This window comes from Mauremys mutica, chromosome 5 (genome assembly GCF_020497125.1).
Source record: "Mauremys mutica isolate MM-2020 ecotype Southern chromosome 5, ASM2049712v1, whole genome shotgun sequence".
Lineage (NCBI taxonomy): Eukaryota > Metazoa > Chordata > Testudines > Geoemydidae > Mauremys > Mauremys mutica.
The window spans coordinates 13025041-13097129 of NC_059076.1; the positions used below are offsets into that span (position 1 = coordinate 13025041).

The 72089-nt window shown below is 45.1% G+C and overlaps 2 protein-coding genes and 1 long non-coding RNA gene across 4 annotated transcripts in view; all 3 read right to left on the minus strand.

Annotated features, from left to right (window-relative positions):
- TEX15 (testis expressed 15, meiosis and synapsis associated) overlaps positions 1–9543 on the minus strand; it is a 15533-nt gene extending 5990 nt beyond the window's left edge. The window contains exons 1-2 of the mRNA XM_045018493.1: positions 9531–9543; positions 7210–9239 (exon numbers count right to left, since the gene is read on the minus strand). Of these exons, the coding sequence (XP_044874428.1) occupies positions 7210–9239; positions 9531–9543 (2043 nt within the window). The remainder of the gene's footprint in view (positions 1–7209; positions 9240–9530) is intronic.
- A 9314-nt stretch (positions 9544–18857) lies between these two features.
- Positions 18858–50882, minus strand: LOC123371999 (protein TASOR-like). 2 transcript variants are annotated; one of them, XM_045019916.1, is made up of 7 exons: positions 50830–50882; positions 38960–39116; positions 34613–34778; positions 32125–32359; positions 29377–29523; positions 21049–21211; positions 18858–20204 (listed from the first exon to the last, which is right to left on the minus strand). In XM_045019916.1, the coding sequence occupies exons 2-7, from the start codon at positions 39102–39104 to the stop codon at positions 20173–20175; spliced, it is 888 nt and encodes a 295-aa protein (XP_044875851.1). In that variant the 5' UTR covers positions 39105–39116; positions 50830–50882; the 3' UTR covers positions 18858–20172. The 2 variants fall into 2 exon arrangements, with proteins under 2 accessions (XP_044875851.1, XP_044875850.1); XM_045019915.1 differs by having other exon boundaries at positions 18858–20905.
- Positions 50883–62073: 11191 nt separating this feature from the next.
- Positions 62074–63934, minus strand: LOC123371601. The gene is made up of 3 exons (XR_006579866.1): positions 63786–63934; positions 62777–63319; positions 62074–62369 (listed from the first exon to the last, which is right to left on the minus strand). It is a non-coding gene; the product is annotated as an uncharacterized LOC123371601 (long non-coding RNA).
- Between the last annotated feature and the right edge of the window lie 8155 nt (positions 63935–72089).

Here is a 72089-nt window from a genome sequence, read left to right on the forward strand (position 1 = left end):
TGTTTCAGCACGTTCTTTGTACTTACCCATAAACGGGACATCTGCATGTGATCTGGAAATAGATGCCCAATTCTGCAGTGCGTTGAGCAAGTGGTTTCATGTCTTTGAAAGGAATTTTTGGAGACACTTCATGTGGAATCCCTCTCAGGGATGATACTGGTGCATGGCAAAGGCAATCATAGATGCTGAAGACACCACGCTATTGATAACTGCTGCTGGGACAACACTGACGCAATGATGCTTTGGATCTTTATAAATCTTTTCCAGTGTGGTAAAGTTCTGGCTACAGCCAGGCCTTTTGCAGCCTGTGGATGGGCAACTGAAGTTTTTGGAAAGTGTAGGGGACAATTTCCTGGTGCAAGTGCTGGAGGAACCAACTAGGGGAAAAGCTCTTCTTGACCTGCTGCTCACAAACAGGGAAGAAATAGTAGAGGAAGCAATAGTGGATGGGAACCTGGGAGGCAGTGACCATGAGATGGTCGAGTTCAGGATCCTGATACAAGGAAGAAAGGAGAGCAGTAGAACAGAGACCCTGGACTTTAGAAAAGCAGACTTTGACTCCCTCAGGGAACTGATGGGCAAGGTCCCCTGGGAGAATAACATGACGGGGAAAGGAGTCGAGGAAAGCTGGCTGTATTTTAAAGAAACCTTATTGAGGTTGCAGGAACAAACCATCCCGATGTGTAGGAAGAAAAGTAAATATGGCAGGCGACCAGCTTGGCTTAACAGTGAAATCCTTGCTCGTCTTAAACACAAAAAAAACAGCTTACAAGAAGTGGAAGATTGGACAAATAACCAGGGAGGAGTATAAAAGTATTGCTCAGGCATGCAGGTGTGAAATTAGGAAGGCCAAATCACACTTGGAGTTGCAGCTAGCCAGAGATGTTAGGAGTAACAAGAAGGGTTTCTTTAGGTATGTTAGCAACAGGAAGAAAGTCAAGGAAAGTGTGGGCCCCTTGCTGAATGAGGGAGGGAACCTAGTGACAGAGGATGTGGAGAAAGCTAGTGTACTCAATGTTTTTTTGCCTCTGTCTTCACAGACAAGGTCACTCCCAGACAGCTGCACTCTGCAGCACGGTATGGGGAGGAGATGACCAGCTCTCTGTGGAGAAAGAAGTAGTTCGGGGCTATTTAGGAAAGCTGGACGAGCACAAGTCCATGGGGCCGGATGCGCTGCATCCGAGGGTGCTAAAGGAGTTGGCCGATGAGATTGCAGAGCCATTGGCCATTATCTTTGAAAAATCATGGCGATCGGGGGAGGTCCTGGATGACTGGAAAAAAGCTAATGTAGTGCCCATCTTTAAAAAAGGGAAGAAGGAAGATCCAGGGAACTACAGGCCAGTCAGTCTCACCTCAGTCCCTGGAAAAATCATGGAACAGGTCCTCAAGGAATCAATCCCTGAACCACTTAAAGGAGGGGAAAGTGATCAGGAACAGTCAGCATGGATTCACCAAGGGCAAGTCATGCCTGACTAACCTAATTGCCTTCTATGATGAGATAACCGGCTCTGTGGATGAGGGGAAAGCAGTGGATGTGCTATTTCTGGACTTTAGCAAAGCTTTTGATACAGTCTCCCACAGTATTCTTGCCAGCAAGTTAAAGAAGTATGGGCTGGATGAATGGACGGTAAGGTGGATAGAAAACTGGCTAGATGGTCAGGCTCAACGGGTAGTGATCAATGGTTCCATGTCTAGTTGGCAGCCGGTATCAAGGGAGTGCCCCAAGGGTCGGTGCTGGGGCCGGTTTTATTCAATATCTTCATTAACGATCTGGAGGATGGTGTGGACTGCACCCTTAGCAAGTTTGCAGATGACACTAAACTGGGAGGAGTGGTTGATACGCTGGAGGGTAGGGATAGGATACAGAGGGACCTAGACAAATTAGAGGATTGGGCCAAAAGAAATATGATGAGGTTCAACAAGGACAAGTGCAGAGTCCTGCACTTAGGACGGAAGAATCCCATGCACTGTTACAGACTAGGGACCGAATGGCTGGGCAGCAGTTCTGCAGAAAAGGACCTAGGGGTTACGGTGGACGAAAAGCTGAATATGAGTCAACAGTGTGCCCTTGTTGCCAAGAAGGCTAATGGCATTTTGAGTTGTATAAGTAGGGGCATTTCCAGCAGATCGAGGGATGTGATCATTCCCCTCTATTCAGCACTGGTGAGGCCTCATTTGGAGTACTGTGTCCAGTTTTGGGCCCCACACTACAAGAAGGATGTGGATAAATTGGAAAGAGTCCAGTGGAGGGCAACAAAAATGCTTAGGGGGCTGGAGCACATGACTTATGAGGAGAGGCTGAGGGAACTGGGATTGTTTAGTCTGCAGAAGAGAAGAATGAGGGGGGATTTGATAGTTGCTTTCAACTACCTGAAAGGGGGTTCCAAAGAGGATGGATCTAGACTGTTCTCAGTGGTAGAAGATGACAGAACAAGGAGTAATGGTCTCAAGTTGCAGAGGGGGAGGTTTAGGTTGGACATTAGGAAAAACTTTTTCACTAGTAGGGTGGTGAAGAACTGGAATGGGTTACCTAGGGAGGTAGTGGAATCTCCTTCCTTAGAGGTTTTTAAGGTCAGGCTTGACAAAGCCCTGGCTGGGATGATTTAGTTGGGTTTGGTCCTGCTTTGAGCAGGGGGTTGGACTAGATGACCTCCTGAGGTCCCTTCCAACCCTGAGATTCTATGATTCTAACTCCCTATGCTGGGCTGAAAATGTTCTTGGCTTTTGGTAATAACCAGTGGGTTGGAGGCATTTCTGGCATTTGGCAAGTTGTAAGTGGGTCTGCTTCTCTGGGCTTGGCTCTGATTGAGATGTTGTCCATGAATGAGTATGTGTGTAACTTATAGATTCACAGATTCCAAGGACAGAAGGGATCATTGTGATCACCGAGTCCGATCTCCTATATATCACAGGCCAAAATAATTCCTAGAGCAGGTCTTTGGATACTTAAAAGTTGTCAGTGATAGAGAATCCAACACAACCCTTGGTAAATTGTTTCATTGGTTAATTACTCTTTCTGTTCAAAATGTACACCTAATTTCTAGTCTGACTTTGTTTAGCTTCAACTTCCAGCCGCTGGATCATGTTATATCCTTCTCCGTTAGACTGAAGAGCTCGTTATTAAATATTTGTTCCCCATGTACATACCTACAGACTGTCATCAGTCACCCCTTAATCTTCTCTTTTCTAAGATAAATAAATTGAGTTCCTTGAGTTTATCAATACAAAGTGTCTCCTTCCCATTGAATCTCTCCCTTTTTTAAATCCAAAAAATCACTGGGCAGATACAAACCTAAAGCCTCAAAAGCAGTAAGTTTGAGCTAGTTCTTTCAACTGTGTGATGGTGGTGTTTTTTAAAGTCATCCATTTTTTAAAATAGTATTTCCTAAACTATAGTCCAGTGTATTAAATGCCCCACCAGCCAGGCTAAGAGGGACTGTAGTGGAGCTGTAGCAGAGATCTGCCTATGTCCTTTTGGACCAAAGTTAGTTCATGATTGTTCATGTGAAATATCACCCATAAATATAGGTTTTGCTTTTAGAGAGGAAAACATGCAGCTGAAAGGGCCTCTGAAGGAAGAAACACACCCTCTAGTTCAGGTGTAATTAAGATTTATAAAATATAAGACAGATACTGTGAATTACAGTATCTCACTAATAACCATGCATCTTATTCACATAGTTGTAGTCTTAAAGTAGAGAATATCTTCTGTGTGTTTTATACTTATCACCCTACTTGAATGATTAGTAAAAATTGGGTTACGGTAGGTAATTACATTAACCATGTATAAAATGAAAATGTGTCAGTTTGTATCATGGGACAGTGGAGACAGAACAGTCATGATGATAAACCAAATGGATTTCATTTTCCACATATTTATTCAAAGCCCTTTCATGCCTTGGTCTGCATACCACTGTATTTCAAGATAACTTTATATAGTTTGGAGCTTAACTTTTTAAAAGGTACATCATCATGACGGTTCTCGGATACCCAGGACTGAAAGTCACCTTATTCATAGATTCCAAGCCCATAAGGAATCATTGTAGGATGACCAGACAGCAAGTGTGAAAAATCGGGACATGTGGTGGGAGGAAATAGGATCCTATATATTAAAAAAAAAAAAAGACCCAAAAATCAGGACTGTCCCTATAAAAATCGGGAAATCTGGTCACCCTAAATCATTGTGATCATCTAGTTTGACTACTGGTATAACCCAGGCCATGGGACTTCCCCAAAATAATTCCTAGAGCAAAACACCCATTCGTGATTTAAGTATTGTCAGTGCTGGAGAAACCACCACAACCCTTGGCAAATTGTTCCAATGGTTAATTACCCTCCCTGTGAAAAATGTACATCTTATTTCCAGTCTGAATTTATGTAGCATCAACTTTCAGCCATTGGATCTTTTTTACTTTTCTCTGCCAGACTGAAGAGCCTATTATTAAGTATTTGTCCCACACGTAGATACTTATAAACTGTTATCAAGTTGTCCCTTAACCTCTTTGTTAAACTAAACAGATTGAGCTCTTTGAGTCTATCACTGTAAGGCATGTTTTCTAATTCATTAATTGTTCTCTTATCCTTTAATCCTCTAAAACTTGCAATCTGAGCCTTGCTAAAACCACTACAAGCCATTTAAGACTGAGTTGAGAATGCAGACTGAATGGAAGGATCTTTTATAGAAAGTGGAAGTTCCCATACATAACATGCACGCTAAGGATTTTGTGTTTCAGGATAAAATTCTATCTAGGTCTTTTTCCGAGCTTCTGCTCCAGTTTACTCCCTCTGGAGGGGCAGAGTCTCTTCTTAAGTGGCTTTGGTGTTGGTAGGAGCTAAGGGATTTGCTATGCTGGATTTGAGAAATGAGAGGTGACTTTGACCTGCATTCTCAGCTACTATTTTCCCTCGTGTTTCCCCAAACAGGGTCACCTATAAATTTGTAAGCCACGGGTTTCTCTTTGCAATGACTACTAATCAAGGATGTAAACACAGCTTCCTTGTTAGGGGCCATTAGTCTTTTCACAAATTGCATCAATTCTCAAAAAAGATTGCCAAGAATCAATATTTACACAGTGTTGCAAGGATTTGCCAGAATCTGAATCCCAGGCTTCTCACACTCACAGTAAGAATCAGACCCCTAGAAAAACAAGCCACTTAGTAGTTTTTCCTTACGAATTACAAGGAATCTTTTTGATCTGAATGATCAAAGCTGAGCTTTCAAATTTCTGCTTAGAGTATCTTCTCTCTTATGGTCTGTGGGAACTTGTGGAAGGAAGTCCCATTCTCAAAAGACAACAATGCCTTTCACCTGTGGAACTACTACTGCACTGGTCTTAGGTCTTCTTCCTTATCTAATTCTCATCACCTGTGAAATTTCCTTGTGTTTATGTAACAGTTTAGTTTTACCCAGAAGTCCCCATTCAGATTCGATGATGTCCTCAAAAAAGGGGAGTATGGGATTTTTTACACTACTTGCTCATTAAAAATTTACAAATCCTTAGGGGCAGTGGTTTGTCTTTTGGGGACCTGGAGTCTCTGGGGTTTACAAGACTTACCCCAGAGCAGGCTGTTTGGGGTTCTCCTTCCCGGAAAAATCAGATTGCTCCTGCTTGAACTTTCCCACAGCAGAGTTCTCCTGCAGGAAGCTGCAACCAGGCCCTGACTTGCCAGTCTAATTCAAATCCCTGTGCCCTGGCAGGTTAAGGGTCAGTTGGTTGGCCACAGCTCACCCTATGAAGCTCCTAAAAAGCTCGCCTTATAAATACAGCAGCTCCTGGACATGGCTTGATGCTTGCAGGCTTTCTCTGCTGTTGTGGGGAGGGGTAGAAGGCAGAGGAAGATGATTATAGAGATGCAGAACCGGAGAGGTCCCTCCGGCCTCGATGCTCAGTGACTCCCCAGCAGAAGAGAGGGAAAAGAGCTGGAACATAAAGTGAGATCTCTACTGCACAAACAACAGATACATATTACCATTCTAGAAGATGAACCACCAGCTTGTACCACTACTGGAGGAAGAATTTCTAGGGGCCCAAATGAGGAATGGGGCTTAGAATTGCAGCTCCCAGCAACAACTGATTGCTTTCCAATTCTACAGCAGACACACACAGCCCTTCATTACGAATAAAGTAGCAGCTGAACAGCAAACACAAGATACAGCTACTTTCTATCAAAGGTAGAGAGCAAGTGTGAGAGGTTGAGGGCAGAACTCGGCCACAACAGACTGACCCACAGTATGACAATGGTGCTGCATACGTCCTTTGGGGTTTACAGGTCACAATGTATTTTTAAAGATTTGATTTAAAGTATGCTATTAATAGGCACCTAGGGGTTTACAGACATAAGGTGGTACAGAAATACAAATTTTTTATGATTTATTGTTCGCATTCAGATTTTCCACAGGTCTTAATCCAAGAGAAATAGGAACACTGATATAAATATTAAAAAGTACTTTAGACACACAAAACAATAGTTGGATACCATTCAAATTAAGAGGACAATTTTTTTAAATGGTATAAGAATGACTGAAGGATTTGAAAACATGCCTTATAGTGACAGACTCAAAACCACAATGTATTTCATCTTCCAAAGAAAAGAGAGCACTCTATAAATGGCAATGAAGGAGCTTAGCTGATCAGCCCCACTTCCAGTGGCACTAGGAAAGCAGGCATGTGAGATGCACTAGGAGTGGGATTTGTTTGCATCTGAGGCTGGAAATAAAGCTCAGGTGTTTATTTTGGTTTGTGCTCTAGTTTTCGAACTCTTGGCTTTGCCAAGGCAGGGGATCATCATATTGGACTCCGTGCTTTGAGAGAGTCCTAGCAGGCTGATGCTGATACAGCATCCTACAAGTGGTAAATTCCGATTTTTTAAAATTGATTCTCCCTTATCTAGTAAAAAAAACATTTTATTTTGAGGGTGAAAGACAAACAGCATTAGAGCTGTATTAGCCCTGAAACACTGTTACAAACTAATGACATTGCCTCATTGGTCAAAGACAGAACTGTCAGTTCTTTAAGCTCAATTTAAGCCTTGGGAATAAAATAGATGAGAGAGTTTACTTTTTTGCTCTCAATTCAAACCTGGAATCATTCATCTCCACAAAGTACAATCTGATGCACACCTCTGCCCTTAACTCAGTATCCGTATGTAACTAGCACTACAATTCTTGTTTAAAGATAAAGCATTTGAAGTATTAAGGAATGATCTTACCTTTGGTTTTTTGCAGCTGGAAGGAGGAGAGCTTTCTGTACACTCAGGAGTGTCTTCATGTGAGGACACAAAACTAGGTCTTTTTTTCTGGGACTGAGAGCTAGCTTTGATGACATACTCTGGAGCTTGAGTTTCACAGACACTTTTTTTAGTTTCAGTCAGATGCATTTTCATGTCTCCCTTTCTTTTCAACTGGCAGGTCTTTCTCCAATTATTTAGCATCTGATATATCAGAAGAGAGAGGACTGATTTACCTTTTTTGGCACAAGCAAACTTCATATGCTCAATAGTTTTCATGATTTTCATAATATGAGCCATTTTTCCTAAATCTTTCCTAGCAGCCAACATTAAATTTTCAAGCAACAAAGAAAACTGGTTGTAGTTGTAGTCTAATTCAGTCACAGTACTCCCATAGTTTGCAGATATGGTATAAGGTACACACTCAACATACGTGAAGATAGAAGGCTTCGAATTTTGTATTAATTTTCTTGTTTCTGAAAGTTCTGAAAGTTCTCTGGTGAGAAGGTGAAGTGCATAAGAGCAGTTTATGGTTTCTGCATAGTTGCAAATAATGTCCAGCTCACTCTTCAGATCAGAGATGGCAGACTCTACAGTTTTACAAAGCTTGTCCATTGAATTATCTTTCAGAAATGAAAAGGAAGACATTTTCTTTTGGCAATGTGCCAATTCAGGAAGAAGCGATAAATCAAACCACAACAAGCTTCGAAATCTCTGTTCATCTGTTTTTCTTGCTATTGAATTTTTAAGAAAGTGAACTGTTTCATACATCATTAGTACTTCAATGTAAGGCTCAACAGCTTCAGGCTTTAAAATTACAGCATTAATGCCATCATTTTTCATTGTGTCTAACACATTTTCCTCTGTGATCAAGATTTTACTGACATCCTCCTCCTGCAAAATCTGAAAATACATTTTTAAGCTTTCTAAACGTTCTGTACATCTGAGCATTAGCTGCTGTAACTTCTTGAGGTCTGCAAACTGAGCTTCATCTAATATTTCTCCAACACAGGAAATATCAGGATGTGAAAGCAAAACAGTGAGGAAGTCAGAGTTTTCATCTCCATGTTTGCCTTTGTTTTCACAATATTTTGACTTTTCTGTATCATTTTTCTTCTCAGTAATATTGTTAGATTTTTCAGTTCTAAACTCTTCAGCCACATATTCATAAACTTCATATAGCTTGGAGAGAGCATCTTGGTTTATTTTGCACAGAAGTTGTTCTTTCTTATTGGGAGAGGCTTTATTTAACAACAGACGTCTGTCTTTCCAAACAAGACTTTTAGCAGCATCAAAAAATATATGTTCAAGGCCAAAGAGTGATGCTTTCATATTCATTGATTCACACGCCTTTATAAAGCTTATCTTTGTAGAGATAATTTCCATTATAACCCACAGATGGTCCTCTTTTTCTGCATAGGTGTGAGCATATGGAAGGTTCCTATACGTATTTATCAGTTCCACAGCACTTTTCCTTACAGTTTCCAAATCTTCTAAAGTATCTCCAAAGTTAACTCCACAAGTAAAAGGCACAGAGAGGAAAAAATCTAAGCAATCAGAATTATGTTGTATCACAGCTTCACACTCATCAATCTCTCGTCTGAATTTCAAGAATGCATAGTAAGATTTGTTTTCCCACCTTGTTTTTTCAAAGAGCTCTAATAACTGTTTATGGTAGCTCTGTAGCTCATGAAAAACATTGTACTTCAGCCTTGTTTGGAAAGCTGGAAAGAAATTGGATTGTTGTTGATACCCTGACGGCCTGCCAAGCAGTTCCCTGTACAGTGAACCATCATACCAAAGCAAGCTTCGAAAAGTCAGCTCCCTTTCTAGAAAATACTTTTTGTTTTCAATGAACTGAATTGTTTCCATTATCATTTGGAGTTCCACCAGTGAATCTACAGCATCTGATTTTAACTTGGATTTACAGTTATTCCATACCTTTCTTTCAACCAGTAACTCTCGGGAAACCAAGATGTGCTTAAAAGAACACCCTTGCTTTTCCTCAAAAGCTTTAACAAATGAAGGAAGAAGGTTATCACAAACTCTAATCTGTTCCTGTAATATTTTCAGAGATGAGGTTTCATCTGCTTTTTGTAAAATATTTGATATTTCAGTTATGAAAGCAAGAGATTTCAGTTCCATCCCCACTGCGCTATGCTTGTTTTTACTATTGATGCCCTTACATTTGTTAGGATGATCACCGGAGAGATTATCTGCATTCAGTTTAGTCACATGGGCTGTAAGATTCTGATGTGTTTTGCTTGGTGAGGCATCGTAAGTCCCAGTAATGCTTTGAATACCTTGTTTTGCCATGATTCCTGATTTCAACTCTGAGTTAATTTGGCAGTCTTTGTTAGTGCTTTCTTTCCCATCTTCATTTCTTTTGACAAATTTCTTATCAACTGGCTTCCTTAAGCCAGGTGCAGTGAAAGCACCGCTGTTGTTTGAAGAACTCTGAATGCATCTGTATTCCTTATTACAGCTAGAATGACCTTCTCTGTGTGTTATACTCTTTTGTTCCAAAACGACCTTAGCAGAGGATCTACCAGGTACATCTTTTACCAGATACAGATTTACAGGTGATTTCACTTTGCTTTCCACTAGCCCCATTTCCTTTATCATTGGAAATGTATTCTGTCCAACTTGCTGCGAAATGTACTGATTTGAAAACGGGGCCAGAGCGTTGTATACTAAGGACACAGAAGATACATTCTTTAAATAGTTCTCTATCTCTATATTATTTTCTCTCTTACATAAAATTTTTGCCAGTGGTTCCAATTTGAGAGTCTCGGTAACATGTGTCTCCTTTTCAGCTACTTTACTGTAATTACTCAGACAACGCATTTCTGAATTTGAAGTTTCTTTTCTGTCATAGCCTCTATCTTGCAGCTGGCCGCTGAGAGGTACTGTTGGTGTTTCAAAAGAAACAGTCTCTAAAACTCTCTCAGATGAAATGTTTGAGCTCATTTTCAAAGATGCAGCTTTGGCACTAATAATTTCCTGGTCTAATGGAACTTGAGATACACTGGTCTCATGTTTTCCTCCTGCTGCAGGCATCTGCCTCATTGAGCCTGAAGAAAAGTTTCCAATACCAACACTCTGATTTGTGGAAATACCCCCACTGCCAGCAGAAAATATAGTCTCTTTTTCAGTAGAAAGAATACTGTGCAGGTTTTTATGAGGAGCAGAGAGTGTGGAAACATCTTGCTTGTTGGTGTTTGCATTTAAACAGCTCTCTGCAGCTGTTTTTAATAGTGACGTATGTATGACAGCATTCATGTTTACATTAGTCTTACAAGCTCCATCTTTTCTTTTGTCTGTACAAAATCCTACAGAATCATTCCTCTCGACAGGCAAGCTCAAAGGTTTTAAGATATTTTTGTTGGTAAATGTATTTGCTTCAGGGATATGGTCTTGTCTTGTTACACTGCCACATCGTCCAGCAGTCCCTTGAATATGAATTTTAGATGAAACATTTACGAACACCTTGTGCTCCTTATTAGTTAGTTCCAGATCTTCTAGCCCAATGGCGTCTAAACCTACAGAGTTTTCAGAGACTGTCTGAAGTTCCGTTATTCTTCTCGTATCTCTCACATTGTCGCCCTCAAAAGCCAAATATGCCTTGCAGGTAGCAGCTGAAAACTGACTACAAGTTACTGAAGAAGCCACAGTTAAGTCAGAATTGCAGTGATGTATCTGACTTATAATATCTTTCAACACAACAGGTGCACAACCTGTAGTGGACCTTGTGTCCATGTCTTCCTCTGAAACAATTTCTCTCATTTTATCCCCTTTATTTTTAAACCTTTGTTTTATTGGCATACATGTAACTGAGTCACTTGCTTCTTTAAACGCTACAGTTCGTTTATTTCCCTTTATGTTACACTTTCTTTTCTGAGAAAAGTGAGCAGAAGAATACTTCCCAGTTGTCAAGAAATTATGACCTTCAAGATCACAGCTTTCCCATAAGTCGTTACATTTTATTTCATAACATTTTGGTAAGGGACCTTTTTGTCTTTTCTCTCCAACTTTAGTTACAATTTTTAGAGATTTGAGAACTCTCTTCTGAGCTTTCTTTAAGTGAAACATAGCATCATCTATTTTTTTGGATAGACGCTTACTTTTGCATAAGGATGCTTCACTACAAAGAGTATTTAGAACATTTTTAATGTGTTTTTCAGACTGTGCAAGTGTCTTCATTCGTCCCTCAAATAATAAAGAAAACATTTCAGATGAATAGTGTTCTCTCTTTTTACCACAAAGTTTTGAGTTTCTGCATACAGGTGAACGTGTTGAACCTTTCTGAGGCCTCATTTTATTTGTTAGAGATTTATTATGTGGATGTTTTCTCTTAACTTTTGATTGCACACCTTTTCTACTCTTAGATTCATTACTGTTATCTTTTGGTTTTGTACCGTAAAAGCTACTTCCTTTATTCAATACATCAGAAAGAGTAACAGGTGCAGTGAAAGTTTTGCTTTCTTTTTCAGGTATATGACTATCCGCCTCATGAACACAGATAGGTAGGCATGTTTCCATTTTATTTGTAAGATCCAAATTCTGCATATATTCTTCACTTCTTTGCTCCCCTGACAAATCCATATTGACTTCTAATCCTGGAGATTCAATTGCACATCTCCACATCTCTCTTGCAATTCCAACGTTGGGGGGGCTGACTCCTGATTTAAGTATGTTGGTTATTGTAATTTGTAAGTCAGGCCACACAGTTGTACTTAAAGATTCTGTTTTATCTTCCTTTGCGCAAGATTTTTTCCCCAATGAACAATGATCTTCACTTTTCTCTAGTATCTTCTGGCTACTGTTTCCAAACAAACTTTCCCAGTCTATACGATCTATCAAGTACTGATACAGCGAATCAACCTCCTCATCAGATCCACCTTCATGACTATGTGGATTTTGTGGTACTGAGAGAGACTCCTCATGCTGCTCCAGAGGAATTTCAATCTCACTTTCAAATTCCAAGCCCTGGAGAAAAATATCCTCACATTTCTCCTCTATCATCTGTTTAAATATTTCCTGCACACTATTTTCATGGCAAGAGGAGTTTCTCTCAGAAACATATGTTTCCTCAGGTTGGGAACATCCTCTTTCTTCGTGTTCCACATTTCCAGAAGGTACAGAAATGGTGGTGATTAGCATAACAGCATTCTGCCCTTCCCATGTATGAGCCTCTGGCAGTGCTGCAGGTCTGCAAAACTCAGCTGTGGCAGACAGCTCTTCTGATTCTCTTTTGTTATCCAGAATAATTCCCTTTTCCTTTATAAAAGTGGCAATATTTTCTGTTTCCATCAAATATGCTTCTGTTAATGCACATCCTTCTTCAAAAATTAAGTTTAAACCAGAAGTCGATCTTTTAAAATCCAGAATATGAGGAGTGTCACAAAGTTCCATCCAGATTCCTGGGACGTTGCTAAATTCTTTTTCAAGTTGGCATGTGTGCATTTGGTTGAAATCATGAACATTTATATCGGTCCCCATTTCCTGATTCCAGATCCAACTCTGCTCTTCATCTACAAATGCAGCTCCAGAAGCATCACTCTCTTGGCTATCCCTGCAGAAATGTTTGTCTAATGACACTGGCTCATTTTCTCCAAGGAAACATAAGCATTCTTTATTGACGCAATCTCTCAATACTTTGTCTTTTCTGCAGATAGCATGAGACAAATATATCTGGTCATTCATTGTTTCTTTGATGGAAGAATTGCCTTTTACTTCTTTTGTAGGATCTTCTCTTTTACCTATGCAATTTTTGTTTGTAATTTCACTTGCTGAATATATTAATTTATGGGCCTTTATAGGGCCTTCATCAACACTGGCTTTTTCAGAAAGCAAAGTGTCTTGAAGCTTACTTTGGTGAAAGTTTTCTTCACCAATGATCTGATCACTAGGAATAGATTCACAAGCAACGTGATGACAGACACACTTGTCCTCTTCCACTTTGGCATGTTGTTTTCTCATAGCATGTTTAAAAAGATGCATTCTTCCATGGACACCAATGTCTAAAGTATGATCCTGTGTATCAAGACCCTCACTATTAACTTCATAGTCTCTGTTTGAGACCAAACTATTTTCAGCACATGTTAAGTAAGAATCTGTTGAACTGTTTCCTATTTCAGAAGTATAATTATTTTCTTGGAACTGGTTATGCATTTTCCCAGTATATTTTGTCTTGCCTTCATGAGATTTAATACTTTCAGGATGTTGGATGCCTATGTTCATGCCTTTATCATCATGCAAAGACTGTTCAGGAGCATGTCTTTGATTATCCTCAAGTACTGTTAAATTAATCGATTGTGATTCCTGAAATTTCTGCCCTCCTTTCACTGAGGCATATTTATCCCTTTTAGAATGGTTCAGTTGTGCTGAACCCTGCTCTTCATCATGTTTCTTAAGTGAGTAAAGACCATTACACACTTGATGGGAATTCTCAGATTTTTTATCTGCATTATTTTTGTTCTGTGCTACTGACATTTTGCCCTGCCTCCATGCATGAGACAGAGATGAGTGTGACCTTTGTTCTTCTCTTTTTTTGAGGTCTTCTGCAGGTACTTTCTTTGAATTTTTGTTTTGACAATCTGCAGAGAAGGAAATATTCCCTACCACTGATGACATATGGGGATTGGAACCCTTTTGAGATCTGGAATACAGAGAGCTGCTTGAATTTGCAATGCTGTGAGGCATGGCTTCGGAGTGTGTGTTGCAGGCAAAGTTAGCAGGTAGTACTGATGAAACTGACTTTCCCACTGACACAGACTGGAACTTTTGATCAGGAGGAGGATCATTATGCCTTGACTTTTTAGTGAAACTTAAGTTCTTTTTGCTATCATGAACAGGTAAATGCTTTATATTGTTCTTATGAAGATTGGAACTTTTTTCTACGTAGCAGTGGTCTGCTTTGTCTTTCATGGACAAACTCTCTTGCAAGTCTATCTCAGGTTTGGTGTCCCCAAATGGAAAAGATGAACAGTTCCTCAGTTGTTCTCCCATCATAATCTGGTGCATTTTCAAGTCTTTTCTATCACAGATATGGTTCTCATTTGCTGTGATATGCTTTTCTTCAATAACGGTTTTTGAAGCAGGATGTGTGTGAACATCCTGCAATGCAAAAGGCTCCACTATTCCTTTAGGAAGTTTTGTTATGCTACCAGCCACTTGCTTGTTTTCCACAGCGTGTTCTTTGTCTGCATCTAGCGTTGATTTAAACTCTTTTATGAAAGATGCCTCTTTCCGTGATGCTTGCTCCACATGTCTCTGTCTAAGTTGACCATGTTTAGGGTCATCAAGCAGAGGGGGTTCTTCAGGCGAAGGTATATTTAAAGTGGCTGATATTTTCATTTCTGAGTTGAGATAGTCCAGCCCATTCTCAGGTGTTGAATTCCCATGAAAAACTGCCTTAGTGTTTTGTTTTCCTGGGTTTCCTTCTCTTCTCTTTAGTCTTGGATCCATAATGAGTCTTGACGTAATTACAGTACTTGAGCCACTACTACTGTAGGCAGCAGAAACTGTGGTAGAATTATCATCTGGAATAATACATTTTAGATTCACCATGTAGTCACTACTAATGCTTCCATTGGTATTTACAGCAGCCACAAGTGGCAGACTTGACTCATTTCCTTGCACTGGTGATGAATCCCACCTTCCATGTATGTTATGTTCCACTCGGGTATCATGGGCTTCAGCTACTGAACCATTCTTGTTCTGTGTATTTTCACAGGAGGAAGAAACTTTTGGGCCAGAAGTATTCTCCTCTGAATTTACTTCACTGCAAGAAGAGCTTTCCTCGGGTCTGGAAGCAAGTAAATTTACAGGTTGCCTGAAATGCTCATAGATTATTGTAGCCTGAGCACCTTTACCAATCCTTTTGGCTACTGTGCAGTTTTTCCATGAGCCTCGTCTTCCTGTGAAAGCAAGAAGAGAAAAGTGACAATACTCCAGAGCTAAGGCTGCAAGAACAATTGTGACCCATTTCTAACTTAAGAAAAGCCCAAACACTTTTAAATCTGATTTTTTTTCATGTTCTGCCTAAAGCACAGGAGAATTCAAAATGGTTGTCAGTGAAGGGGGTGGCTTTTTAACACCTACATAACGACATGCCTTTTCTCATCCAGGCCCTTGTCATCTTACGCCTTTATTACTGCAACATCTTTCCTTTGGCCTTGATACAAGCTTCGCTTTTATCCACCCAAAACACTGCTGTGCAAAGATCATTTCCCTTGTTCCTCGTTTTCATCATGTCAACACTTTTTTTGCACCTTCTTTTCCATCACATCAAACACAAATTCCCTGTCTTCACTTCATGGCCCTTCATGGCCTACCCCCACCTTACTTCCCTCTTATCTGCTATCAGTGTATCCACTAACATCTCTTCTCTGCCAGTGATACTAGCCTCCATTATCCACTTGTTACATTTCAAACAAGCACTTTAGTGCTTTCTTCTGTTCTGCCAATCACACATAAGAGGAGCCCCCCATAAACATAGAATCACAGAAATGCAGGGCTGGAAGGGACCTTGAAAAGTCTTCCTGTGCAGCCCCATGTACTGGGACAGAACCAGTTACACCTAATATTATTCCTGACAGGTGATTGTCTAACCTGTTCTTTAAAACCTCCAATGAGGGGGATTCAACAAACTCCCTTGGAAGCCTGCTCCAGAACTTAATTACCCGTAAAGTTAGAAGTTTCCTAACATTTAACCTAAATCTTCCTTGCTGCAGATTAAGCCCGTGACTTTTTGTCCTACCTTCAGTGGATGTGGAGAACCATTGATCACAGTCCTCTTTATAACAGTCCTTAACATATCTGAAGACTTATCAGGTCCACCTCAGCCCTCTTTTCTCAAGACAAACATGCCCAGTTTTTTAACCTTTCCTCATAGATCAGGGTTTCTAAACCTTTTATCATTTTTGTTGTTCTCCTCTGGCCTTCCCCCAGTTTGTCCATCTCTTTCTTAAAGTGTGGTGCCCAAAATTGGACACAGTACTCTAGCTGAGGCCTCCCCCGTGCTGAGCAGAGCAGGACAATTACCTCCCATATCATGCATATTTGTTAATACATCCAGAACATGAGCCTTTTTTGCAACTGCATCACATTGTTGGCTCATATTCAATTTGTGATCCATGATAACCCCCAGATCCTTTTCAGCACTACTACTGCCTTACCAGTTATTCCCCGTTTTATATTTGTACACTGCTTCCCAGGATAGAGTCCCCCCTCAGCATGCAAGAATGGCCTACATTATTTGTTCCTAGATGTATACACTGACCTTTAGCCATATTAAAATGTATGTATCATTAGCTTTGCACCCTGAATACCAAGTGATCCATATCGCTCCGTGTCAGTGACCTTTCCCCTTTATTATTAACCACTCCCACAATTTTTGGGTCATCTGCAAACTTATCAGTGATGATTTTATGTTTTCTCCCAGGTCACTGATAAAAATGTTAAACAGTATAAGATCAAGAACCAATCAGTGTGGGACCCCACAAGAAACTCGCACGTTTCATGATGATTCCCCATTTACAGTTACATTTTGTGACCTATCACTTAGCCAGGTTTTAATCCATTTAATGTGTGCTATATTCATTTTATATCTTTCTACTTTTTTGATCAAAATGTCACGTGGTACCAAGTCAAATGCCTTATAGAAGTCAAGTATAATTACATCAACACTATTACCTTTATCAACAAACTTATAATCTCATCCCCCTCCCCAACCCAAAAAAAGAGATCACATTAGTTTGACACAATCTGTTTTCCGTAAACACATGTTGACTGTGAAATCCCTATTATCCTCCTTTAATTCTCGATGAATCAAGTCCTATATCAGCCACTCCATTATCTTGCCCAGAATTGATATAAGACTGACAAGTCTATGATTGCCTATGTTGTTCCATTTACCCTTCCATTTTAAGCATTGGCATAACATTAGCTTTCTTCTGGTCGTCTGGAATTTCACCAGTGTTCCCAAACTTATGGAAAAATCAACATTAATGGTCCAGCAAACTCCTCGTTCAGCTCTTCTATAAAGCTTGGATGCAAGTTATCTGCACCAGCTAATTTAAAAATGTCTAACTTTAGTAGCTGCTGTTTAACATCCTTCAGCAGATTTTTTGAGGGAGACTCATTGCACAAACTGCAACTCAGTTTAAGATGCCACAGGTTACAAGCGGATGGAAGCTAGTTCTGTACAGTCACACTTTCCTCTCTTATTTTATATCCCTTCATACATCGCTGATATTGGGGCAAAAGCCACCACAGCACATGCCGCTGAAAACAGCCTTACTGCATCTCTCCGCCTCAGTGATGCACCATCAAATCTCACCTGAAAACCTCTTTTCTCCTGTTCCTCTAGCAACCCAATTTCTCTCGCTCTGTTTACTTATTAACTCTACACATTATTTAACTCTGCAGGGCATTCTGGAATATAGTTTTTAGTAAAGAAGCTATACAAAATACAAATCCTACTGGATAATGCTTATATGACAGTCACCTGACTCAGCAAAAAGCAGTCCAACCCTGCCAAATCACAGAAAAAAACCTTTCTTTCTGTTTTGCAAAATGTCCGATGGCATTTCTGCTTCCGCTTCTATCTACAGCCAAACATTTCTTACTGGGGCCAAAGCAAAATTGTTGAGCTGAACAGAGGGGCACTACTAAGGAAGATAAAACTGTTAAGATTGTAAAATGACCTAACAAATGTGAAAAGGCATAAAGTGAACAACATTAACACAATATGGTGCACACTCAGAGAGATTTCAGAGGGGTATTAAGTACATCAGCAATTTTAAAACTTTACTTTTTTCTTTCTACCGGTCCGTGAAAGACGGACTAAGCACAGGCCACAGATTACAGCTACTCACAGTGATGCTCCAGAAGGCCCTGCTCTGACAGTGACATACCCGCCCTCAGTGGAGAGCACAGGAGAAGGAGTTCCCTACAGAAGTATGGTAGTCCCCAGATTAAAAAAAAACATTGGTAATATTCTTACTTCATGTTCCATGAGGCAGTGGTTCTCAACAAGGGGTACGTGTACCTCTGAGCAAATGCAAAGGTCTTCTGGGGGCATATCAACTCATCTAGATATTTGCCTAGTTTTACAGCAGGCTGCATAAAAAGCACTAGCGAAGTCAGTACAAACTAAAATGTCATACAATGATTTGTTTATACTGCTCTATATACTATACACTGAAATGTAAGTACACTATTTATATTCCAAATTATTTATTTTATATTTTTCAATAATAGCGCGCGGTGACACTTTTGTTTTTTTATGTCTGATTTTGTAAGCATGTAGTTTTAAGTGAGTGGAAACTTATGCCCTTGGGAGGGAAGACCCAGAGTAAGGTGGTACTGCTGGGGGCAGAACCCTGAGGAAGGGGGCATCTGGGTCCGAGAGGGACACAGAGCCTAAGGCAGGTGAGACACCAACCAGAAGGAGATGCTCCGTAGCTGGAGTTGAGCTAATTCCCAAGATGACCACCAGGAGGCGCCATGCCAGTGAATCTCACCTTGCTGCAGAGTTGTATGTAAGTGTCTAATGGTGCACTTTGGTTCTTATGTTGTACACTTAAGCAAGTACTTTCTTGACAACAGCAGTCTTGCTCTCTACAATGTTTATTCTTGCAATTACCACATACAGTTATGCATCTAACTCCTAAAGCAGTTACTGGTCAGAGATTTTGTTAATCTCGTCTATAAAACAATAAAGGATTCAACATCAAATATCAGTGACTCAATACTCAACCAAAGACGGATCCCCTCCACACTTTGGGTTACATTCATAAACAAACTTAGGTGCAATGATGCTGAGTATTGCCATGCCCAACTTTCAGGCACCTAGAAAATCACTGGGATTCACAAAGCCTGAGTGCAGGACTAGGCTCTGTATACAATGAATGGGGAGAGATGGGGGATTCAGAATGGGAGACAGCTCCTGGTCTAAGACAGCCAGTGGGAGATGCCAGCCCCTGCCCCACTAACAAAGACAGGTACCTAAGTCTGGGCTGCAGGGCAGTGCCTCCCTCTGCTTGGGACTCAGTTGCAAACCCTCTCTTGGTGTTAGGTGCCCACACTGTTGGAAAAGGAGCTCCCTCATTACCCTAACCACTGGCCTAAAAATACTCACCTGAGATGTCCGAGAACCACAGTTCAAGTCCCCCCTCCACCTGAGAAGGGATTTGAACAAGAATCTGCCACTGACAGGGGAGTGCTCTAACCACTGGGTGATGGGGTATTTGGATGTGGCACTCCCTCAGCCTCTCCTGTTGAAGCTGTTGCACTCTAGATAAAGAGTCACTAGAGCAGGTGGACTGGATCCTGGTACTCCCACATGAGTACACTAACCACTAGACTACAAAGTCATTCTCATGCTTACGCACTGTCTCTCTGGCCTCGTTTTGAAGCTGTACCCTGGTGGATAAATAATGAAAGACGCATTGGGCACTCACATGAGAGGTCACAGATCCCTTCTCCCCCACATTTGGAGGTGGGGACTTAAACTGGGGGGGGGTCTTCTACATCTCAGGTGAATACCCTAACCACTGGGCTATGAATGATGAGGAAAGTCACCCTCCTCTTCTCCTGATGTTTAGTGTAAGCGTCTCTGTAGGGGCTTCCCACTCCAGTAGGCAAAGTCTGAGCACACTTCCTGGATCGGGCTCCACAGCTGAGTTAGGTGGAGGAACACCTATCTTCCCCTGGTTCACACATCACTCTGGCCCTTCAGCATCCACTCAAAGGCTGAAAACACAGGGGTTTGGGGAACTTTCACTACGAAAATTAAGATGCCAAGAGAGTTTAGGTGTCTACCAGGGTTCAGGTAGTTGAGTGGGAGCTTTGTGAGTGGCAGTTACCCATGGTAGCATCAACCCATGGAAGGAAAGTTATCTCAAATGGCTTGTTTTCTTTTCTTTTCCCTTTTGATTATTTTCCAGAGTAGTTCCAGAGTCCAGGGTCTAAGATCCAAGTGAAAGATAATCATGACTAAGGCACGAGCAGTAACACAAAAGCATCTCAGCAGAGAATCATAAAGGAAATCAGCCAAAATACAGTACAGGCACAGGAAAATCCCCCAGTGGAAGCATGCTTTTGAAAACAATCTTTTTACATTAACCTCCAAATTTTAGAAACAGTTTTCCCCTGGGCTTCCTCCATTCTTTAGAGCAAGTGCCATTTCACTTAACTTTAAGATCTTTTACATATTTTGGATATTTAGCATTAAATATTTTATGATGCTTCCATTTATTTGAACAGCAACTTGAATTTTTAACTCTTGGAAGTCCATCTCTAACTTCAATCCAAGCTGTTAAAGAATAAGCATCATCATCTCTTATAAAGACAATAAATCAATATTTGCTATGACAAAAGCAATAAAAATTAAGTTTACTTATTTGTAGCGACAGCTCTTGGAATAGATTTCCTCCTCCAATCAACACTTAAGTCTGAAGGCAAAATCCTAGCCTGTCTTGTGCAGGAACAGTGGAATAATAAGGCTGAGCACTGCTCTCAGAATTAGGCATCTGCCCTGGATAACATATGCAGCAACCCTCCAGGGACCTGAAGGGACGCACTCCCTTTTCCTCTGCATACTTGCTGCCATCAGTAGCTGGAACTGGGAGAAACATATTGTTCCATTTTGAAGTGGTAGCATGGGGTGCTGCAAAGCATAATTTTGACATTAGGGGGTGAGATATCCATTGTGGAAGGAGAACAATGATAACATAAAGCTGTTTAGAGAATTAGCTCCCCAATGCACTTTTAACATCCTACAGTTACTACATGCAGCTAAATGAATCTTACCAGAATACTTAGGAAATCCTTTAGACAGAAACCTCACAGATGTTATAAGAGGGTCAGTTTCCACCTTCTGGCCAACAAATCTTACTGTTACTACTGCATATGGAAGACACTGCCTAGGCTTATCCACTGGTTTTGAGTGTATATTGTATTCATAGAAGTAAACCTGTAATTTAAAGAAGAAGGTCACAAAAGTAAGTGGTTTGTTTTATCAACAGCTAAAATTGCATGAACTGTGGCATTTTATTACAGAACATGGGACTGGCCCTACTGGGTCACATCAGTGGTATATCTAGACCAGTATCCAGTCTTCCAACAGTGGCCAATGCCAGGTGCTTCAGAGGAAATGAAGAGAACACAGGCAATCATGGAGTCATCTGTCCCCTGGTATCCCTTCCCAGCTTCTAGCAAACAGAGGCTATGGACACTCAGAGCAAGGGGGTGCATTCCTCACCATCAGGGCTAACAGCCATTGCTGGACCTATCCTCCATGAATTTATCTACTTTTTTGAACCCTGTTATAGTCTTGGCCTTCACAACATCTCCGGCAATGAGTTCCACAGGGTAACTTTGTGTTGTGTGAAGAAGTGCTTCCTTTTGCGTGTTTTAAACCTTCTGCCTATTAATTTCATTAGGTGACTCCTTGTTCCTGCGTTCTATGAAGGAATAAATAACATTTCCTTAGTCTCTTTCTACCCACCAGGCAAGATTTTATAGACCTATATCAGATCCCGTCTTAGTCGTCTCTTTTCCAAGATGACAAAGCCCCAGTCTTGTTAATCTCTCCTCATATGGAAACTGTTCCATATCCCTAAGCATTTCTGTTGCCCTTCATTGTACCTTTTCCAATTCTAATAACTTTTTTGAGGTAGAGCGACCAGTACTGCAGGCAGTATTCAAGGTGTGGGTGTACTATGGATTTATATAAAGGCATTAGATTTTCTGTATTATCTATTCCTTTCCTAACAATTGTTAGCGTTTTTGACTGCTGCTGCCCATTGAGTGGATGTTTTCAGAGAACTATCGACAATGACCCCAAGATCTCACTCTTGAGTTGTAACATCTAATTTAGACCCCATCATTTTCTATGTATAGTTGGGATTATGTTTTCCAATGTGCATTGCTTTGTATTTATCAACACTGAATTTCATCCGCCATTTTCCTGCCCAGCCACCCAGTTTTGTGAGACCTCTTTGTAGCCCTTCACAGTCTGCTCTGGACTTAATTATTTTGAGTAATTTTGTATTACAGTACTATAATCCCAGCAAAACCTCGTCTAAAAATGTTAATCTCAGAGGGGATTAAAAACAAGATTTTAAAAAAATTAAATCATGTTTAAACTAGATTTATTTTATTTTCATGTTGCTAGTTCTTTCTTCCCACTTTCTAGTCTTAGACCACTAAAGTGGATCTTCTGCACCTGTTTCTTTAATTAGTTTCCTAATGATTGGTAGAATCAGTTTCACAGCTGTTGTTTTATTAGCCACTCTCACACTTAAAATGTTCATCTATATTGAAAATGAGAAACCCAGCTCCTCATTAACATCCTTATTGTGAGATTGCCACAAATTTACACACAAAACTGATGAGTCAATAGCCTGTGCTACATTTTCAACCAACAACACTTTCCAATGTACCGAACTTCTACACATCAAAAAAGCTTTGACCCGCTATAGTATACCAGTGCTTTTGAAAATCCCGCCCGTAGGTGCTTAACTTTAAGCTCCAATTTTTAAACATGTTGGCCTTTGTGTATAAAAAAAGTTCCTATTAACTTTGTTAATGTCTTCAAGGTCTAAACAAAGAAGTTATTTACATGTTGTTAACACTGAAGCAATTGCGTTTGAAGTGACAAGCATTTTGTGTCACTAAGATGAAAGATGTTAGACCAAGACCAAGCATGTGGACCAAGAGGATCCAGTGGCTATAGTGTACTCAGATTTTCAGAAAGCCTTTGAGAAGGTCCCTCACCAAAGGTTCTTATGCAAAGTAAGCTGCCATGGAATAAGCGGGAAGGTGCTCTCATGGATTGGTAAATGGTTAAGAGATAGGAAACAAAGGGTAGGTATTAATGGCCAGTTTTCGGAATGGAGAGAGGTAAATAGTGGTGTCCTCCAGGGTTCTGTTCTGGGACCAGTCCTATTTAACATTCATAAATGATCTGGAAAAAGGGGTAAACAGTGAGGTGGCAAAATTTGCAGATGATACAAAATTACTAAAGATAGTTAAGACCCAGGCAGACTGCAAAGAGCTACAAAAGGATCTCTCAAAACTGGGTGACTGGGCAACAAAATGGCAGATGAAATTTAATGTTGATAAAGTAATGCACATTGGAAAGCATAATCCCAACTATTCATATAAAATGATGGGTCTAAATTAGCTGTTACCACTCAAGAAAGAGATCTTGGAGTCTTTGTGGATAGTTCTCTGAAAACATCCACTCCATGTGCAGCGGCTGTCAAAAAAGCAAACAGAATGTTGGGAATAATTAAGAAAGGGATTGATAATAGGACAGAAAATATCATGTTGCACCTATATAAATCCATGGTACACCTATGTCTTGAATATTGTGTGCAGATGTGGTTGCCCCATCTCAAAAAAGATATACTGGAATTGGAAAAGATTCAGAAAAGGGCAACAAAATTATTAGGGATATGGAATGGCTTCTGTATGAGGAGAGATTAATAAGACTGGGACTTTTCAGCTTGGAAAAGAGACGGCTAAGGGGAGATATGATTGAGGTCTATAAAATCATGACTGGTGTAGAGAAAGTAGATAAGGAAGTGTTGTTTACTACTTTTCATAACACAAGAACAAAACAAAATTAATAGGCAGCAGGTGAAAGACAAATAAAGGAAGTATATGTTCCATTCTATGCATCCGAAGAAGTGGGCTGTAGCCCACGAAAGCTTATGCTCAAATAAATTTGTTAGTCTCTAAGGTGTCACAAGTACTTCTGTTCTATTTTCACACAATGCACAGTCAATCCGTGGAACTCCTTGCCAGAGGTTATTGTGAAGGCCAAGACCATAACAGGGTTCAAAGAAGAACTAGATAAATTCATGGAGGATAGGTTCATCAATGGCTATTAGCCAGGATGGGCAGGAATGGTGTCCCTAACCTCTGTTTGCCAGAAGCTGGGAATGAGCAACAGGAGATGGATCATTTGATGATTACCTGCTCTGTTCATTCCCTCTGGGGCACCTGGCACTGGCAACTGTCGAAAGACAGGATACTGGGCTAGATGAACCTTTGGTCTGACCCAATAGGGCCATTCTTATGTTTTTATGTTCTTATGTTAATAAAAATACAACAATAGCCCCTGATGTTAAGTACACAAGTCATCCCATTTAAATTAATGGACTATTCATGTACGTAAAGTTACATTCCTGCTTAAGTGTTTGCAGGATCAGGGCCTCAATTTGCCATATCTTGTATTTTGCCGACAGCACTTTTGTGAAATTCATATACGATGCCCGACCAAATATGATATTTCAAAAACAATCATATATCGTTACATTTTAATCTGAAGCTACAATAGCACAATTTTTCAAAATTGATTTTACAACGCCTCAACATGATTTAAATCAGTGATTTAATCACCTTGATTTAAACTGTTCCACCCTGATCTCAAATCCATTATGCTGAAAATGCCTGAAAATTTAAGGGTGAGGGGGCAGGTGGAAGGGAAACAATCTTTTTAAAAGATGAGCACTATTCTTCAAATTTAAAATATAAATATCTTCATTATAATGTTGTCCAACCAAATATAAATCTGATTTTGATCACATTATGTATTAAAAAACCTTATTTATTGAACAGTAAACAAAACCGTCTGCAAATACTGAAATCCATACATGTGTCATATGTATATTCACAATGTATTATGCAACTAAACAAATTAAGAGGTTGGAGTTTAGGTTGTACGTTGCAGCAGTTGTCAGTTCCTGGATACATGCAATAGTACTAGTGGAATGGAAAGTGTGTTAGAGATACTATTAGCATATGGTGTGGTTGAGTTATTGTGATGGTGTGCTGAGTGGACACAACACAATACGTTCAACTGCCATTGAGTTGTGTAAGGAAATTGTTGTAAATAATATTAATAAACTTCAGAAGTAGGCTATGCTATGCATTTTGCTAGAATCCGGAGAGGAGAAAGTTTTCAAGTCTGAGAATTCAGTAATTTATATGCTACAGGGATCTGAAGAGAGGTTATATTTAGAGTCATTGAGTTTAAGGCCAGAAGGGACCACCTGATCCTCTAGTCGGACCTCCTGTATATCACAGGCCACCAACAGCACCCGCACACTAAACCCAGCTACTAAAATTAGACCAAAGTATTACCGCCCACAGAAGACTAGACTATTATGTGCCACAGGCAGAGATTTTAAGGGGCTGAGGTGTACCAGAGGGAAAAGATTGAGATATACCCAGATAATTCGGGCAAGTGACCCGCACCGACACACTGCAGAGGATGCGAAAACCCCCAGGGTCACTGCCAATCTGACCTTGGGGAATATTCCATCTCGACTGCATACAGGGTGACCAGTTAAACCCTGAGCATGTGAGCAAGAACCAGCCAGCCAAGCACCTGAGCAAGAGAATGCTCAGCACCACCTCAGAGCCCTGGCCCTCCCCGCCCAGTGCCCCATCTCCAGCTCTGGCCATCCCTATTGCTTCAGAAGGAGGAAATAAATAAAAAACAACCCAGAATACATGGAGGGGAGGGGAATCCCTTCCTGACTCCTGCAGGTGGCCAGCTGAAACCCTGAGGCATTAGCTTTTAGAAACATAAGACAAACTGGAAACGAGCCCCAGGGCTGCTGAGCCCTTCACTCCACCCAGGCAACCCTGTCATACACAGTAACTCCTCACTTAACGTTGTAGTTATGTTCCTGAAAAATGCGACTTTAAGTGAAATGATGTTAAGCGAATCCAATTTCCCCATAAGAATTAATGTAAATAGGGGGGGTTAGGTTCCAGGGCAGCTTCCCCTACTCTGCAAACACCGGGGGTGGGGGGTTCAACTTTCAGCCTGCCCACTCCACCCCTTCCCCCAAGCCCCCACCCTTGACCCGCCTCTTCTCCCCCCCCAACTTCTCCCCCTTTATCTCGCTCGCTGCATCCTGGCTCCTCCCCTCTCCCTCCCCTCCCTTCTAAATGCCAAGCCAGCTGATTGCCACATTTGGGAGGGAGGGGGGAGGCGCGCCGAGTCCTCGCTCCTCCCCGCTCCCTTCTGCCCGGGGCAATCAGCTGGCTTGCCACGTTCAGGAGGCAGGGGAGGGAGGGGGAGCCTGCGCCGAGTCCTCCCACCTCCCCCCTCCCTCCTGCCTCCACAAGCCAGCTGATTGCCCCGGGCAGGAGGCGGAGGGAGGCGGGGGAAGGCGCTGATCCGCGGGGTCTGCTGGCAGGTGGGAGGTGCTGTGGGGAGAGGGGTGGGCGTAGGGAGGCTGCCAGCTGTGGAGAAAGCAGGCAGCCAAACAACGTAAGAGTGGAGCATTGCACAACTTTAAACGAGCATGTTCCCTAACTGATCAGCAACGTAACAACGAAACAACGTTAATGGGGACGACTTTAAGTGAGGAGTTGCTGTAATCACCCCCAGAAATTTGTCCAGCCTTCTATTAAAACTAATCAAGTTGTTTGCCCCCTACAACTCCCGCTGGGAGGCTGTTCCAGGACCTCACCCCTCTGACGGTTAGAAACTGTCTTCTAACTGCCAGCCTGAGTTTGTTCATGGCCAGTTGATATCCATTTGTTCTTGTGCCAACACCGTCCTTCAGCTTAAATAGCTCTTCACCCTCCCCCATTAATCTTCCCCCCACCCCAATGTATTTACCGGCCCCCTCTCAGCCTTCTTTTAGCCAGGCTAAACAAGCCAAGCTAAACAAGCCAAGCTAAAGCTAAACAAGCCAAGCTCTTCCAATCTCCTCTTGTAAGACCAGTCCTTATGAAAACATTTCTTAAAAAGGACATAACTATAGGTGTCGCTATCTGAGCCACCTACAATACTTGATATACACATACGACAAACATAAGAAGTTTTAAAAAGTTACAGAATGTATCATCGGCATTTCTAAGGCTGCACAGTCGAAGGTAGCCAAGAAGTTGAAAAAGGTGAGCTTTCACCAGGAAGACGTGCTTAGAGACTTTGTTGAGAGCTGTTTAAATGTAGTGCAGGGGGCAGAAGCTGCTTGGGAGAGACAACAAGGTCCACAGGATAGGGCACTGTTCTATTTGCTCTGCCACTGAGTTGCTGGGTGACCCTGGGCAAGTCACTTCCCCTCTCTGTACCTCCATGTCCTCTCCCACCCCTTGTTTTGTCTATACAGCTTGTAAGCGCCTCTGGGCAGGGACTGTGCCTTCCACTAGGCACTACTGTGTTATAAATATTGAACAACACTGTATCTATAGAACAACTGGCAGAGGCAAACCACAATGAGATCTGGGACAACTGGTAATTTTTTAAAAGAAATATTTAGGATTAAGGGTCCTTTTTGCCTTTATTCTTCCTAACTGAAAGTCTGTGTCTCAGCACATGCTGGCAACTGAACTCTTCCCAGACACTCATCAGGAGCCCTCCATCTCCCACTATATGCAATGGGACTGAAGTCACAGGCTGCCATTTCCCTACTTGTGCAAGAGAAAGATTAGTCTGCCCAGGGCCTCTCGAGTGAAGCTATGCTGCCCTGAGAAGATGAAAGCCCCTATGTTGTCAGGAGGCATAGATAAACATGGATGGCAATGGAATACAAGCACAGATGGAGAAGGGGGAGGTTTGTCTTTTTATTATTATTCAATTTAATTTTTTTAAGATCGCCGTATCATTAATGGTCCATAATCGGAAAGTAACACAAGGTCTGTATTGTGAATAAACTGAACATTTTTACAAGAGATGAACAAAGCTGAAGGGGAAAAATGTTTTCTGTAGATAGTTGCTACCAGAGATCACCACTCTTGGTTTTTTGCTCAGCAATTGTGACTGGTTCACCTCATCCCTTGATTTCAAGTTTGAGCTAACTCCGGCACACCCAGTGCTGAAGTATGGGGAGCAACTGATTTAGCCACTCGCTCTGGATTTTGGGGGCCAGTTTGCAATCTCATTTACACAGATTAGTAATCAGTAGAGCTACTCTGAATTTACATTGTGTAAATGAGATCAGATCGCCCCTCGATTCTATTCACAAATTGGAACTGAAAAACTAAATCTGTTTTAGTTCACACCTTTCATTATTTTGGTGCAAATCTTTCTGTGGGTACTCTGATTCTAGATTAAGAGGATCCGCACAGAGATTTGCACTCACAGAGATTTGCACTAAAATAACAAAGGCTGTCAATTAAAATCAATTCAGCGATTTTGGTTTATGTCTGAAGTGACCATCCTAAACCCAGATTAAGGGGCACCTTTCCTCCTCCTTTAACATCCATACTTCTGCCAGTGGTTGCTTCACATCATCTGGGTCACTCAAGCCACTGAACAGTTGTCATCCCTGAAGGTGTTTACTCAGCTCTCACCACACAGTCTGCCCTGCTCTCAGTGGAGCTTTCCCAGCTGTGCCAGAGTCTTCATTGCATCAGCAGTTTCTGGACTACAGCACTATCCAGCTATGACTTAGTTTCCCCTGGTTGCCTTGATGATCCTCTTTACATGTACATACATTATCTTTGCCTGACCATCAGGCTGATCAGACAATCAAATACAGATTCCTTTGTCTAGTACAGACCTGTTTACCAACTCCCCCAACATGCCTGGTTTCAACACTTCAGTCATAATTCTAGCATCTATCCTTAACTCTTAATAACTGCTGTGTACATACATCACACAAGAATATTAATGAGCAGTGAACTGATATTTTTAAAATGATACATCACAGTGCATATTTTGTACAAAGATTATTACAATAGTGTGTAGGGTGTGAAAACAGAGGTGCTTCGTGTCACAGATGGACAAGCATAAAACTGGCATTTTCTAACTTTTGAATGCTTGACGTTGCAACCCAAATAATGTTTTTAACAGTTTTTTGTAAGTATTGAACTAAGAGTCATGCAGTCACTATCTAAAGCCTGCGGAGGGTCCGCTGGTCCCACGGCTCCACCGAAGCCACGGGTCCACCAGAGCCGTGGGACCGGCGACCGGCAACCAGCAGAGCGCCCCCCGCGGCGTGTTGCCGTGCTTGGGGCGACGAAATGGCTAGAGCCGCCCCTGAATCTGGCCCTAGCATTTTGTTCTCATATTGTGCTTCCAGGGTGGGAACAAGGAAAGATGATATATACAATTCTATTTAGATGCTGTATAAACAAATCAAGTGAAATAAAAGGTCAACAAACCGATGAGCCAATGGCCTGCAGATCAACTGGATCTTTAAGTGTAGGAGCAATTCTAGACATGTGGCAATCAAAGTTCGGGGTAGGATCCAGGGCAACTTTCTTTTTACCCATAGGAGGCTGAATTTTTTTTACCTTTCCGAAGAGAACCTGCTCAAATAAAGCAGAAGATTTCAACAAGGATGTGCCAAAATCAATCTATTATAGTTTAGGTTAAAGCAAACATACACTACCCACTTCCAGAGGAAAGCAGGAAAATTAAGAACGCAACAAAAGGGAACGGCTTCCAAGAAATAACAACTGTCTAAGGAAATATAAGTATTAAAAAAAACCCAGTTTTTAAGGCTTCTGTTGTCAGCATAGCTAGATACTTAGAAATGGTACTGCCTGCCCACCTGTTCTTATTTTAAATTATCTCCATTATCTCTCCTGTTTACATACTTTGTGGAATGTACAAAATACAAGGGATGTATCACTAACAGTGCATCAGTTTCCAGATAACATAGCTTAAATAAGAGGCAAATGACTCATGAGCACCACAAAGCAATTAGCTTGAAAGAGTATTCACCAGGGTAAAATCTTCAAAAGTGCTTATGTGACCTAGGAACCCAAGTCTCGTTTTCAGAAGCAACTTAGGTACTTAGGAGCCTAACTCCCACTAAAAGTCAATGAGGCTTCTCAGTAACTTTTGAAAACAGGATTTAGGCTCTGTGACTGAGTGCTGAGAGCCAGCAGCTGATCCAGCACTCTGGTCACTAGACACCAACTAGTTCATAGAATCATAGAATCTCAGCGTTGGAAGGGACCTCAGGAGGTCATCTAGTCCAACCCCCTGCTCAAAGCAGGACCAAACCCAACTAAATCATCCCAGCCAGGGCTTTGTCAAGCCTGACCTTAAAAACCTCTAAGGAAGGAGATTCCACTACCTCCCTAGGTAACCCATTCCAGTTCTTCACCACCCTACTAGTGAAAAAGTTTTTCCTAATGTCCAACCTAAACCTCCCCCTCTGCAACTTGAGACCATTACTCCTTGTTCTGTCATCTTCTACCACTGAGAACAGTCTAGATCCATCCTCTTTGGAACCCCCTTTCAGGTAGTTGAAAGCAGCTATCAAATCCCCCCTCATTCTTCTCTTCTGCAGACTAAACAATCCCAGTTCCCTCAGCCTCTCCTCATAAGTCATGTGCTCCAGCCCCCTAAGCATTTTTGTTGCCCTCCGCTGGACTCTCTCCAATTTATCCACATCCTTCTTGTAGTGTGGGGCCCAAAACTGGACACAGTACTCCAAATGAGGCCTCACCAGTGCTGAGTAGAGGGGAATGATCACATCCCTCGATCTGCTGGAAATGCCCCTACTTATACAACCCAAAATGCCATTAGCCTTCTTGGCAACAAGGGCACACTGTTGACTCATATTCAGCTTTTCGTCCACCGTAACCCCTAGGTCCTTTTCTGCAGAACTGCTGCCCAGCCATTCGGTCCCTAGTCTGTAACAGTGCATGGGATTCTTCCGTCCTAAGTGCAGGACTCTGCACTTGTCCTTGTTGTCCTTGTTGAACCTCATCATATTTCTTTTGGCCCAATCCTATTCCCCCAGAGAAGCCCTAATTGAGGAGCAGAAGACTATAATCAGACTGTGGGCGGATGAGTTAAGGAGTTAATTATCTAATCAGATGAGAAGGTAGCTAAAAAGCATAAGAAGGAAACACAAGGGGAGGAGAGAAGACTAGCAAATCCCAGGGGTAGCCAGATCTCTGGCTGGTGAGACTGCTTCCTCTTCAAGCAGAAAGCTGCGGACAGACTGAGGGTGGAAGGACACTGCAGGCAGACATGCTGCATGGCAACTGTGACGGGGGCAAACGGACGCTGCAGGTGGAAGTGCTGCACAGCGACTGGGTTGGTGTCAGGAGGACACTGCAGGTAAAAGTGTTATATAGAGGCTATGATGGTGGCAGAACACTGCAGGCAGACATGCTGCACGGGGATCATGATAGCAGCTGAGAGCAGAAGGATGCTGCAGGTGGCAGTGCTACATGGGGTCTGTAGTGGAAGGATGCTGCAGGCAGAAGAGCTGCACAGGACTGACAATGGCGGAAGGACATCGCAGGTAGAAGTGTTGCCTGGGTACTCTGACAGTGGCAAAAGGACACAGAACGTGGCAGTGCTTCGTGGGGATCGTGACGGTAGCGGAAGGACATGGATGTGGTCCTGTGGTTAGAAGTGCTTCACGGGGACTGTGGCGGTGGTAACAAATAAAAACGCACTCAGGTGCTGACAATCAAGAGGCATCCAAGACGGTGTGTGAGGGACCCCAAGGTGGGAGAGGAGCCTGCCCTGTTACCAGGGCCAGCTCCAGGCACCAGTGAAGGAAGCAGGTGCTTGGGGCAGCCAATACAAAGGGGGCAGCACTCCGTCCAGTATCGGGGCAACACCTCTGGGTCTTTGGCAGGAATTGGGCAGCGGGTCCCTCAGTCCTTCTTCCTTTTTGGAAGTGCCGCCGAAGAGGAAGACAGGGAGCGAAGGACCTGCCGCCGAATTGCCGCCGAAGAGGAAGACAGGGAGTGAAGGACCTGCCGCCGAATTGCCGCCGAAGAATGAAGCAGCATAACTGAGCTACCGCCGATCGCCTTTTTTTTTTTTTAGCCGCTTGGGATGGCAGAAAAGCTGGAGCCGGCCCTGCCTGTTACAGGCGCCTAGAGCACGGGTGCACTTTTGAAAATGTTCCCCCTAACTCTATACATGGCACCTACCTTGAAAACGAGGATGTTTTCTGCACTGATCAATCTATTTGCATAATTCAAAGCAACATCAACATGTCTGAATAAATAAACTCCAAGGAGGGGATTTCCTAATTCCTTCATTGCAGACTCGCTGGTATGTATTCCACTCTGGTAAATTTTTGAGACCTCATCCCAAGGCAGCACCAAAAAACAAAAATGTTCCTCAAGTTCTCTGCCTTGCCTTCCTTCTTCACGCATCTTGGCCCTAGCAATGAAATAAAAAGAGGTTACACACTTTGACAGCTAACACAGCCATCAGGTTTCAAAGATGTGCATAGACAATACAAGTAAATATTGTAACTATCCCAGGGTCCTACTGGCCCTGCTTTGCCCTCCCCTTTGGGAGGCTTGGCTCTGTACAGTTCCGCTCACAGCCAAGAGTGACCCTTCTGCCACACTGAAAAGTCCCACTGGTAGATTTTTAGGGTCTTCTGCTGCCAGGATGGTGTCTGCAATGCAAAACCCTGAGGGTGAAGCATGTGAAGGAGAACAAATGAACAGATCCCAAGGTGCTGAGAAAGGTTACCGAAGTTCAGGGAGCCAGGACAATGATAAGACAGCACTCCTCTGTAGTCACAGTGGCATAATTGGTGACAATGGGAGTCACGCTGATTATCGGGAGGAATTTGACCCCTCAGATCTTGTTTTAAAGATTTCAGGGGATGTGGTGTTTTATCATACTTGACTAACTATACTTTGCTCCCTTCCTCGTCACCCAGAAAATTAACCCAGTCACTTTCCACCACTAGCTAACCCCCATGATATGAGTACACCCTGTATTCCATGTCTCACTACTGAAAACACCCCTTCCCCCCACCAACTCTCTGCTGGGAGGAAAACAGGCCCCTCCTCCTCCAGTAACTTCCACTTGTAACAAGCTGTCAGGGTCCCAGAAGCAGGACAGGCCAGGGGTGTGGGTAAGGGGTAATGAGTGCATTGGATGGGGTAGCCATGGGCGATGATCTCTAACATCTGTCTGTCCGACATCCAGCGGAACGGGGCAAAGTGGCTTCTGAAATCATGCTCTCTGGGCTGCATCTGATGTGGCTCCTGATGCTTCATCAAATGACAAAGACAAGAGGTCCTTCGGTGGTGGTACAGGACACTGGTGTTGCTCTACCCCTGGCACTCCGGCAAAAACCAAGGACATTATTAATGAATAGTTTGTGACAGTTCCTCCTCTACCTTGGTGGGTCCTGCGCTTATTGGCGGATTTGCTCACCTCAGTGATCTTCCTCTCTGGTGGAACCCATAGTCTGGGTCAACTCCTTCTGTGTCTGATCAGGAGTTGGGAGGTCTGGGGGGAACCTGGGCCCGCCCTCTACTCCGGGTTCCAGCCCAGGGCCCTGTGGATCGCAGCTGTCTAGAGTGCCTCCCGTAACAGCTGCATGACAGCTACAACTCCCTGGGCTACTTCCCCATGGCCTCCTCCAAACATCAACTTTATCCTCACCACAGGACCTTCCTCCTGGTGTCTGATAACGCTTATACTCCTCAGTCCTCCAGCAGCTCACGCTCACCCTCTCAGCTCCTTGCGCCTCTTGCTCCCAGCTCCTCGCACGCGCACCTCACTGACTAACTGGGAGGCTTTCAACTAGTTCCAGCCAGCCCTTGATTGGCTTCAGGTGTCCCAATCAATGTAGCTATCTCCACTGCCTTCCAGAAGGATCATAATTAGCCCCAGGTGTCTTGATTAACCTGGAGCAACTGCCATTTGGTTACCATGGTACCAGGGATTTGCTTAGCCTGGGGCTAACATAGCTGTTCCTCACTACTTTACTGTAGCCATCTGGCCTTGCCCCATCACAAGTCACATAGCATAACTTACTGTTCAAAGATTAAGGAGATGGGCTGCAGCTGAGGGAAAACTGTCACAGCCTGTTATGGCTCCTTGATCCTCTACCTGGCACAGGTTAATGAGGCCTGGGGTCTGCTCTTATTGGCAGCTGTTGATGGATGGTGCTCAAGGGACTGTGTGCAGATAGCCAGAGGGCAATGCACTTCGGTCGCACCATCTCTCCATTCCCTTGTACCAACATGCTCCCTGTGCCTGGAGCTGCCAGGAAGATTACAGTTCTAGGTCTGCCAGCAGCACCTGTAGGAATCTTCAGGAGGGGGAGACAAGGCCAAACTCTGCAGGACAGAGAACCTGGCTCACAGTCTCCTGAAGATCTTGTAAATAAAGAACATGTAGATAGATACAGAAAGGAGGCAGGAAAAGCGGGGACGAGATGTATAACAAAATAAAGTAATGGAAGTCGTATTACGCAGCAAGCAAATGACCCCTAAGGACGCTTCGTAAAGTGAGCCCCACGGTAGCGCTGGGATCCCTGACTTGCCATTGGAAGAAGCTGGTCTCGCAATGGAAAGAAATGATGAATGAATATTAAGAGCAAAGGGATATGTCAAGAAAAGTCACCATGGTGAATTCACTGCCATTCGTTTTGCAATAACCTACCTCTTTGCAGCAAATTTTTTTTCCAGCTCTTCATTGTGTACCAGTTTTATCTCACCAAACTGCCATGAAGACTGCAGGTCACATCCTGTGTTGAGACGAGACTGGCTCAGAGTATGGCTGATGCTGCTATATTCCCTCTGATTAGTGTAGCAGGGTGTTAAAGAAACTAGAAACACAACAAAGGAACTGGTGAATATATGATGCATTTTCCAATACCCTTTGCAGACAGACATAAGTAGATTTCATTGATAGCAAATTCACTAAGGTCTGGTCTACACTAGGAGATTAGGTCAGTATAACTATGTCACTCAGAGGTGTGAAAAATCCAAACCCTTGACCAATGCAATTAAATTAACCTAACCACCGGTATAGACAGCACTAGGTTGATGGCACAATTCTTCTGTCGACTTACCTACTGCCTCTCGGTGAGCTGGATTACCCCTCCCGTTGGCATAGGGAGTGTCTTCACAGAAGCACTACAGCTGTAGTGGTTTATGTGTAGACAAGCCCTAAGTCAGTTAAATTAATTATGGCAACCATTAACCAAGGGTAAGGCAGCATGGCACAGTGGAGACATCAAAACAATGTGCCTTTGCTGCCTGTTCTGAGACCATTTGTCATGCTAATTACTTTGCCCAAGGATCTTGGCTTAGCTGCTGAGCTAGTTCTGTCTTGTACGTCTCACATAATGGTACAGTTCATTGCTCTTAAGGAAGGTTTCTGTTGTAAGAGATGGTGCTCATAGAGAGGAAAGAGGATCTCCTAGCGAGCTAGGATCAATCCCATGGAAGGTTTAGAATATCAGCATTAAGTGTATGGTCCATGTTCTATGTTCAACAGAAAGCCAGCACCTACCATGGTGTCCTAGGTAGGCAGGGATCTGCATTCTGTACCAACAGGACCATGTTCAGGGTTGGCAGCTCCACTCTTAGGCGCAGTGAGTTGCAATAATCAGGCCTGGAGGTCCTCACTGTGGGATGGCTGTGGCCAAGTCCACAGCTCCTAGGAAGGGGAGCAGCCCCTGGGCAGTCTCCCCAGGAAGAGGGTGATTTCAAAGGTATGGTCATTTGGGCACTCAGTAGGAGCGAGGATCTACCACGCCGAGCTGGACAAATTATAGCCGACAACTGCAGGTCTGACCCTTCCGAAGGGTGAAGCCGTGGGCCAGAGAAAGGGTCTGGGTGCCAAACGTTTGACACCCCAGTACAGGAGAGTTCAATACTGGTTTGAAGTATTATAGAAAAATCAGCTAGAGGGTACAAGTGAGGAGACTCTTGAGTAAATATATAAGCAAAGAACATACACAAAATTTTCCTTTACACGACAGACTAGGGAGGCTTGGGGACTTCTTATTCCCACTTCTCCTTTCACCTTGAGTCTTCCGCTTTCTCCCTCCCTCCTGACTACTGGGAGGGAATAGGACTCCTGTCTCTTCCTCTCCCACAGCTCCTCAGAACTCTCCATGTGAGGGAGACTGGGTGGCGCGCACAGAGCCAAGTCTGCTTGCTGCCCATACTGCTTGGTAGAGTGAGTGAGGAGTGCACCTTGCATTGGAGCTCCACTGGACTGAACTAAAATCAGGCAAAGAGGGAGGACAACTGAATACTGCACAATGTGATAAACTGAACTATATGACTGGCAGGCCAACAAGAGCCTGACAGGAGGCTACACACAGCTCACTCACCAGAGCCATCTTGAAATGTGTTAACTGTCATAACTAGCTAAAATTAAACCTTTCTACACAATACAAACAAACACCACAATACCCAATACACAAAGCACCCACAAGAAATGGTTCTACACTCCTGGTCCAATGGCAGGCAGAGAAAATAACTGAGGGGTGTGTGGCCACGCCTTCGTCCATGGTCCATGACCCTCTGGGTACGTTTCAGGCCAATGGTTCTAAGTCACCACTTTGTAAGACCTGACTTCAACAGAAAGCATCTCCTCTATTTCAGAAACTGACAAACTCACTCTCTCTCTCTTTAACTCCATGTATTGGTGTTCAGATGTAACAGAATATATGACATTTGAGAAGGGTTTTCTGGATGTGTTAGCAAAACTGGACAAAACTAAAAAAATATATTTTAAATTCAAGATATTCATTATAGTCTGTAACCATAAAATCATACAAGATTAGGGTTGGAAGAGATCTCACAGGGTAATCTAGTTCAACCCCCTGCTCAAAGCAGGACCAACTAAATCTTCCCAGCCAGGGCTTTGTCAAGCCGGGCCTTAAAAACCTTTAAGGATGGAGATTCCACCACCTCCCTAGGTAACCCATTCCAGTGCTTCACCATCCTCCTAGTGAAATAGTTTTTCCTAATATCCAACCTAGACCTCCCCACTGCAACTTGAGACCATTGCTCCTTGTTCTGTCATCTGCCACCACTGAGAACAGTCTAGTTCCATCCTCTTTGGAACCCCACTTCAGACAGTTGAAGGCTACTATCAAATCCCACCTCCCTCTTCTCTTCTGCAGACTAAACTAGTCCAGTTCCCTCAGCCTCTCCTCATAAGCTCCCTGATCATTTTTGTTGCCCTCCGTTGACTCTCTCCAATTTGACCACATCCTTTCTGAAGTGGGGAAGCCCAAAACTGGACGCAATGCTCCAGTTATGGCCTCACCAGTGCCGAACAGGGGAAAAATCACTTCCCTCGATCTGCTGGCAATACTTCTACTAATGCAGCCAAATATGCTGTTAACCTTCTTGGCAACAAGGACTCACTATTGACTCATATCCACCTTCTCGTCCACTGTAATCCCCAGGTCCTTTTCTGCAGAACTGCCGCTTGGCCAGTCAGTCCCCAGCCTGTAGCAGTGCATGGGATTCCTCCATCCCAAGTGCAGGACTCTGTACTTGTCCTTGTTGAACCTCATCAGATTTCTTTTAGCCCAATCCTCCTATTTGTCTAGGTCACTCTGGACCCAATCCCTACCCTCCAGTGTATCTAACTCTTCCCCCAGTTGACTGTTCCTGATCATCTTCCTCTCCTCCAAGTGCTTCAAAATGGATTCCTTGAGGACCTGCTCCATGATTTTTCTGGGGCCTGAGGTGAGGCTGACCAGTCTGTAATTCTCCCGATTCTCTTCTTCCTTTTTTTTTTTAAAAGATGGGCACTATATTTCCTTTTTTCCAATCATCCAGGACCTCCCCGATTGCCATGAGTTTTCAAAGATAATGGTCAATGGCTTTGCAATCACATCAGCCAACTCCCTCAGCACCCTCAGATGCATTCCATCTGGCCCCATGGACTTGTGCATGTTCAGCTTTTCTAAATAGTCCTTAACCTGTTCTTTCACCACTGAGGGCTGTTCACCTCCTCCCCATATTGTGCTGCCCAGTGCAGCAATCTGGGAGATGATCTTGTCTGTGAAGACCGAGGCAAAAATAGCAATGAGTACTTCAGCTTTTTCCACACCCTCTGTCACTAGGTTGCCTCCCCCATTCAGTCAGGGTCCCACACTTTCCCTGACCACCTTCTTGTTGCTAACATACCTGTAGAAACCCTTCTTGTTACCCTTCGCATCCCTTGCTAGCTGCAACTCCAATTGTGCTTTGGCCTTACTGATTACACCCCTGCATGCTCGAGCAATATTTTATACTCCTCCCTAGTCATCTGTCCATGTTTCCACTTCTTGTAAGCTTCCTTTCTGTGTTTAAGCTCACCGAAGATTTCACTGTTAAGCCAAGCTGGTCACCTGCCATATTTGCTATTCTTTCTGCACATTGGAATGGTTTGCTCCTGTGCCCTCAATAAGGCTTCTTTAAAATGCAGCCAGCTCTCCTGGACTCCTTTTCCCCTTATATTAGCCTCCCAGGGGATCCTGCCCAGCAGTTCCCTGAGGGAGTCAAAGTCTGTTTTTTCTGAAGTCCAGGGTCTGTATTCTGCTGCTCTCCTTTCTTCCTTTTGTCAGGATCCTGAACTCGACAATCCCATGGTCACTGCTGCCCAGGTTGCCACCCACTTCCCCTACCAATTCTTCCTGGTTTGCAAGCAGCAGGTCAAGAGGAGCACGGCCCCTCGTTGGTTCTTCCAGCAGTTGCACCAGGAAGTTGCCCCAATACTCTCCAAAAATTTCCTGGATTGTCTGTGCACCGCTGTATTGCCCAGCAGATGTCAGGGTGATTGAAGTAACACGCAGGTTTTTCTGAGATTTAATCAACTCGGTTCACAACATCTGGGAGGTGCTAAATATGAAACAAGTCAATTGATTTCAAGGCTTGAGGTTTTACCATTTATTGATTGAGCTTTGGAATAACACACATCACTTACACATGGTTATGCACAATTTTCACTTGACAAAAATGCTCAGTTTTGATGTTTGTTACCAGTTTACCGTACCTTTATCAGCAGTCCTCCTTATTTTAGGGATGGTAAATTTTTTCAAAGGATTTGTTTCTGCACCAACAGCTGTCACGTATGGTGGCTTCTCATTTGATCTTATTTTTGTCTGCAGTTTAACTCTATTACTTTCTTCCATTTCCATCTTGACACCAGCCTAAAACAGGAATGAAAGCCATAAGTAACCCCCTAAGGAACAGACCATTGGTATTTCTGCTTTTCTGCTCAACTCTATCCACGTTGCCATCTCATCCTCCCAGCTGTACAGTGTGCTCAGAGAGGCATCAAACTGCTTAGCAATGTGGAAGTAGAGCACGAACTGACAGGGATTTGAAGAGGATTTCAATGCAAACAGTCCCCTCTGTGAGCAAGAGTCAGGCTAACTGTAATCCTAACCACACGAGATTTGTAGAAGTGAGGATTGTGTGAGGCGAGTGGGAAAGAACTGTGTGAGAAGTTGTTGCGACCTTGTGTTAGATAAGTATGGAATGTAGACTACAGTCTAAACAGAGATGAGAGAAATAAGATATCAGGATGACCTATGTATAAACAAAATGCAGCTGTTGCTTATTACTGAATGTAACAAAAGGTATAAATGGTTGCTGTAAGTGTTTACCTGGAGAGAGACCTGCCTAGGTGGGGGAAACCCTGTGTCCTAGTGCACTCTCTCCCTCTATGCAATTGCTAGAGAATAAAGTATCTGACTTGCTGCACCCAACAAGAGAGTGAGAACTCTGTTTTTCTCCGACAGCAGCCAACTAGGGTATCACTTCCTATCCAGAAGTCCCTAACTTTACTAAGTTCCTCTGACGATACATCTTCATGCTCTGTGGGAAATAGAGGACCAAGAACTGTACAAGTTTAATTCATCTCCATGTCACTGTTCCCCGCCCCATTTGTCCGTCCTGACATCCTGTTGCATCCTGCCTGTCATGTTGTAAATTATAACATCTCTGGGGCAAGAACTCTCTTCTTTCTTACATGTTTGTACAGCACCTAGCACACTGAGACCCTGATCCTCTAAAGGAGTACCTAGGCACTATCACACTACAATTAATAAATTATCAATAGCCAACTAATAGCCAACCTCCTCCTCTGAGAAAATTCTGAAAAGCATTCTGTTTAGAAACTTTTCTGCTAGTGTATCATACAGCACTTTATTTCTACATTTTTAAAGAACACCTCTACCTCAATATAATGCTGTCCTTGGGAGCCAAAAAAATCTTACTGTGTTATAGGTGAAACCGTGTTTTATCAAACTTGCTTTAATCCACCAGAGTGCCCAGGACCGCCCCCGGAGTACTGCTTTACAGCGTTATATCCGAATTCGCATTATATCAGGTCACGTTATATCGGGGTAGAGGTGTATGATTACATACGCTGTACAAAGAATTTTTGTCACTTAGCATTTTTCCTGTCTCTGCTGCTGTTGAAGTAAGAATTCCCTAGGACATTATTCCCCAAAAAGGAGTTGTGTTTATCATATCACACCTCTTTGTTTCTCTCTTGCTGGAAAAACTTTTAAACAGAGGTTTACATGTCTGGGTGACTGTTCTTCTGTAATGTCTAAGAATGTTGCTAGTGCAGGCTTAATGAGCTATCTCATCACCAGAAAGTCCTTGAAGGAACAAAACAAAACACATAAGCTCCTTGGAAGAGCAGATTCAAAGAAGACAGGAAGTCACAGTGTTACGAAAGATTTAAGAATTCTTTATCCTAAATATTTATTTGCTGGTGTTATATTTTGAGGTTAGTAGTTTTATCTTTTTACCTTTTTCTCATCATATAAATTTTAACACGTTTCCACAAGCTCCTTTTTGCCTTTTGGTCTCATTTTTGGAGACCTGTATTTTTGGTGTCAGCCATTTTGATTTTTTTTAAATTTTCATTTAAGTTTATCTTTATTGGGTGTATTAGAAATAACTGAAATAGCTTTCATGCCTTCTAATGTTTAGAAGAAAATGTCCATTTTAGCCATTTATTGTGCAAAGTCTGAATGACAGAAGATTAAAGGAGATGTGTTAAAATGCATTTTTAGAGAAAAATAATTTTAACAGTACATTTCTAAATAAAGTCACTACATTCACAAAAATCTTAGTAATGACCAAATACAGTGTTAATACATACATATGTGGTAATAGGCATTTTTAGAAAAAAATATTTTATATGCAGTTAGTCCATTTTAAATAAAGCCTTAAGGTCAAAGGAGTAAAGGATAAGCATATAATGCATAGACAGAATCATGCATTCTTATTAAAAATATAGTAAATGCCTGGAATGATATTTTTTAAGTCATTACATAATTTACAAAATCTTAGTAATAGCAGAATAAAGAAGTGTTAAGACATATAACAGCAGGTTAGACAAACACCTGTCAGGGATGGTCTAGGTAACACTTAGTCCTGTCAGGGGGCGGGGGAGGTCTGTTTCTCCTGAATGACCCTCCTTAGTTTGTTCTCAGTCAGGGCGGTTCCTGGACCCTCACCTCCAAATAAGTCTATCAACCCTACAATGTTATGGCTTGCAGCCAGCTTTAGTCTCCTGGCTGTTTTCTTGGGGGCAGCCCATAGGCGCCGACTTCTGCTGGCGCCGGAGGGTGCTTAACCCCCCTCTGCCCCCGGCCCTGCTCCCTCCCGCTCCTGCCCCGCCTCCATTCCAACCCCTTCCCCAAAATCCCCGCCCCAACTCCACCCCTCCCTGCCCCTAGTCCAAACCCTTCCTCAAATCCCCGACCCAGCCCTGCCTCTTCCTCACCTCCTCCCCATAGCACACTGCATTCCCACTCCTCCCCGCTCCTTCCCAGAGCTTGTTACGCTGTGTAACAGCTGTTTTGCAGTGGCAAGCACTGGGAGGAGAAGCGGGGATGCAGTGCACTCAGAGGAAGAGGTGGAGGCGGAGATGAGGTGGGACGGTGCCTAAATGAATTAGACAATATGAAAACAAAAAATAAACAAAAAAACCACAACTAACAAAAACTTCTCTAAAGGCAGTGTAGAAAGATAGGACATATGCCTCTTAATAGGTTCATCACTTGTAAATTGTAAAGAAATCTTTAGATTCTGGGGTACAGTATTAAAACCTTCATATTTGGTACCACTGTGTTCATAAGGTCTGTGAAATCAACTGATCTGAAAGTTTGTCCAGCTCCTTTTTAGTGGCAGGACCATATAGAAGATGACAACCTCCTATTGCTACCAGTTACTCAGTTAGCTCAAGTAGTAGAGGACTGTGCTATGGGTCTAACAATCCCACCCTGATGATGACCCACCACATTGGGGGGGGGGTGTCAATATGGTTCCATCAGATGAAATTTTTGTTTTTCCAATTTTTAAGGGTTTTTAAAAAAAAAATACAGGAAATTACATACAAAACCAAAACAAAACAACCCTACATTAAAAGGACATTAAGGCTGCAGAGTTAACACTTATAAAATTAAGCAAAAACAACCAGAATTAACGGACACCTCTGATAATTCTGGTTTTAATGTCTATGCCTAAATTCCACGAGTCAAATGGGCCCAGTAATCCCACCTCACAATACATTAATTAATGCTTGTAAAGTACTAAGATATTAAGATGAGTGCACCATACAAAAGTATATGATGAAATTAATAATTCTGTCTTCAGAGGAGCATTTTGATGGTGTTCAGTAAATAATGCAGGAGGGATTGAATGATGAGGATAAAAAGAAATATTCAGGGAGAACACTGTCCGTCCTGTGCACTGGCACTGGCAGAGGGGCATTGCTGGCACATGATGGCATATATCACCTGCACATCTACCAATGTGATATATGCCATGATGTGCCAACAATGCCTCTCTGCCATGTACATTTGCCAAACTGGACAGTCTCAACACAAAAGAATAAATGGACAAAATCTGACATCAAGAATTATAACATTCAAAAACCAGTAGGAGAACACTTCAGTCTTCCTGGACACTCAATAACAGACTTAAAAGTGGCAATTCTTCATGGCTTGACTTATCAGAGAATTTAACATTTTATAGCACTTTATATATTCAGAGCATAGCTCCCACTGACCTCCACCACAGCTCCTAGCGCTAGGCACTTCTGCAAATCAGATCTCAAGTTTCTTACATTGGGAACCCAAAAAATGAGGAACACACACAACTAGTGACCACCTTTGGAATGTCTAAATATAATAGATGACAATTTCTTAACTCAAAAAAAGTGTTGCATCCAACACAGAGGAATTTAATTTCAGACCTCATCTTGACAGAGGAAGTGATCAGAGAACTACAATTAATGATCACAAGTCAGAAAAATGAATTCACTGTTAAGCAAACGAGGCCAGGACTTAGGAAGGCCCTGTGTGGTGATACTAGGATAGCACCGAGACAGAGACTTATAATGATCCTTTATCCTTGAGCACCAACAAGGTACTCAGGATGCCATAAAAGAAGATATGGGCCTTGCCTTACAAGCCGCTGCAGCTTCCTATCTCAGAAAATGCTAGCACGGGCTCCTACCAGCTCAGGCAGACAGGATGCTCGGTTGATGAGGCTGCTGCCAACAGATGAGGATATTCTGCATTCAAGTCCCTCGGGTGGATGCTTACAAAGCCAGAGAGTACAAATGTCCAAACTGGCATCCACACACCATCACCACACAGCCAGCGTGTTTGGACCTGCTGCACAAACACCTCACCAGGAGACCACCATTTTGACTTACAAAATGGCAGCCTCTGCAGATCAAAATGGTGGCCTCCTGGTGCGGCATTTGTGGAGCAGGACCAGACATATTCAGGTACAGACAACATTGTCTCATGGGCCAAACTGGCCTGCTGGACCCACGCCCCATCTGCTGATGGCATGACCCCATTTGGGATCATGATCCAGAGTCTGGGAACCTATGCATTAAAGGGTTAGAAAACATGCCTTATAGCAACAGAGTCAGCTCTTCAATCTAGCAGAGAAAAGTATAACACGATCCAATGGCTGGAAGTTAAATCTAGACAAATTCAGACTGGTAAATGAGGTGTAAATTTTTAACAGTGAGGGTAATTAATCATTGGAACAACTTCTAGGGTCCTTGTGGATTCTCCAGCACTGACCATTTTAAATCAAGAATGGATGTTTTTGTAAAATAATTGCTCTAGGAGTTATTGTGGGGAAGATCCATGGTCTGTGTGACACAGGCGGTCAGAGTGCTCTCCTTCTGGCCTTCAAATCTATGAAAAGTTTTGTTTAAGTGACTTGCCCAGCACCACATAGAAACTCTGTGGCAGGGTTAGAATCCTGTTATCCAGGACAGCATTGAAACCATCCTCTCCTGCCTCACTCACTACACACCTTCCAATGACACAGACCTCATCACCATCTGGGCCGAGTCCTTAGGGAGCAGGATGCTCCTACTGTCATGCAAGCAGACCATGCTTGCTCTGCTGCTCTAGAAGGAGGACCTCCGCAACCTAAGGAACTGGCAACCAGCCTCGCTCCTCAGCACAGACTACAAGGTGGTAGCGAAAACCATCTTGCTGAAGCTGGGGTCCGTGCTGGCGGACGTGATCCATCCCCATAAGACCTACACCATCCCGGGCCAAATCATCTTGAGTAATCTCTATCTGGTGCAAAATCTACTTCATCTTGCACGTAGGGTTAGCCTGTCGCTCGCTCGTGTCCCTGGACCAGAAGATCAGGAAAGATCATGAGGTATCTTGTGGGCACTCTGAGGGCAGTCGGCTTTGGGGCCCGCTTCATGGGTTTTCTTCAGCTGCTGTACCTCTCTGCTGAGAGTCTGATCAAGCCCACCTGGGCCTTGACCAAACCCCTCACCTTCAGGTGAGGCTTATGTCAAGGCTGCCCACTGTCCGGCCAGCTGTATACCATCACCACTGGGGCTGGGCCTTTGAGAGCTGGACTTGCGGATGGTCCTGTCAGCATATGCCGACGATGTGCTCTTAATGATCCAAGACCTGGGAGACCTGGTGTGTGTGAAGGCTTGTCAAGCCATCTATTCCGCAGCCTCGTCTACCCGGATCAACTGGGTCAAGAGCTCGGGCCTCCTCTCACCCATGCTCCAGGCCTTCCGATGGGGAGTGGGTCCACTGCTCTGTCTGGGTGTGTATCTTTCTGCCACCAATCACTCCCTGCTGGAGAATCGGAGCAATCTATAGGCCAAGATGGCTGAGCCGTTGCAGAGGTGGATGTCTGGTGCCTTTCCCTTTGGGGCAGAGTGCTGGTGCTTAACCAACTCGTCCTGTCGATGTTCTGGCACAGCTCAACACCCTGAGCCTGCCCCTGGGAACTCTGGTCAGCCTCCAGAAGAGTTTTTCTGGCCGAGGTTGCACTGGGTCTCTGCAGGGCCCTGGAGGTGGGCAGACAGGTCTACACCTTCAACCTTCAGCCCCTGCAGAGACTCCTATACCGTGCAGGTAATCTGGTAGGCAGCGTGCTGGCACATGCCTTCCTCCCCCTCCTCCAAGCGCTCCGACATAACCAGCAGCTCTTTTATCTCCACCCGAAAGGTTTTCCCCGAGACCTCTCTAAGCCCTTGATCTTCTACCAGGACCTACTTAGGACCTGGAAGCTGATCTCGGCAACCAGGTCTGTAGCAGCTGCCAAGGGGGAGGACCTCCTTGTGGAGCCCCTGCAACACAAGCCACATCTTAGCGTGCAGGTAGCAGAGCCCTACTTGTGCACCGTAGATTGGTCCTGATACCGCCAGAGTCGGAGACCTCCTGGACAACAATGGGAGGGACTGGGTGGACCCCCTGCTGCTCAGGGCCATCCTCCCAGCATGTCCCATGTCACATGCTTCAGGAGGTGAGGGCAGACCCTTGCCTCCTGCTTCTCTTGCTTTCCTTGAGCAAGTCTACAGCAGGGTGTTCCCAGCCCAGCTCTCACCCTTGGCCCTCCGGACCTTGCCATTTGGCCCCTGTCCCATGAACCAGGCCAGCCACCCCAGCATGCCACCTAAGCCAATTTCACAATACCCAGCCTGTCCGCCTCTGAACCGCACCCAGGAAACATCTGTATGTGCTCACGCTCTCTACTATTCACTTCCTCGCCCTCGAATCCCACCCCCACAAGTAGCAGGACCTGTTTCCACCCAAGGAGGGCAAGGAACTCTGGTGGGCCAGTCTGTACTCTACGGTGGTCCCAGGGCCTAGCAGAGATATTAGTAGGGTCCCATGAAATCCATTTTATTATTGTGGATTTTCATATTTATTATTTCCTGATTTTGTTCTTTTACATTTTTTAAAAGATTAATTCTATCTCCTCTGGCCCCGGGGCCATGGCAGGGAGGCAGAGATCTTCTCTGACCCCAGGGCTGTGGCGGGAAAGCATCTTTTTTTTTTTTTTTTTATTTTGCTGGATTTTTTTTTTTTTAATCACTGGATTCCATGTTATTGTTTTGATTCCACAATTCCATCCGTGTTCTCGTTAACACAGATTTCATATGGCCCTATATTAGTTGGTGGTGCCTTCACGGATCTGTGAGCACAGGTGTGAATCTGGTGTGATTCATGAACTCCTACGACACCTGTGTAGAGTGTGTCAGGCTACAGCCCCTCTTCTGGCTCCTCCAGAACTTCTTGCTGAGGTTCTGGCTGCACTTTTCCCCGCACCTCCTGATCCTGCCACACCCCATCTGTGATCCCACAAAGTCGCGGGACCTGCTCATCAGCCACCTCCTGGTGCTGGCCTATTTCTGGTCCCTTGCTCGTTCACACTTCCAAGCAGAGTTCCTCACGGTGGCGTCCACTGACTCCCTAAAGGCCTTTTGGGAGCAGTGGGCACTGTCAGGGGCTCTGCTTGGTGTCCCCCTCTGGATCCCTAATTTTTGCCCTGTGAATCGTCACTCCTGATCCTGTTTTTGTTTTTTTTCCATTTGTTGTCCCCAGTACACATTTGTGGCCCAGGTCCACTGGTCCCTTCCCCCCAACTAAGGGAGAAGGCCTTTAGCTATGGGCGTGCTTATGCCTGCCTGTCCCCCAATTTCTACAATAGGTAAACACCTTCCAACTTCTCCAACAAATAATGCAGGGGTCCTACAGACAACAGCCTCTGTCACTGCGCAATCCTGATTCACTCCCTGAGCACCATCATCATCTGCACTGAGTGAGGTGGGAATCCTGTGGGAAAAAACAGTATGTGCTCATAATGCATATGCACGAGAGGGCTGAATCCAGGTTGCAGTGGCAACTTAAAGTCTGACTTTCCCAACTTCTGAGTGTTTGACTTTGCATTCTAATGATCTTTTAACGTCAACCTTTTGTGTGTAATTTCCTACATCAAAACCGAACAGAATCCTACTTTGCTAAGTGGAAATCTTTAACACTTACCCCAGGTTCCTTCCCAGGCATCAGACTCACTCGTGCTCAACTCCCAGGATTGACGGCACTGCAGTGGAGTCTCAAACAGCTCCTAGCCTGCGGAAACGCTGGACACCCTGGCCCCCCGCTCCCCCCACTGCCCATCCTCCACCATTTCGAAAATCTGCAGGGCTTTAAAGGGGAGGGTCTTCTGGTCTCAGTGACCCCTGGGCAGTGGAGCTCACAATTGTGACCAGAGCCATCAGTGTCAGGCATTGTGCAACAGCTGCTGGAGGACTGTTAGGTCTCGTCTACACGAGGGGGGGAGGTGTCGATCTAAGTTACGCAACTTCAGCTACATGAATAAGTAGCTGAAGTCAATGTACTTAGATCTACTCACTGTGGTGTCTTCACTGTGGTGAGTCGACTGCTGATGCTCTCCCATCGACTCCGTCTGCACCTCTCGCTCCGGTGGAGTACCGGAGTCGACAGGAGAGCACTCGGCGGTCAATTTATCGCGTCTAAACTAGTTGATATAAGTAATGCAGTGTCTACACTTGCAGTGTCGACCTCACTACACTGATGGCTCAACACCACTAGGGGAGGTGGTGTTACTGCATCAGTGAGAGACAAATTTAAGCGTAGCCATGTGCACAACGAAGTCGATATAAGGCAGCTTACCTTGACCTAACTTTGTATCATAGACCAGGCCTTGTCTAAAGTGAGGTCACTAGATGATGTCAGCACTATACCCCGCGTTGGGGTGACCTCACCTAGTTTACGTTGCAGTAAAACTAAAGTTTCTTGTTCATGCAGCAGGAGAATAACCCTTCTCTTTATCATTCCTGCCAGCACCTGCTCCTTAGCCTGGCTCCTTCTAGCATTGCAACCTGTGATTGCGGTCACAAGAGGGTACATCTACATTGCACTAAGAGACCCATGGCATGGCCACACAACTGGCCCAGGTTAAATGACCTGGGCTTACAAGGGTTCAAGCTGTGGGGCTAAAAACTGCAGTGTAGATGTATAGGCTGGAGCCTGGATTCTGAAACCCCATGAGCAGGTGGGTCTCAGCGATCTGGTCCCAGCCCAAGCCCAAACATCTACACTGCTATTTTTAGCTCCCCAGCCCAAGCCCAAGTCAGCTGAGCCAGACTTGGGCTTAGTGCTACAGGTTTTTTAACGCAGTGTAGACATACCCAGAAAGGCAGCACAAAAGAGGGAGGAGGGGCCACCAGAAGGCAGACGCACAGGTTTGCTCACTACAAGGTCCAAGAGCTCCTCTCTGCTGCTACTATAAGAAGCAAGACAGGAAAGGGAAACCAGAGAGGGAGACAATGAGGACATAGGAAAGGAACATGGACAGGGTTGACAGGGTAAGTGTCACAGTCACAGTAAAACTGCGCCCCCTGGGGTCCCCTGGGTAAGCACCAGCGTCGTATATTGCTAATGCTTGTACACGCACTGGAAAGGATTTTGGGAAGGGCTGAAGGTGTGAGTGTGCAGTAAAAGATTCCACTGCAGGTTGCGAGAGGCCGTAGGGGGAGGAAGGGAGAAAGGAACAGGTTACCTGGACGATTCAGCTAGGCTCAAAGATAAGGAGCAAAACTCCTGCTTAAGGCCAACGCACACACAAACAAGCTCCCTGCTGCCAAACAGCCAAAAGCCTGTGGGAAAGGAGATGTGAACCAGACAGACCTGAAAGGGGGGTGCAAAACAAAAAAGATTGCAAGGGCCAGCGAGTTAAGCAACAACAGCCTCGCAACCCTAAAGACGGTGTGTTTTGGGAACTTAGAGAAACTGCAGAAGCCCAGTTCGGGACAAAGGTCCCTAAACAAAAACACCCCCGAAAGAACCTTTTCATTCATAGTTTCCATAAAAGTATTTTTTCTACACTAAAAAGATTGTGACATTTGAGTGATTGTTCTACAGTGCTAACACAGCACACCCAGGGAGTCACTGTAACATCCTGTCCCTCCACCTGGGGGCACCAATCTCTTCATGTCTTTTGATTTTCCAGAGGTCCTCATACACTAGAAAAAGGTAGTACCTCATACACTAGAGAAGAGTAGTACCCTTTTATCATTACTTGAGGTACTCCGGTCCAAGTTTCCAAAGTTAACATAACTTGTCAAGGTTGTGTACTAACTAACCTCCACTAACTGCTGACCTCCCCTTATCTGTGTTTACATTTACGGCTAAACTGTAGTAAACACCATGTTAATTAACACAACTCCCTCAAGGCCATGTTCTAATGATGTAATTTTCTAGTGAAGACACGGCTGTGCTAACACTCATCCAGACGAATAAACCCTACACTTACACAGTCTTTTGGAAGGAACTTCTTTCGAGCACAGATAAACACACATTTGCCTTTGCTTTAGATACATTTTGGTATGACTACTAAGCCAGGCCAAAAAAAATAAAAATTCATATGCTGACGATCTTCTAGATTACAACACAGTTCAATAGGACAGTCTACTTGAATTAGAGCTGCAGAATCATGTTCTCTTTAGCCAGGAAGGGTTTTTGAGATACTTTCTCGGGCAAGTGTCAGCTACTGGGGTTTGACAGTACACCTCTACCCCGATATAACGCAACCCGATATAAAGCGGGTTCGCATACAACACGGTAAAGCTCTGACACGCTGCTCCGAGCAGCATGTTAAGGGTGTCAGGCCATGCTGGGGCAGAGGGTCTTGGGGGCGGTCAGGGGCTCCCCTCTCCCCCAGGGTCTGGGAGGCAGGAGGTGTGGGTGGCACTTTTGGGGGCCCCACAGTCCCAGAGTGGCCCTGGGGATTAGCAGGGGGCCCGCTCTGCTTCCCTTGCCCCGGCCCCAGCCATGTCGCTTGGGGGAGGGGGCTTGAGGGAAGGGATCCCCCCTACACTCACTGGCAGCAGCAGAAGTGGAGCAGCCCAGCCCCAGCCAGCTCTACTCCGCCAGCTCCCAGCCACGGCGCTCCGCTTTCCGCCGCAGGTGAGTGCAGGACCTTTCCCCAGCCCCCCCACCCCCGCCCCCAGCGACACGGCTGGGGATAGGGCAAGGAAAGAGGAGCAGGCTGGGGCCACGTCGCTCCGCTTCCCGCCGCAGGTGAGTGCAGGGGGGGGCATCCTTGCCCCAACCTCCCCGCACTCACCGGTGGCGGGAAGCAGAGCGCCGTGGCTGGAGCTGGCAGTGTGGAGCGGGCTGGGGCCGCCTCGCTCCGCTTCCCGCCGCCCGTGAGTGCAGAGGGTGTCCTTCCCCCACCTCCCCGCACTCACCAGTGGCAGGAAGCGGAGCGCCGCGGCTGGGAGGTGGCGGAGTGGAGCGGGCTGGGATCGGGCTGCTCCGCTTCCCGCTGCTGCCGGTGAGTGCCTGTCGGGAGGCGAGGGGAGGGGGGGAATGGATAGGGGTCAGAGCAGTCAGGGGACAGGGGGGCTGGGTAGGGGGTGGGGTCCTGGGGGTGATTAGGGACAGGGTCTCTGGAGGGAGTGGTCAGGGAACAAGGAACGGGGGGGTGTAAGTAGAGGTGTAAGTATATTGAGATTTCAGATTAATAGGCTCAATTGATCAGAAGTAAAGTCAGCCTAATACAGAAAGGTCAATACGTTACCAATAGGGAGAATGATCTTGCAGTGGCTACGTCTTCCCTGTTGCAAAGTATGAGCCCAGTTCCACTCAGTTATTTTCCCTTTATGACAGACAGAAAATTCCAGATTCCACTGTACAACCACAGAACTTACGCACCTTTTCTTATCTAGTTTTATACATCACATTCCCAATGTCAGTAGAGATGCCTGCACTAACTGTACCTAGCACACAATCCATATTTTGCATACCTCAGCAGGATACATTTTGCTTCTGACAGTTTAACTGCTAATACATTTCTACAATAAAGATTAGCATGAGTACAAAATGCTGCATTCTGGAAGATTTTAACTAGCTCCCTGCACTAGCACTAGATTAACACTTTATCATGAACTAATTATATACTTGCATAGGTTCTTTTTTCCCCTCTCTTTTCAAAGTATCATATTAGGCAGTAACCATTAAACCTGAATGTGAACCGTAGAAGTGTATAAATAATTTTGGATCTCTGAGACATACAGAGCACTAAGCTATCAAAAAACACAAAAATGAAAAGTTTAAATCAAGACCATATTATTCACTGCTACACTGTTGACAGCTGCAGCTCCCTTTTCTGTTATTTTTTCAGCTGTACTAACTAAGGAAACCCCAGGAACAGACAGGATTAGTTTTATAGTGTGATAATCAGAGCCTTCTTACTAGAGATTGCACATTGCAGACATAAGGGTCCTATTGCACTACAAGGAATACCTTAACTTTAAAACTACCATTAGTTCTTAAAGCCTGGCATAGTAAAGTATGAAAATTTGCCTAGTTTCTGATTTATTTTCTCCCCTTGTGATATTAATTTCAAGTAACAAAGATTACTCTTAGCCTTCAGATTTCATCCAGACAAATTTGAAGTACCAACATCTGAATCTACTTCCTAAATGGCAATTCTGAAAGCACCTAGATAGATAATTACATGCATGCCAGTGCCAAAATTAAGGAGTGATTACTTAGATAAGTATTAGGAAAAAACAGAACTCATTCCTCAAGGATTAGTCACATGTGATACTCCTGCTAGCCTGTAATCTAAAGCACACAAAACCCTTTGCCTCCAGTATGTAAGATCCTGAAAAGTGTTGAGCTATATTCTAAAATGGGAGCTGCAAGAACTTAACACCTCTCAGAATTTGACCCAAGGTAGTTTAACAATCAGAGGACAGAATGCTAATTCCACTGAAGTCACTGCAAATTTTGCCACTGATTTTCAGAATGAAACTGGGCCCTAATTTGTCTGCACCCTCGAAAAGAATCTGAGAATACTAGTTATAAGGAACATGTGTCAACAAATTCACAACTCATCTAGGTTCTTAACACTACCTTGGGATAAATTATTAATATCTTCTCAAATAGACCATTTCATTCCTCAATTCTTCTGTTTGAGCTTGGCCGTGAGGGGTTCTTTCTACACAGAAACCCCTCAAAATCAATGGGACTCTCTGAAGGATCAGGCAGTACTTATATAGGAGTCCCCTGCATGCATTTCTTCTTCCCACTCTCCCCTTCCCCCGCCCAAACATAGGGGCCTCCCAAAATCCTTCTCCATAAATTTTATAGGTGTTTTACCATTGACTTCAGGAGTTTGGGAGTGAACCTTAAATCAGCAGATGAAAAAGTGATTTACAAATAGCAGGCTGCTGGCTCCCACTTTTCACAGAAGAACTTCATTAATTAATACTACTGAAGCGATCTATTTTTGCACATCAGCAAGTAAAGCAAGCAATTAAAAAAATCAAGATGTACATGGTTTACTTATTGTAACAAGTACAATTTAGGTCTGCTTATTCTTACCAATACCTCACAGTACATTAATAAATACACTGTAGAATACTTCAAAAAACAACTAAGTCTTAGTAACAGGAAAATAAAGAGGAAGGATGATCTTTTGTGCACAAAACCAACAGTTAGGTGATTTGGATTCTATTGCCAGCCCTTTTCTTAGCCAAACCTCTTAATTTTACACATGGAGAAACTGAGGCACAGAATGATTAAGAGAATAATAATTCTTTCCTACCTCAAGGGGTTACGTGACCAAATTAATTGTCTGTAAAGTGCTTTGACAGCCTGAGATGGAAGGTGCTACAGAAATATTAACGTGGAGACCTCATTTATGCACTACCTCTGTTACTAAACATTTGCCAAAGGAAAATGTTCAGGGTTGCAGACTAACAGAGTTAATAAAGTTCTACTGCATATGCAAATGGCCTCTGGCAGAATGTGGCATGTGTTGAGAACTATTTTTAAATCACTACAACAAAAAAATTAAAATATGTAAATTCTACTTAAAAAATACCAATTAAGTAAACTTTATATTACCAGGGTCTATTTCTCCCAGGGTTTGGTAAATGTTGCAGCCAAACTGTCTATTATATTCAATCTTGTGTTAGTCTCACAAGCATGCTCTTTTTTAATAGATTTACATTAAAATTCCAGACTGCATAAACTGTGTAGTCTACATATAACATCAGCTGGCAGAATGAGGGACTCTCAATACCCAGTGAAAACCTAGGGAGAGTCACTTTTCCTTTGCTAATAGTAACACTATTGAAAACAGTTTGGGCTCCCCCTCCCAATGACACCAGTAGCCAAATTACTTTCAATGCCAGCCAAATGGGTCCCAGGAGGCCCTGGGACTGATAACCATTTTTAGCACACACAAGGCTATTGAGAGAGATACAGGCAGAGGTGAAAGTAAGCCGGTCCGGTCTAGCGTACCGGTAAGAAAGTGACAACTGTACCGGCTGGGCCGCTGACGGGGGTGGGGCAAAAGGGGCAGCTGCCCCGTGGCTCCTGGCTGCCGCTGCCTACCACACCAGCGGCTGGAGCCCTGGGCCCTTTAAATCGTCGCCAGAACCCCGGGGCTCCTGGCCGACACCGCTGCTACCTCCGGGCTCCGGCAGCAATTTAAAGGGCCCGTGGCTCCTGCCCGCTGCTGCCTACCGTGCTAGTGGCCGGAGCCCCAGGCCCTTTAAATCACCACCAGAGCCCCGGGTGGTGCGGGCCGAGCAGCGCTGAAGGGCTGGCTGGGGGATTTTTGCCCTAGCCCCGCCACTTCTGCTTGAGGCCCTGCCCCTTCCAGGGACCCAGAGGCCCCCTGCCCTCACCTTGCCCAGGACCCCAGCCATCCTGCGTATCGGTGAGTCATTTAAGTTACTTTCACCTCTGGATTCAGGTCACTGTCTGAGGACTGAAACATGTTCTGCTAAATTATTTAAAGTCCACATGTGCCTATCATGACTATCATGGGAGCTGAGCCTTAAGATGCCACTGCCAAAGGTCTCCTGTTATTAAGTCACCCACATGATGGAAGTACACTTTTTTCCAAACAGTACAGAGAACTGATACACTCGCTACACTATGGAGGGGTGGGGGAAACAGCCAGGCTATCTGGCCTATACACTGGCTGTCCATGTGTGATACAGCCCAGCTACACAGGCTGATGTGAGAGAGACAGACAGACCTTCCTAGCTATATACATGCTGACCCGTGGTCGTGTGTGCGCGAACTCTTGTGTGTGTATGTCAGCCTGGCTATCCCAGCTATACATGCTGACCCATGGCTGTGTCAATATGTGTGACTGTGAGAGAGAGAGATGTACTCTGGCTATACACCTTAACATATTGCGGCGGGTGTCTGTGTGTTACGAGCTGCCCTTCCCCCAGAGCAATTCAGTCGAGTTCGAGAGAGAGCAGGTAGTTTTAACAATTTATTGAAAACTACAATAGGACCTAAATATATGATCCTAGGCTACAATGAGAGCAAGTAAGTTGACTCTCACGCCACTGCTGGGTGGTCTGGCGAGGCATACCAGCTGTGGGCGCATGAATCTGTTTTCTCTGTCTAGAGTCTGTCACCACTGCACCACAGAAGCCATCACACAGAGAAACTCTTGACACACTCATATATACGCTGCAGACAGGCTTGATTGACAGTTGTTTTGTTCACTTTTGCTAACAGTCAATTCTATTTTCAAACTTGCAACAGTTATTTCCTCGCAGTGTTATGATCTGCTGAGTCGTCGTTGTTGTTTGCCACCTTTTCCCCACCAATTTCTAGTGTTCCCTCCCCGACCTACAGCTTTCATCTAATGGTGGAGTCACAGCCCGGACTTTTATTTTTCCCCGGGGATGCCCCACCCCCGCGGCCCTGCCCCCACTCCACCCCCTCCCTCGAGGCCCCACCCTCGCTCCGCCTTTTCCTGCCTGCAGCAGGGTGGATCCCTGCTCCGGGTTTTAAGGGGTTTAAAAGCGGCTTGGCAGGGCTTGAGAGCTGCTGCTCTCAAAGCTGGGCTGATTGGGAAAGTAGCTGCAGCTGGGCCACACCCCAATCAGGCCACAGCTGGCCCTATAAAAGGCTGTGAGCCAGGAGCCCAGTCAGTCTCTCTCTGCCTTCAGAGAGAGAAGGGCCTGGCTGCAGGGAGCTAGACTGGATACTTGAGTGGAGCAGGGCTGGGGAGAGGCTGAGGAGCTCCAGCCTAGAAAACCCCAGGCTGCGGCCTAGCATAGGGCAAAAGGTACTGGGGGTTGCAGGGGGCAACCTAGGGGTAGGCCAAGGCAGCAGGTCCAAACCCCCTTTGCCGATGATGAGTGCTGGCTACTGCAGTCTGCCCCAGCGAACGGGGGCTAGATGGAGACTGGGCAGTAGCCACTACTGAGGTGAAGTGGGGATAGTAGGGTGGGGGTTCCCCTGGGAAGGGGAAACCCGGTTAAAGGGGCACCGGGGTCCTGGGAGGGACACAGGGCCAGTAGCAAACAGGTGGATCACTGGCCTGCAGAGGGTGGTCCAGGACTGGAAAGAGCTAATTCCCCAGAGTCACCAGCAGGAGGCACTGCAGGGGTGAGTCAACCCGGTTACACTGCCCCTCCCCTGAGGTCCCGCCCACCTGCCGCTCTCTACCCTGCTGCCAAACAGCTGTGGCTGGTGGGTGCTGTTACCCACTATTTTTTTCCATGGGTGCTTGAGCCCCAGAGTACCCATGGAGTGGGCGCCTATGGGTGGAGTGACTCTTGCTCATTCAAAATGGAGGCCAGGGACACAAGGTGGAGTCACTCAGGATCTCCCGTATCAGCCACCAGTACCCGTGGACCCAGGCTCAGCCCCCCCACTTCCGGACTCTACGCCCCCCTGGCAGCCCCAAGCCCTGCTGGAGGGGCTGCTGCTTCCCCAATCCTCCCTCAGCTATTATCTGTGTACCCCCCCACACTACTGTCACCTCCTGCCGGGTGCAGCACACTCGGGACAGCAGCAAACTGGCCTCACGTGACATAGACAACTGGTGTGAGAGCGGGGCAGGGCAGCGTGAGGCCCACAGAAACACATCACGGGGAGGGCATACTGGACCTGCCCCACTGCACCCTGTCAGTCCACTGCACGCTTCCCCCTGTACCCCATGTCAACCTATCCCACTATAATGTCACCCCACTACACCTCATGTTGTCCCACCTCCCCATTGCTCCTTGCCCCACTGTATCCCATGTGACCCCACTGTACCTTCACTGCACCCCCTCCCCACTGCACCCCCTCATTGCATCCCTCCCTGCTGTACAATCACTGCACCCCCTCAGCCCATTGGGCCCCCCTCACCCTTCCCTACTGCACCCTGCATGCCATGGCATCCCCTCACTGCAGCCGCCATGTTACCCTCTCCCTGCTGCACTGCACCCCGTATCACCCCCCATACATCTATGCAACCCCCCTCCTCAAGGCACAGAATAAGTAGGTTTGGGGACACAGAGGAGTAGCTCCAGGGCAGGGCCTGGGGGGGGGCAGGGGCACATAGCAGGTATGGGGGGCAACAGACATGGGGGGGTCACTCCATGGGCACGGAGTACGCAAGGGGAGTCACACCGCCAGGTGAGGGCACCCTGGCCAGCACCACAGACCCGGGACTGTCCCCCATATGCCCAGGCTCTGCACCCCCCAGCCCATCTGCAGGGCGAGGCTGCTGCTTCCTCCAATCCTCCCCCAGCCCATTAACGACCACCACCACCCCATGCCACCACCATGCTGTGGACAATGTGAGTGAAATCAGGGCGGGGCCCAAAGCAACCCACCACAGAAGGAGATACAGCCTGGCCCACCTACCACACCTCTGTGACACTTCCCAAGTACCCAGGGTTGTGAGGCACCTCACTCCCACCTGCCCACAGCGTGGGGGAGACTCGTCTGGGCACCCCAACCACAGACAGCTCACGTACTCCCCTCTCAGCCCCTGTGGGCTCCAATGTCCCTCACACAGGCTGACAGGCACACTCCAACCCCAGAGTCCTCCATCGTCCCCCTGGAGTGCCCAGGCCCTGATCCACTGGGCACTCACCAAATTCCCAGACCCTCTGCTCCCAAAGGAACAGGACAGCACAGCTAGCTAGTTACACCTTGGACCCCAACTACGCTTAACACCCAGCACTTAGATTTGTTCACAGTGAAAACAGGAATAAGATTATTTAACCAATAACAGATTCAAATGATAGCAAGTAAGATTAATGGAAACAGGCTTACACATAAAATAATATCACAACACACATTCTAGAGCTTAAATTTAACTAACAAGATGCCTGCCTCTTGTCTAGTAAGGTACTGCACACCCAAAGTCTTTCCCATCACATTTTTCAACCACGATGTGGTCAGAAACCCACCTTCCACAAGATCAAGCCCCCTGGCAGCCTGACTTCACAACTGAACGATGCTAGGATGTCTCACACCAGATATACCAAACCCAGCCTTTGATTGTCACATGAAAACAGGGCCCCCCGTTCTATGTTGTTCACCTCTTCCAGAAATTCACAGTCTCTTCTGAAGTCCTTGCAATCTCTTCATTAGCATTTGACTAATGCTAAGCCAGTATCCCAACAGCCTTTGATTGTCAGCCACACAATACACAATGGTGGTGGTGGGGGGGGGACCCCTACCTCCTGCCTGGTGAAATCTGCCTTAAGGCATCGGCTTCTGGGTAATCCAGTCTATACACACCTATCACCAGTCTATACACACCTATCACTGTGCCTAGTAGCCGCACATGCATTTCGCAGGGATGCCAAGGAGCAGTGTGACACAGGCTGTAAGAACAAAGTTGACATGAAGCTCTCTGGTGAACTACATACCAGATCCAGGGAATCACACACATGCCTGTGCCTTCCGCCTGGCGTCAAGAGCTCCTTGGATCACAACCCACGCTATACACTGCCCATCACTCCATTCCCACTGCACCCCAGTGTCACCCCCTCCCCGCTGCACCTCCCGCGTCACCCCCTCCCCGCTGCACCTCCCGTGTCACCCCCTCCCCGCTGCACCTCCCGCGTCACCCCCCTCTACTGCACCCGAGTGTCACCCCCTCCCCGCTGCACCTCCCGCGTCACCCCCTCTCTGCTGCACACCAGTGTCACCCCCTCCCCGCTGCACCTCCCGCGTCACCCCTCTCTGCTGCACCCGAGTGTCACCCCCTCCCCGCTGCACCTCCCGCTTCACCCCCTCTCTGCTGCACCCCAGTGTCACCCCCTCCCCGCTGCACCTCCCGCGTCACCCCCTCTCTGCTGCACCCCAGTGTCACCCCCTCCCCGCTGCACCTCCCGCGTCACCCCCTCTCTGCTGCACCCGCGTCACCCCCTCCCCGCTGCACCTCCCGCGTCACCCCCTCCCCGCTGCACCTCCCGCGTCACCCCCCCTCTGCTGCACCCCAGTGTCACCCCCTCCCCGCTGCACCTCCCGCGTCACCCCCCCTCTGCTGCACCCCAGTGTCACCCCCTCCCCGCTGCACCTCCCGCGTCACCCCCTCCCCGCTGCACCCCACCGCATCTCCCCACTCAAGCCGCTGCACCCCCACGGGGACTTGGTCCAGGGACAGGCACGGGGGGAGACTCACTCGGGGCGAGTCGCTCTGCAGCAGGCCTGGGGGAGGGAGCGCACCGCTCCCCCGGGGGGCACGTGCTCCGCTGCAGCCCGGGACACGGGGCCCGAGATTCCCCCTCCCCCCGGGGCTCTGCGTCCCCCCGGCCCGGAGTCCCGCCTTCCCGACCCCCCATCCCGTTACCTGCTGCCAGCAGCTCCTGCCCGGCGCAGCCGCTCCGGGCCGCCCCACGTGCGGCGGGCAGTGCGAGAGCGGGGCGGGAGGGAGCCCGGGGCAGCCCGCGGGGGGCGGGGTCCAACCGCCTCGCCCGCTGCCTCCGCGCTGCAGCGCGGCCGGTGTCACGCTGCTGCACTGCACGCCTGGCCCGCCTCACCCCACCCCCCCCTGCGCTGCACCCCTGGGTCTTCCCACTGCATCCCCAATGCGCCTCCTCCTGTGCCCCCCCCGTGTCACCCCCTCCCTGCTGCGCCCCCACTCGCCCAGGCTACCAATCGGCCCATTGCAACGCCCGCGTCCTCGAGGGTCCCCCTGGAGTGCCCAGCCCCTCACCACTGGGCACTCCCGCCTTCCCAGGTGCTCCATTGGCAAGGGAACAGCAGGGCTAGCTCGCTCGTTAGGCCTCAGACTCCTGCTCCCCTTGCCCCCCCCCCCAGCCTTCAGATTGGTTTACAGTGAAAACAGGCATAACATTGTTTGACAAAGAGCAGAGACTAATGAGAGCCAGGGAAGGCTCATGGAAGCAAACGGTTACACCCTGCCTGCTACATCCCTTGCTGCACCCAACACCCCACCCAGATCACCCCCGCTCCTTTGAATCCCCATATAGCCCCCTCACATCCCTCTGCGCCCATCGCACCCCCCCTTCTCTGCAGCGCCCTCACCTCACCTTTGTTAGGCAGGACAGCAAGTAGGAGTGCCCTGGGGGAGTGGTGCCTAGTGTCAGAGACAGGAGACAGGGCAGGGAAAGAGTAGCACTGTGTGGTGGTCAGACAGGGCACAGCTACAAGGACAACTGTGCCACCACAACCGTCCTTTCCTACGATCACTCAGGGAGCAGCTGCTCTTAAGAGATAACCCAGGGGAGGGCCCTCACCCAGGGGTGTGTGCACAGGCAGGGAAGACAGACAACCCTCCAGAGCTGGTAAAAGTGATGCCAGAAAATCGTGCGGAAAAAAAGCGGAAGGAAAGGGCTCAGAGTAGAAACAGACAATCTGGGAGAGTTGTGAAGAAGCTGCCTAGTCGTTTGAAATACTGCGTAGTGTATTACTCAGTTTCCATGGCAGGCAGAATGTTTCAGGAGCACTGGATATGCGTATACAGTATATGTAAATAATTAATACAGTGTCAGTAGATGGCACTCAAGTACACATAGTTCCTGGGCTGTGTGTGTAGTACTTGTGCACTGCAAATGACTCTTTCATCAGCTCTTAACAGTATTCCCAGAGTCCCAGCCCACATCTAGCAAGATTCAGGCCCTGGCTATATAAGGCTTTGCCTACATGGGAAAGTTTTACCGGTGTACCAATACAGTTACTGATGTCACTCCCTGGTATTCTGGTACAAAGCCTCGTGTACACAGGAGAATTTTTTGGTATCTTTAATTTTTTCAGCATGATCTACTTTACATCTCCACACAAATGTTTTTTTACATTTTGTCTTGTGTTTTATCTCGCTGTAGTGAATCCATTTTGGGTGACATAACTATTTAGTTCTACCACGTTAACGTTTGTGTTGACACAGCCCCATTTCAAGTGAACTATACTGTTTCAGGTAGTCCCTACTGCTATCCCATGCTGCATTGCTTCACATCTGGATTAGCCTATCTGGTTACCTATGAGATTCTCCATTGCTCCAGGGTCATCTTGACTTGATGTCCCCCCACCCACATAGGTGCAATCTGTTATACTATGAGGAACAGGTCTCCCCCCCATAGACCAAAATGTACCATTACCACCTCACTAATTGATGCTTCCTATCTCTACCTCTCAACCATCTCTGCTTCCCTCTGTTTTCCCTCCACATGGCAAAAAAAAAAAAAAAAAGACAAACACATGGCATCCAAGGCAGTTTTATTGTAGCAAAAGAAAAAGCAAGAAACACCCCAATAGAAAGTGCACATAAAGACATAGTTTGATCACTGTCCTTGGTGGCTGTGCTAACAGTATAGGGCCATACTGTTGTCAATTAAGATGTCCACTGTGTGACCTTTGTGGATCTGCACATGTGCAGAAGGGATTCCTGGCCTGAGGAGTGTGGGTCTCAAAGTCTTGTTATGGTTATGATTCATGTGAAGGGTACTAGTCTGACTCCGGCCAGCAACAGTTATGAGTTTACCCAGCAACAGTTCATGATTTGTTAATCTGTTTACCTATCAAGAACTCCCTCATGCTCTGTACTGATTGGTCAATTGTTAATCAGTTGTTAATAAAAATACTGTATACCATTACTGGTTCTCTGGCATTATCTGGCTAGAAGTTAAGAAGTTGTCTGGCTAGGAGTTATCTGCTACCTAGATTGCCCCACTGTGACGCTGCCTGACCAACAGAGTTCCAGTGTTTATTATTTAATTTCTGTAATAAAAGCTAGTGTTTAAATACTTACCAAAGATTCCAGAATTGGATGTTGTGACGTTGCACTCCATATGATTTTAAGTAAATATGCTAATGAGTGTGAATATAATGTAACTGGAATATGCTTCAAGCATAAGGTCTGTTGTAAGGTATCATTACAAAGCTTATAATCTACTGAGTGTGGTCATTATATTTGTATGAATGTATCATTCTTGTATCTGAAACTAGAAATATGAAATATAACTCTGAGATCCTATTGCACTCTGGAATACCTGTCCAGAATGCTATGTGCTTATTTTTTAAATTTGCAGTGCTGTGTGGATACTATGATTCACAAGGGAAGATGTTGAAGCTGCTTTAGACAAAACAGTGTGGATAACATTCTTTTGGTTTAGTTATACCCGTAAAATTATACTGAAAAATATGTTGAAAAAACTTTCCTGTTTATACCAGGCTGCATGTAAATTTGCACTAGTGCACTGATGTTGATTGTTGATGTTCATGTTGTGCTGGTGTACAGAATCTTTAAATTGTGCCCCCCACCCTCACCCCGCACTATCCATAGTGTCGCCTCTGCACAGATGTGTTGTGGGGACTGATTAGCTAATATAGAAGGCGATGTAAGTGCTTGCTGTCATGCATGTATTACTGTAGTGGACACCCCAGAAAGACCAACAACAATGTTAAAAAAGCCCTTTGTTAGCTTTTGCTGTTTAAACCATCCAGGGACTGACTTTATTTTCAGAAGTTGCAGAGTTTTCATGCTCATCCAACCCTGCAGAAGAAAGACATAACTTCTACACTGCTGTTTTTGTCTAAGTCATACCGTGTTATGTATGGTTATAAATGCAATGCTTTCTCTAGGGTCTTCCTAGTTTTCTAGCCAAGAACTGACACAATTACACTGAAAGAAAAATTTTCAAAGTAATGATGATATGGTGTTGACCAGTTATACAAAGCTTTCCTAGGAGGAGAAGTAATTTCAGCCTTGGTGTGTGATGAGTTGCTCTGTGAAGTGTTTATAAAATCCAATTAGCAGGTGTATCAGCCCACATCTACCACTGCCCTCTGCTGAGTGGAATGTTGGCCAATCATCTTATCTCATGCCTGCAAAGGACACATTAACAAAAAACATCATTAAAGTGGAGTTCAGGGAGATACGTCTGCAGGTTTTGTATTTAGCTGTGACACATTGGTTACCTTTTTCAGACTTGAAGAAGAGCTCTGTGAAGCCCAAAAGCTTGTCTCTTTCCTTAACAGAAGTTGATCCAACTAAAGGTATTACCTCACCCACCTTGTCTCTCTCACTGTGTATAGGAGTGGTGCTACTTATCAGTAACTACTTCAGGGGTTCTGGGCCTGCCATTAAAATCCTGTTGGTTTCCCTCCCTAGGCAAGGTGAGCCTACCCGCTGGGGATCAGGAGGCATATGAAGTTAGGCGGGGCCCCAGAACTGAAAGGTCATATAATTATATCTGGGCTATTATGATTTCCTGTGACATCATCATCCTTACCTTCTCTGACTACAGTGCCATTGCTCTGCTGCTAATGTAACTCATGTGCTTTATCCTGCAGCCATCTATTCCCCACCCAAAGAAAGAGTGAGAAGCCAGTCAGGAAGGGGACTTCCATGCATACCCTCTGTGTCTTTGTATAAATGAAGAGAGCAGCACAGGATAACTCAGTTACAGGGAACCAGAAACATCCAGAAGGGTATGGTAGGCACTGGGCATGCTCAGTACTTGTTTCTGAAGATGTACAGAAAATCACCATTATGGGCAAGCCGTTTTGCATGTCTTACATAGGCACAGCCTGAGAGCTGAGCCAATCAGAGCTTGGCAGAGGTTATACATTTGGGAGTTAGTGAACTCCACAGAGGAACAGGGGTGCAGGCCTCAGAGGAATCAGCTGCCAGGTGGGGCTTTCAGTGCCTATACCATTTTGGATCCAGTATGTCTTAGTCCAGCAGTCACCAGTTAGGGAATCCTCCACTACAATCGTCTGTGGTCCTGAGTGGTGTATCTTATGGAGCTAGAGGGGCAGCCCTTTGACCAGTTCTGTGGAATGGAGGGGAAGAAATGAAAGCTGTATCAGAACCGCTACAAGGAGGGTGAGGCCTCTGTGGAGAGGAAGAGGGTAGCGGGTTACTTGCAGCATGGTAGGAAAAGGAGAGAAAGAGACAGGAAGATTCCGGTTATGTCTAAATAATGTTTCAACTTTTCCTGGAAAGAACACACACAGGCTTCCAGATCCCATGCCGCGTTATCTCCCCTCCCCTGCCTCACCTCCATGTAGCCCTTCCTCTGCCCCCACTTTGCTTCCATGCAGAACCACCCGCTTGCCTCTATGTCTCCGTTCAGCTCTGCCTGCTCCCACCATCTCCTCTCCTTGTGGCCTTGCAGCCTCATAGCCCCACCCACTTCCACCACTTGGCCTTGCCTCCACATGGCTCTGCCTGCTCCCATCACCTCATCTTGCTGCCCTGTGGCCTCACCCCCTCGTGCCACTCTCCCGCTGCCTCACCTCTATAAGACCTCTTCTCCATCCAGCCTTGCCCGCTCCCACCACCTCACCTCCTTGGGACCTTAATCCTCATGGCTCCATCCACTTCTGCCACTTCACCTGACCTCTGTGTGACCTTGCCTCTGCAGAGTCCCAACCGCTCCTGCCACCTCGCCTTGCCTCTTTGTGACCTCACTTCCTCATGGCCCTATCCATACCCACCACCTCGCCTTGCCTCCATCTGGCCCCACCCACTAGCGCCAGCTCACCTCACCGCCACACAATCTTTCCTCCGTGTGACTCCTCCCACTCCTGCTACCTTGTTTCCATGTTCTGCAAACTATGGAGAACTCTGACTGGAGGGGGAGCCACTCTATGACTGAAGAAATGGAACAGGAGCCGTACCCGATGCACTCCAACCCCTTGCTCACACGGGGGAAAGAGCAGGTACTTTGACAACATAGAATTCTTCTCCACATGACCCTGCCCATCTGTTATGTTTGTTTTGTGCCAAGCCTTGCTCCCTGTGTCTAAATGGGTTAAAATGGGTTTATGAATCTCTGCTTTTCTGCACCTTCTGGGTTTTTCTTCCCATACGGAAATGACAGTTACTTACCTGTAACTGGAGTTCTTCGAGGTGGACTCTGCATATTCACACTCCTGGGATTTGTGCTGACTGGAGCAGCAGGACAGTAGAACCTTCTGGTAACTGTGCCCATTTGGGCACCCACCTGACCTCCCCTTCTCCCTTGCCCTAGCACTCGAGCGTATTCTGAGGGCATGAGTAAAAAGGGGGCATGGTGCCCATTGCCTCCTCAGTTCCTTGCAATACTAAACCATAATACCAACATACTGAAATTCAGACTCCACAAGAGCATGGAAGGCAGGTGGTAAGTATGGATATGCAGAGTCCATCTCAAAGAACTCCAATTACAAGTAACCATCATTTCTTCTTTGAGAGTGTCCTCAGCATATTCCCACTCTTGGGATAGTCTGGCAAGCAGTACAATGAAATGGATGGATGTGGAGTGCTAACTAAATAGCACTGCTCTGCCAAAATGACCATCAGACTTAGGTGCTAGATCCAGTGCATAATGTTTTGTGAGAGTGTGAACTGAGCTCCACATAGCAGCTTTGCTGTTTCAATAAGGGGAATAAGTTTAGCAAACGCCATAGATGCAGCCACCACCCTCGTAGAATGAACTCTAAGCGAACTGGCAGTGGGGAGAGAAACTCCTCTATAACATTCTTCAGTGCACTAACACATCTAGACAGGGACTGAGGTGAAATGGGTTTACCCTGGGAGTTAGCCATCTCGGAAATAAATAACTTAGAAGACCTAAGCCTTTAGTTCTAGCCAGGTTATAGGATAGTGCTCTCCTTGACAGAGGCTTTGGAAAGAATACTTACAACTTAATAGTGCGATTTACATGAAACTCTGAAACTACATTAGGAAGAAATTTAGAGTGTGTTCCAAGAACCACCTTAGCTTTATGAAAAGTGGCATGGGTGCATGTGTCTGCCATCAGTGTATGTGTCTCACAATGCAGAAGTAATTGCTATTATAAAAGCCATCTTCACAGAGAGATGATACCAATAACATCTCACGAGAGGTTCAAATGGGTGAGAAATGAGTTGAGTCAAAACTAAATTCAAATTCCATGACAGGACAGGGTCCTGTACTGAGGGACACAGGTTCAATAGGCCTTTTAAAACGTTTTTCACCAATGTATGTGAAAAAATAGATTTTCCACTATCTTCAGTAATGATTTGCTGCTACGTGTACCTTAACAGGCAGCAGAGACAACCCCATTAATTTAAGTGTAACAAATATCCTAAAGTAAGTTGTACAGGAACTGAAATTGGGTCAACACCTTTATCAGTCACCCCTAAAACAAATCTTTTCCACTTGCACTCAACTTTTCCTAGCGGGTAGCTTTCTGGCATTCATTGAAATTCATTGCCTCCTCAACCAAGTATGAGCTTTCTAACTGGCAAAGGTCTGTGGCCAGAGCTACCAGCTGTGATGTTTGGAGAGGTGGGTGAAAGATCTCCCCGCCCCACCTGCTGGGACAGTAAATCTGTTGGTAACTGGGGCATCTCGTAATGACCATTGGATAAATGGAGTAACTCAGTGTACCATGTTGCCTTGGCTGTGCTGGAGCAATGAGACTCACCTTGGCTGAATCCTGTCTTATAAGACATACCAGCACTTACCCTACAATGACATTTTATACATTTGTCCCTTTGAAATTTATCGTCCCCAACCTCTACCCTGAAAATCTCATTGGGGAGCCCACCTGTGGGCAATCCTCCATGGGAGCTAAGAGAGAAGGTTGGGAAAGGAATAACACCGCAGTTTGTTACAGGTGACATTTTTAAATATGATAGTGCCTGCGCTAACAGAGATTAAACATGAGTAAAGTTAAGGGAAACAAATTACAAAGGAACAAAAGAGAAGTGATGTTGCTGATTGTGCTGTTAACGGAGAGGTATCACGTATAGGGGCAGCATCATACATTTTACTGTCAGCCTAGGGAGGTATAGCAAAGCTTATGTAAAACTATAATTGAACCAAAGGCAAAAAGGAAGCGTAAGGCCTGTGACTACATGGCCCACGTGTGCACTAATGAGAACTCTTCTCACACAGCACAGTCATACTGAAGGCTGAACATCTATTACGTGGGTTGAATCAGTTGTTTTCTGCCAGAGCTAGTAGTGCGCATCAGTCATTTACAAAGCTATCCAATTTCAGTGATGATCTCTTCTAGCCCTTTCAATAAACCAGATTTCGTCAAGAGCTGTGGGAATCCACACTCCCTCGTGCAGCACACTGGCTTCCCAGGAATAGTCCAATATAGAAATCAATAATTTCTTCTTTGATGAGGTGGCAGGTAACACTGACAACCCTGGAAACATCTTACCTTAATTTCAACGCTTCCAAATGATGGCAGGCAGGAACTTCCTTATATGTGGCCTTTTGATCGGATTTGCATATCTTGTCCTTTGCATCCTCAGCAGAGCCCCTCCAAAGCCATCAAAATGAGCCTTTAGATACAGGACTCAGAGTCTGTGTACAGCTCCATCCCAGCTGCCCTAGACTATCCTAACTGTGTCAGCTGGGGGGCAGAATAATGGTATGGAGGGTGTGAGGGAGTGTCAAGAGAGTTTACTAAGGACACTGGAAGCAGAGTTAAGCCAGTGCTGTGCGCTTTTGAAACTCCCCAGGGGTCGAAGAGGGATGTGTATTGGGAGTAGCTGGGAGAAAGGGAGAACCTGGGATATGGTATAGCCGGAGCCTGGATAATGGGAAAAACATCTTAACTCCCCCTGAGAGAGTCTCCGCAGAGCAGCCTCCTGCACAAAGCCACTCGTACTTCATAGCACTCAGAATTGGAGCCACGAGGGTCACACAAACATGGACAGCTCTTCTGGATAGGAATGGGCTTCCATCAGGGCCGGCTCCAGGCACCAGCCGAGCAAGCTCGTGCTTGGGGCAGCAGATTCTAAGGGGTGGCTTCCCTCCAATCCCCCCCTTTTTTTTTTGCGTCGCCGCTTCAGCTGCCCCGCACGTTGGTTTTTTTTGTTGGTTTGCCGCTCCGGCTGCCCTGTAGGGGGTGGCGGTGCGGAGGAGGGGAGGGCCCTGCTGGGAGCGGGCTGCGCATTCTGTCTGCAGGAGTCACGGCGGGAGGGGCCACGTGGTGAGCGCCCCCCTGAAGGAAGCCCTGGCCACCCCCTCTTTTCTCGCTCCCCCCCTGCTCCCCCTTCCCCTGCTAGCTGGGGTGCGCACTCTGCTGCCCAGGGCACGTCTGCAGCGCAGGGAGTCCCCCTGCACCCTGGCTCAGTCTGCCCCGCAGATTTTTTTTTTTTTTTGCTTGGGGCAGCAAAAAAGCCAGAGCCAGCCCTGGCTTCCATGATCTAGGTAAGGCCCCCATGCAGCTTCAGGGTTCACAGCACTCTCTCACCCTGCCTTTAGCCTGGGCGGAGGGTAGCAGGCTGGGAGACTGGCTCCAGCCAGATCACAGAATAGCAATTCCTCGCCAAGAGAAATGTAAATGGCTCCTTACATCAGATGAAGGATGCAACTAGCTCTTTCTGAAACAAAGTGCCATGCTCCTGTGGTGAGGCTCAAAGCTGGTCTCTCCCCAGCAGAAGTTGGTCCAATAAAAGATATTACCTCAGCCATCTTGTCTCACAAAATTAGCATGGCACACATTACATGGATTAAATGATGGCTAACTGATCGTTCTAAAATGTAAATGAAGAATCATAATTGGAGAATCGTCAATGGAGAATTGTATATATTTCTAGTAGGGTCTCCCAGGGATGTGTTCTTGCCCCTATGCTATTTAACATTTTTATCAATGATCTGGAAGAAAAAAAAATCACCAATTACATTTACAGATGACACATACATTGGGGGATGTGATAAATAATGACGAGGGCAGGTCACTGATACAGAGTGATCTGGTTTGCTTGGTCAGCAGGATGCAAGCAAGCAATAAGCATCTTAATACAGCTAAATGTAAACACATACAAAGAATGTGAGGGTAATTAAGAATTGAAACAATTCACCAAGGGGGCTGGATTCTCCATCACTGGCAATATTTAAATCGAGTGGACTTTTTTTAAGATATGTTCTAATTCAAAAAACTATTTCCAGGAAGTTCTCTGGCCTGTGTTACATAGACAAGATGACTGCAGACAAATTATGAATAGCAATGGGGACTTTTAAATTTCTCAATATTAGTAATCTCAGGTTAAAAAAAATAAATGGAAGGATGAATCTTTACCTGAGAGTGTCCCTTTAAGGCTAGGCACAAAATTCCCCCCCCCCACACACAGCTGGGCAAAAAGGACACTAGAAAGTTAAGGGATCCATAATACAGCCAGGCAGACTTATGTTCCCCACTTCTCTCTGCTTGAAGGGAGATTCAAGGGCTTTAATAGAATAGCTAGAATATTCCATCTATTTAGTTTTCAAATAGGAGGTCTGAGCTGCTGCAAACACATGTCCTCAAAGTGGTTTTTTTAAATTAAACTAAAATGTGGCCATTTTAATGTAATTTACAAGATTACAGCCCAGGTTGCTGGGGTTTAAAGGGGATCAAGAAATACCTGGAGATCAATTTTCTTAAGTTCAAAGTTTGACTCTGAGTTTTCCTTTGTGTTGTTCCCTGCAGTTTGTTCGTGAGTCGAACTAGCCAGTCCGGATGAATGCAGTGTCTCTATGTTGCCTCAGGTCAATAGGAAGCCTGCCTCATTGAATAAGAGAAATGTTAAATTTTCATGGTTAGAAAGTTTCTAGCCCTTCTGGTTGCAAAGAAAAAGCTTCAAGTTTGAACGGATGTGTCATCTTAGGGAGACTGCAGCCCTATCCACTCCAGTGCCTCTTAGCTCTTTGTTTTGCCAAGCAACAGCAGCAGAATTAAATTAACAACATTTTAGTCACTTTCACTGCTGATAGACCAGGAGGCCTTGGGGAGCTGTCAAAATAGGTCAGTTTCATGCTGCTGAGAACAGCTGGGCATAAGAAGGTATGGAGATAGGGTTATTACTAATAAACACCCCTAAGTAAATATGATTCATGGTGAAGTGGCCTGAGTAAGTAGAAGCTGGAGAAAGGTAGCGCAGTGGAGACCTGTTCTCCTCCCTCTCCCCAAGCACAAGGAGATTGGTGGAGACGTAGAATAGCGGAGACCCACCCCTTTCACAGCAGCCTGGAGACTTTGGAGAGGTGAGAAGGAATAAAACTTCCTCCTCCTTCCAGCATCTAAAAGGGGATGGAGCTTCAGCTATGTCAGGCATCTATTAACCAGAGGCTGATATGAAAGCTGGAGCACCCACACAAGCTAAAGGGGCAGTGACCATGAATCTCACTACATTCAGCATCAGCAAACACCGGACCATCCTAACCAGTAATATAGAGACTTAGAGCTTCAAAAGGGCTAATTTCCCAAACCTGATGAAAAATTACAATAAAAATTGATTAGAAGAAAAAAAATTAGACAGAAAAAATGTGAATGATAATTGGGAGTTTTTTAAAAAAAAGAATTTATTAGATGGTCAAAAAGCCACAATTCCACAATTAAGAAAGTGGGTAACATTGGGTAAATGGCCAGCTAGATTCAGTGGTGAAGTGAAGGCAGAAATTAAGAAGTAATACATAACAAATGTAAAAGAGGAGAAATAGATAATAATTGATATAAATTAGAAGTTATGATATGTAGAAAGACATCAGGGAAAAAGCCATGGCTGGCAGGGCTAAGGATAAGACGTTTTTAAAATATATTAGGAAAAAAAGAAGTCCTAGCAATGGTATAGGCCAATTACTTGATAGAGATTATACAATCATTAATATTGATGCAGAAAAGGTGGAAGCATTCAATAAATACTTCTGTTGTTCTGTATTTGGAAAGAAGCAGGATGATGTACGTGTGTCATGATGATGAAGTACTTTCCAGTCCATCAGTAATTAAGGAGAATGTTACCCATCATCTTCTAGGGATAAGCATTTTTAAATCAGCAGGACTGGATAACTTACACCCAAGTGTCCTAAAAGAGTTGGCTGAGGAGATCTCTGGACCACTAACATTGATTTTTAATAATTATTGGAACACTGGGGAAATTCCAGAAGACTGGAAGAGTGCTAATGTTATGCAAATATTCAAAAAGGACAAGTGGGATGACCTGGGTTATTATAGGCCAGTTAACCAGACATCAGTCCTGGGCAAAATAATGGAAAAGGTGATACACGATTCAATTGATAAAAGAATTAAAGGATAGGAATATAATCAATGCCAGTTGGTTAACACTGTTTGACAACACTCATTTTCCATAAAACTAACCTGTTTTCTTTCTTTGACGAGATTACAAGTTTGGTTGATAAAGATAACTATTTAGCTGCAATATCCTCCGATTTTTAAGTGTTTGAATTAGTACCACACAACATTTTGATTAAAAAATTAGCACCATACAATATCAATGCGGAACGTGTTAAAGGGTACAAGAACTGGCTAACAGAGATCTCAGAAAGTACTTGTCACTGGGGAAATCATCCTTGGGGATGCTTTTAGTGGGGTTCCACAGGGATTGGTATGAGGCCTGATACTATTCAATATTGCTATAAATGATCTGAAAGTGACTATAAAATCATTGCTGATAAAATAGGCTGATGACTCCAATAGGTGGGAAATAAAGGTGAGAGCATGGCAGTCGTGCAAAGCAATCCAAATCACTTGGTGAACTGGGCACATTGAAAGAAAAGGCATTTTTATATAGCCAAATGCAGGGTCATACAGCTAGCTAAGAACAAAGAATTCAAACCATATCGACAGAAAGTGGGAGCTCTATCCTGCAAAGCATTTGCGGGTCATGGTGGACAAGCAACTCAACACCAGCTCCCAATGTGATGTTGTGGCAAAAAGGGCAAATGCAATCTGTCAGTGTATAAACAGGGGCGTAGAAGAGTAAGGAGGTTATTTTACCTTCGGGTGTGGTATTGGTGAGCGACACTGGAGTACTGTATACAGTTCTGGTGTCCACATTTTTAAAAAGGACATTGAAAAACTGGAGAGGGTACAGAGAAGAACCATAAAAATGGTTTGAGTACAGAGACAGACTTATCAAAAAGAAGCCTGAGCGGTGACTTGATTACACTGTGAGTGACTTCAAGGGGAGAAAATACCAGGTATTTAAAGACATAACGAAAACCAGTGGCTGCAAGCTGAAGCCAGACACATTCAAATGAGAAATAAGGCACACATTTTTAACAGTGAGGATGATAAACCATTAGAACAAACTCCCAAAGGAAGTGGTGGATTCTCTCTCTTGATGTCTTCAGATCCAGACTGGAAGCCTTTCTGAAAGATATGCTTTAGCCAAACACAAGTTATTGGTCTCAATACAGTGGTAATTAGCTGAAATGTAATTGCCTGTGATACACATGAGGACCAGACTAGATGACCTAATGGCTCCTTCTGGCCTTAAAGTCTTAATGTTAAAAATCCGGTATGAGCAGCTGACAGTGGCACTGGGATGGGCTTCTCTCCAGGACACTGCCCAGAGTTTCACTTATAGAGACCCCACCTGTAAATGATGTGCACTTGTAATCATACTATTCAGCCACTAAATGTCTGTGTGTATGCTATACAGGGCTCTCGACACGGTGTGGTCCCTAATAAACAAAGATGACAAAGCTGGAATACAAGTTATGTGGAACCCTGTTTGTGTCTGTAGTTATACCCATTTAACTCCACAAAGGATATGGTTAACAATTGTGTATGACATTGAAAGCAATGTTAAAATTCAGGACAAGAGCTTTCT

Coding starts and splice junctions, on each gene's coding strand:
- LOC123371999 (XM_045019915.1), bottom strand. CDS start 39,104: ATGGAAATGGAAGAAAGTAATAGAGTTAAACTGCAGACAAAAATAAGA. Junction 34,779..38,959: donor AAGGAGGACTGCTGATAAAG/GTACGGTAAACT, acceptor TTGTGTTTCTAG/TTTCTTTAACACCCTGCTAC. Junction 21,212..29,376: donor TGCAGGCCATTGGCTCATCG/GTTTGTTGACCT, acceptor TTTAAATTACAG/GTTTACTTCTATGAATACAA.